Below are 72,089 nucleotides of genomic sequence, written 5' to 3' on the forward strand. Positions count from 1 at the left end.
GATGATCCTTACATTAGGGGTATCCTGGAAGGATCCTTAAAGCATCAATGATCCTTACTATGGTAACGTCCTAATCTTGAACTAGTTCATTTCCTTATTTTCTCATATAAGGATAAGGATCATGTGCCCTTCATCCTTATCTCACATGATTTTGAGTTTTGAAAGTTCAGGTATCCTTAGCAAAGCGTTTATTATCTACAGAAGCAATCCAGTTCCTTGGGTTTAACCCCAGTTATTTGGGCTTGACCCCAGTTCCGCCTGTAGCGCATGATGATCCTGGTATAGTTCAAGGCAGTGGGACCAGTACTCGCTTTAGGGGCTGATAATTCCATTGTACTGGCTATACCTAGGATCCTACGTATAATGGTAGACGTACCATACATCCGTTCCTAAGGTTTCTAACGTTTTCACGTTAGCTAAGGTTTTGGCATTGTCATGTCACTAAGTTTGGATAGTCGCCAGTTAGGGCCATACTCCAGTTTACATACGATCCTTGGGTTTGTCCCCAGTTATCCTTGGGCTTGTCCCCAGTTATCCTTGGGCTTGTCCCCAGTTGCTAACTCTTATCTTATATTGGCTTAGTCCCAAGTTATGCTCTATTTCAGGTCCTTGAAGTTAAGCAACTAGGGATCCTTGATTTACTTCTCCCTAAGGTTTATCTTATAGTTATCCTGATTATGGTTAGGATCCTAACTTGGATCCTCAGGTATGATCCTTAACTATTTCAATTCTATTCGTTGATTATTTGAATAACCCTTATACTTTGACAACTGAACTTATGATCCTTAAAACATATACTACTTTTTGGGATTTTTCAACTACAGGATATTTGATCATGGATCATATCCTAAATGTTTTCAATCTGACTTATTCAAAATTGCTTATTTAATAAGTGTACATCAAAACAATTGAGAATTAAAGGAACCAAAAGGATAATAACACAAGATAAGCGACAAAAGATTAAGATTTTATTTATTAACAAAAAGATTAACCCTTCAAAGGTTGTCAAAATTACCTACCCCAAGCATCTACCAGCAATACGTGGCCCGTCCGCTGGGGTAGGTAAAGGGTGTCCATGATAATAGGTTCAAAGTAGTGCAGGAATATAAAGGCGGCAGGATCCCCAATGGCTTCATCCCCCAAACAGAGGATCCCTCCACCATTTGCAATCCTACCTATTGTCTGAAGGATCCTAGATCCTTAATCCTAAAAACTATTGTTCAGTACAAACCATTAAATTGTTCAACAAACTACCATCAAACAAAAAAAAAATTGGGCTCCGGCTATGTCTAGAAGTTTCCATCATCGCCCAATCATGCAGCCTAGACCTTCGCTGCATCACCACCTCCGGCTCCACTTGCTTCACCACCTTCACCCTTGCCTCCAGCCTCAATGGTCAGGATCTCTTCAGCCTCTTCTTCATCCTCCAGTTCAGCCAGCCTTGCCTTCCAGCCCTCCACATCCCAGGTGCTCTTGTCAAAAGCAGGATCCTGAGCTTCCAGGGCCATTTGCAGCTTGGTTTTGTACATTGCTATGGCGGCGGAGACCTTGGCATCCTCGGTGATCTCATGCCTCTCGTAGTCAAAGTTGATCAACACCTTGGCCGTCTCGTTTCTGGCATTCTAGAGATCCTTCTGAAGATCAGCAATCTTGAGGTCCTTTAGCAGTGCAACCTGTTGAAGATCAGCAATCTTACTATCCTGATCCTCAACGTGGCCAACATAGTTCTCAATCTCAGCGAATTTCTGCAAAGAAGACAAAGGATAAGGTCAGAACCAAGTGATCCTCATATCAGCAGGATATATCAGCAGGATATAGGAGCAGGGACAGTGATCCTTACCTCACTGAAGTAGTCAAGGAATTGTTGGCGGATCAAGGGGAGACCTTGCAGATCCTCAGCTTCGGAGGCTTTTCTCTTCTTGCCTCCCTTTCCTTTGAGGGGTGCCTTGGGGACCGAAGCTGTCGGGATGGTAGGAGCTTTTCTGTTGGAGGATCTGATGGTGGTGAGATCGGTGACACTGAACTTTGAAGCAGACTTGGTGGATTTTCCAGCACCTACACAACCAAAACAAGATAAGTATCTTAATTTCACTTGTATTTCGTTATTTATTTGAATTTTTAAGCAAAGATACTTACTTGACATCGTGACAGAACCTGAGGATACTTCCTGAGAATCTTGGGTGGTTGTCTTGAAAGATCTTGTTTCAGGATCAAGCCTCTTGAACGCGGCGAGTCTCTCTTTAGCAGCAGGAGTCAGTCTAAGATGTGAAACGGAGATAGCTGCACAACAAGAAAGCAAAAGAATGTCAGTGATTCTTATATTAAAGAATAAGTTCTCTGGTGATCCTTCTCAGGATCCTCCATCCTACCATGGGTAGCCCACTTCTTGGGTAGATCCTTCCCATCAGGGATAGAATCTCTCTTGACAAAAAAGAAACGCCGCTTCCAGTTGGTATCATTTTTGGTAGCTTTGAAGATCGGGTGTTCCTCACCAGGTTTACGTTTGAACAGATAACGATGGGAACCAAAGGTACTGAGATCATACAATTCTCCCAGTTCTGCCATGCCTAAGTCTATCCCCTCCTGCTCGATGATCCTTTCAAGGGTATACAAAACTCTCCAGATCATCGGCATGGCTTGGATATAAGATATGCCGGTTAGGGAAAAGAAAGATTGGTGTCACACCCCGATTTCCACGTGTCTCACCGGTGGGCCCGGTGGGGGATTACCGTGACGATGTTGGCAACAATATAGTCAAACCACACAATTATATAATGCACAGCGGAAGCTTAAGATAAATATATAAACTTCAATCTCTGTTTGTAATATCAAATGTATTACAGAAGTTGAATATATCCACAGCGGATCAAAAAGTAATAAATATTGTTCATTCAGATGCAGCATCGAGTTTGCGAGACTATGTACGATGCTTAGGACGCCTATACCAGCCCATTTCGTATAGTACCTGCACTTAATCTTTTTGGGGAAAATACGTCAGTTTACACTGGTAAATACATTCAACTGACACATTTGAAAATGTTTATTAAAATTGATTTGAATGCACAAGGCACAAACTCTTTTATAACTTGGGAAAATTATTAAAATCTTGTGAACGTTTTACATGTTCTTTTATGCGTTCAGTAGCCCGGGTCGTGCCGGGTTAAAGATTTATAGACACACCACATTGCGTAAAACCGTAGTATAAAAACCAACGGCTACGTCTTTTAATTTAATGTCGACAATATATACCGGGTGTACGCCTACACCGGGATGTCGATGGTCGTGGCCATTTCGTAAAATGATGCCAAGGATATCCGGGACAACGGTCATTAAACCCCCCAAAGGCTTTTAAGAAACAAAACTGTTTAAATGAGCCGATCATATTATTTAATTAACCACCTAAGCGATGGAAGAATATAATGCTCAATTAAGCGGTATTAATATACCGTAACCCAAGCCCATATAGGGGAAATAAGTTAAAGTATTTACCTTTGCAAGTATATTTCCTTAATTTGGATTAAATCACCGATAGCTTTTACTGGGGCTCCTAATCTGGAACGAAGGTTTTAATTAACCTCTTAGAATCCTAACGAGTCGTTATAATGGCCGTAGCCTAGACCGGTTGGTTCCGATATATGAATATGGTTTAATCGCGCGAAAAGGCGAAAACCGAGAATGGAGTGTGATTCTGACCCAACAAGTTCAGAGACTTGTTTTATATGGGTTTATGGTTTACACTCTGGACTTTAGGGTTCAAATAATATTATTTGACCCGTATCGGCTAATTTATGAAAACTAGTTTCATAAGCCGAACCGTGCGCGCAATAGGCGAAACGATTAACCATGAGAGTCGTACGCTTATTTCCTAAGTCAATATGCCTTAAAGAGGTTGTGGTATCAGTAGGATACCTTCCGTGATGCCCGTAACGAGTTTAAGTTAATATTATGCCCCGTAGGGGTTTTCCGGTCATTTTAAAGACTTTTAAAGAGCTTTTCGAGTTCTACTGGAAATCTGAGTTTCCCGAACAGCTTATAAAGCTTAAAATACTTTATTTATTATTTAAAATCAGTAGCAACTGGAATCGGGTCAAAAGACCTTGTAGAACTCAAGTTTTGGCCGAAAAAGGCATATTCGGTATTTACCGAACCGTAGCCATAACCGTAGCCATAACCGCAGGTTATGAGCGAGGTAAAAATTATTAAAAATCTTTAAAATTCCTAAAATATTAATTTATAACAGTGGGTAAAAGTTTTGGTGACGAAATCTTGGTTTAGATAGGCGTTATGCTAATTGCGCCGTTTATTACAAAAGTTTACTTTAATTGCGCTATTTAGCATAACTCTCATTCTAGACCTCGGATTGACGTGAAACTTTAAGGACATGCTTATTATTTAATAAGCAAGGTTCTGGTCCGTTCACGTGTCCGAAATACTCGTTTTATTTTCAAAATGGCGTTACGGTCAACTTTTAGGCGATTAACGGAAATGCGTAAAAGACTCGGATAACTCATGAACCGATCACAGAGGTTTATACCATCATGTAACCTGGTCCTAAGAGAGTCCTAAGGTATGTCTATACCTCACTAAAACGGGTCAGAACTGAAGTCAATGCAAAAGTCAAACTTTTGCGACATTCGGCTCCGAACCGGTTCAATATAGCAAATGATCGATTCAAACGAGCGCAAACAAGTTTATATACTTAATATCATATTTTATGAGTGTCAAAACAGGTTTCTTAGTATGTACATTACAGATTATGCATAAATCGCTAAAATAGCTTTCTGTTGACTTTTTAAGTGCGCGTTTGACTCGATATTTGACATAGTTAGAGTGGTGATCAGGGGGAACCCTTTTAGAGGTTTATTACCCACATAATACCAACTCAAAACCACTTTTGATTCGTCATAAGACCGAACCATTTGCAAGTTATTGTAATGACAACCGTTAGTTACGACGGTTGTGTTTATAAGCTATAACTATGGAAATGTGAAACCACAAAGGGTTAGATCACTTACAGAAGCTTGAGGGAAGACTTAGAACCCAGAGGAATGTTTGAGAGCTCTTGGAAATGATCAGATGAGTGTGTTTTGTGTTGTGTGGATGTTATGAGTATAATGTGGCTATTTATAGTGAAATTTGGGCTCTAGGATCATTACAACACATGCTACACTGAGTATGGATGATGGGCAGGTGCCCCTAAGTGATATGGGTCGAGTAGGGGGCGCCCATGCCTCATTGATTGAGGTTTTGATCATTCACAAGCTCAAAAGGCAAGTAGTTACAAGCTTTCTGCATCTGGGCGTCCCACGCGGCCCGCATGGGAGTCCCATGTATGTTTAATGCGGGTCGCCTGATATTCAAATATCAGGCGCGTATATTAGGAGGCTCGCGGCCCGCCTCAACTTATCCCTAACCTTCACGCGGGTCGCGAGAGGTTGAAATTTCAGAAATCTTAAATCTTTTGAAATGATTACGAAATCCTGGTAATTAATAACGAAATCTTTCGTAATTATTAACCTGCCCTTTCGGGTTTGAAGGGGTAACTTTGCGGTTTGGCCCTCGGTTATTTACCGATAGGGGCCTCGTGTTATTTACCCGCGTTGTTAAGTCCCCGATTAGTTTATTAATTATTCAGAAAGCCTTAACTTTCATTATTTACGCTTTTAACCCTTCTCCTACGAATTCGATCGTAACTTTCTCGTTTCATAACGAAACTTCGCGAAATTTATATATTATATTTTGGTGAGTGTATAATACCGTTACAAAGCCTTGGGAACGTTAAAGGGTCACTCAGAGGTATAATTAAACATGTTGACACAGTTAACCCCTGTAGCTTGTAATCTCTCACTTTCTTTCGCGTTTCGCTTCCGTACGATCTATGATACATTCGTTTGAAGGTTCAAGCATTTATTTAGGGTTACTATTCAGTATATTTACCCTTGTTGACATTTATAACCCTCGAATTTATATACTTTCAAGGTTTGTCAAAATTAGTCCTTTATTTATTATAGATGCCACGTGTAATCAAATGACACGTGTTAACACATCATTGGACACAAAAATTCGAGGTGTTACAATTGGGTGAAAGCTGGAAAGGGATATGTGTAGCCTATGGTGAACGGGGTAACAGGAAACGCAACCCAGTTATCAGAAATATGATCACTGAGGGCGTTGGGATCAAACGATTTAAACACAGTGTTCGCCGGGAAGCAGTAGCGGATCCTATCAATTTGCGGATCGGAGAAGCAACATCGTTCTTTTATGGAATCTTCGATGATTCCCTGGCTCTTTAGCGGGCTATTCTTCATGTGATCCTTAGATGGGGAGTTCCGGAGCAACATTTTGACAAAATAATGAAAAGAGAAGGAAAACAGAGCAAAAGAAGGAAGAAGATGAATACTTGTTTATCTTCGAAATGCAGTTATAAAGGGAGTAACTCTGGAATTTAAATGCATACGATCCTATCTATATCTCCTATTTATAATCATGATTCTGCAGGGATGTCACTTCTGTGACGTCATAGTAGCAACGGATAGTTCTACATCAACGGCTATATATCCATTAGTTAGTTACGGATAAGATCAACAAAACATAACTCGTTCATTTTACATATTACTCCTTATATTTTGGGGGCAATTGTTAGGGGAGGATTTTCTAACAATTAGTGATCCTTACTTGTTATCCTAATAGTGATCCTTACTTCTGTGACAGATGGTGATCCTCAGAAGAGCTTCAGGATCAGGATCATGGATCACCCTAAGGATCCTCATACTAACGATTGGCTGTTTATGTTTCGTATTGTTTTGCAGGAATAATAGGCTTGACTTGGTCTTGGCAACGTTACTATGGAATATTCCACGGGTATTTCGCACACGTTTGAATGGAAATGGACGTTGTGGAGAACGTGGGAGCATGGCACAAAAGTCGGACAGTTTGTTAGTTTAGTTAGCTTTTATTTTTAAAGGGGTGACGAGCTATTTTTAGAACACTTAGCCATTTTCAGCTACATACACTCTCGTACAACTGCACTCTCGAAGCTTTCAGCAAATACTTAACAGTTTTCACACACTTTTACACAATTAACAATAGTGATCCTTGTACTTAGCTCGTCACTATCCGAAGTTGTAAACATTTATTGATTTATTTGAGCATGGTGATCGGTAGTTTCCATCACCCGAGGTTTTTTATGCCGGAGATCATTCATTGATCAAGGGCTTTTTCCTCGTATAAATCTTTGTGTTGTTTCTGCAATTTACACCGAAGTGATCCTTATTATTGTTCTTCATTTCAAGCATCAGTCCCCGTAACTAAGAGTTTGGTTGCATTATCCTCATTAGATTTTTGACCAAAACAATACCGTACCGTTACCGAACTGAGAAATTCGGTACGGTATTCAGTATCCACTTTTCCTCAATTTCGGTAATGGTATTTGCGGTATCGGTACCGGTACGGTACCGGTATGATACCGATCTCATCCCTAGTTTTGATGCAGTTTTTTTAGTTTCTTATGATCTATCTTCTATGTTTATATATGAACAAGTATTTAGGCGAATATAGGTTATTTATAGTACACATGGAGTAAACTCCATATGCAGCATATTTTATATCTATTCTTAGTGTAACGCCCTGCTTTTTCATACCTTCCATAATTAGAAAGCTCGCCTTGTAATGCTATTTTTGGAAATCTTGTATTATTGTAGTCTTCTTTTCGTTGTAAAATCCGAGACTTGGATCATAAATAAAATTCGTATTTCTTTAAATTCACCATCTACATATTCATACATGTTCATACGTTCGAATTCATTGTACATCGAATCCTTATTTGTAATTCATACTTATACGATACTTATTCACGATGCATGTCCATGCTCGTCCTTAAATTGTTGATACCTAAAAACCCCTAATAATATGCTTATTTATACAACGGTTAATCATCTAATATGTGACATATACTTGTCACTTACAAACATGTTACATACTTGTACATTACACTTTTTACCTAGTTAAATCATGTTTTATTTCATATTTCACCTTGTTACAAGTTAGGGGAAACATTGTTGCATATTATTACACAACTTAATTAACAAAATTACTCATTATAATGTTTTAAAAAAATAAAAAAATAAAGAAATATGACAGCCCCAATTCAGCAAAATTCTGCCCCCATATAGTTGGGTTTTGTGGGCTAGTTTCAAGGTGTAACCCATTCTAAACACTTACAAAGCCCAACCCATTGAAACCCTAATCCTTCCCCCTATAAATACCACTTATAACCAGCCTCCCTACCACTTTTGCAACACCAAAAACTCTCAAAACATCCTCCAAACCGTAGCTGAAAGCAAGGGTTCGAGCAGATTGACACCCCTTCACGAAAATTAGCATAACTCACTCATTTCTTAACGAAATCACTTGATTCTTTTTCCTACTTACTTGGATAATCATGGGGTTCGATTCCTAGACTTCTCCTTGGAGAAATCAGACCTGGAAATGCCCCGAAATCATCCATAAACTTTCTGTTTGTTTTTATGTTCATCAAAAACTTGTTTATACATATGTAACTTGTGTTCAACACATCTCATACCTATGTCCTAATGCTTACAACTTATCCCATGGTTGGTTAAGCTTAAAAACAAGGTTGAGACACTTAAAAATCAGAGGATTAAACCTCATAAACTTGGTGTTTTGTTTAGGTTTTTTAACCCACAAGTCATGTCAAACTTTGTCTTTGATACATGAGTGATTATGGAACAACTTGGGTTGTCCAAACATACAATCCTCACATGATTTGATGATTTCTCTTAGTTAGTGTGTATATTTCTTATTCTTTATTGTATGTTCATGACCCTCCTTGATTGTTTTTTTTACATCAAGTGTAGTGGTGAACCATAAGAGGTACCTAAATGGAAGCTTGTTCTTCCTACCTCCTACATGAATTCTATGACACAATAGAGGTAACTAAATGAAGATTTATCTTCTACCTCATGCTTGATTATTGGACTAAATAATACATATAATACTTATACATATGTTTACTATTCGAACCCTTGATGGTAGACTTGTGTTCATTCATCGAAATAGTAGAATACATCATCCAAGACATAAGACTTGTTACGATTCTAATGAGTATACTACTCATGAAAACATTAACCCTTGAGGTTTCATAGTGTCAAGAACAAGTAGTTGGTGTTAAAGGACGATTACTTTTGAATTCATATATTCTTGTGTTTTAACTTCCTAAATCCCTAAACGGACATATTCAACCTTCTAACCTCGTCAACTTCGTCACATTGGATAATCGGAAAGCTTATACAAATTTTGTGAGTATACTCGCAACCCCCTTTTTATGTTTACCACTTTTTGGGGTGTAACATGTTTTATTATTAAACTACACTTAAACTTATTCTTTATGCAATGCACAAAACAATCCTTATACATGAATACTATGTTATGATACTTGATGCTTACGTGGACCATACTTATGTGATATGTTTTAGTCATTAGCTCTCACGAGCCTCCCTTCGACATGTATAGCGCTATAGGAGTAACGCACCGCCCCCCTTAAACTTGGGTCACGTTGAATTAATTAAACTTTCTTGCGTAAACAGAGGTTGGCTAGAAATATTGCATGCCACGCTAGGTTGATCTCGTATAGACTAAGTTGCCATGTGGATTCGTTTTAAACTTTTATACTTATACTTATACTTATACTTATGCTTAAACTTGTATACTCGCCTTTGCTTTTGCATTGAACTTTATTTTAAACATGTTACAGGCTGAGGATGATGATGCTATGAAATGAAGTAGCGTTGATGCCTAGATACACATATAGACGTTTAGGTTTAATCGTTCTATCAATTTTGCTTATGTTGTTATATACTTCTTTGAACTTGTTGTATTTGAATTTTTTTTGTAATGTTGACAATCTACTTTATGAAATGAAATCGATTTATTAAATACTGTCACAAATAGCGTTATGTGTGATGAGCAATCTTTCTTCGTCTCACTCCGATGTTTCCGCCATCGGTTGGGGTGTGACAGATTGGTATCAGAGCCATAACTATAGGGAATTAGGAAAAGTAGGAATGCTTTAGCCTAGTCTATAGTTTTAGAGTCTTATTCTTATGTTTTACTTGAAACTACTTGCATGCTACCTTATATGCTCTTATTTATTCTCTTTTGATCTTTTAAGCATATATGTCGCTTATGTGTTAACACTTGACATGCTATACTTGCTTTATTATGTGCTAATACATGTTTTATTGTCCCACTCATTATGTGCTATTCTTAATATGCTTCATTGTGAGTTTATATTTGTTGTTTATTCCTTTAACATACTCTTTCCCTCATGCATTTTACTCGACTATTCTAAATCCGTAAACACTCGAGACGAATTCACCAAAATAGGCGTGAAACCCACAATTTGGTGAACGACTCTCAATCTACATATTCTTTTTTGCATGAGATATCGCCATTAAGCTAGGAGTGAAATCCACATCTTAATGGTAAAAATCAAATTTCAAATTCTAGTGGACCCTCGTCAACATGTCGAAATTAAATTTTGACCCGACGAGTACCAACCACACTTAGGATACGAAATCGTCAAGTTAGGGGTGAAACCCGCACCTTGTCGACTAGTTCCACTCCTTGGTATTTTTTTTATAAATCCCGCCAAGTCTCGAAATTTCGATTGATTTGTGACATGTAGTAACCGGAAGGGTAAATACCGTTAACCGACTTGTCGGCGAGAGTATTTTACCTATTAGGCCAAAGCATGCTCCTCAAATTCAAAAGACTTTTCGACCACTTTGGTTAGTCAAAGTTCCGTTTTGGAACCATCCAAATTTTGATCAACATGTGTTCCTAATATTTGTTTTATACGATGCAATCTTTCAAACTCGAGTATACTTTCGATATTCTCTTTTCATGCACACAACATATTGAACCTTTTCCATACATTTATATATATGCATGATTTCATATAATATAATTTCATATTCCTTGTAACGACGAGTGGAGACATATCATTAAGATTAGAGTGATTTCCTTACCTTGACGACTAACTCCACTCCCCTTTTTTCTTAAAAAAAAACGACATCACCAACGAGTTAGGGGTGATTCCCTTACCAAGGTGATCGTTACCAAAACGTCTCTTCAAAATATCTTATTATGCAAACTCGATCATATTTTATACCCAAATTGTTTATCATTATTCAAAATACCCACTCATACCGATTTCAAAATGCATTGTTTTATCAAACGTACTTCTTATTCTACAATTTATTTTCACTCAACTCATATACGCGAAATTCATAATCATGTCTTAAAACGTTTTATTGCTCGAACTTCAAAACCTTACGAAATGCTATCTATTAATTTAATCGGCTCAATGAAACTCTTGCCCATGAACTTCATATTCGACTTAATCACTAAAACATGCTCACCTTCTACTTTTAATCAAAATCCAACCAACCTTTCTCAAATACTTATAAGATCTTATAGAAGTTATATGATTGTTTTACTAAATACCCTTTTCAACATCAACAAATCATTTGTTAATTTTTTTAATCACTAAGTCCTTTTGCTAAATTTCTCTTCTAAGGATCCTAGTTTTCACAAGAACCTCCTAAATTCATAATTTCTTCTTTGATGAAACGAACTTACTTTTTAACGAAAACCCTTTTCCTACACCAATTTACAAAACACGTGGGCAAGAAGACTTCATAGGGACCGACCATTTTTCAGATTACGTAAACCCTTTTAAACAAAATTAGCATTTCTATTTGTTACAAAATACGTTATGCATAACCAACGAGTACTTTATGTTCCTTTACATATACAAACTATATTCTACCTTTCAAACCAGGCTCAATCTAATTTTGATTCGATAAACTCAACGTTTTGTTGGAACAACTATACATGCACATCGTCATACACGTTTTAGTCGATATCTCGAGATAACACCATTTATATCGTTCGTATCTACATACTTAGCCTTTCTAATCCGCGATGCCTCAACGTACACCATATACGCAATATTTATTTTTCATACCTACACCTATGTTCATACGTTTTATGCTTGTACTCATACACATACTACTTATACGTTTTACGCTTCTGCTTGTACACATACTACTTACACGTTTTATGTTTATGCTCATACATACATGCGTATTCATACTTAAACTTATGCTCATACTTTCATCCTTACTCATGATTCATACATTCGTACCTATACACGAGCGTAACCTGAGGGATTCGCTTGCGTGGGTCCCACACATACTTAAGCATGGACTTGCTTATATACCCCGATTCATAAACTTTTTATGTATACCCCGATTCATACACAACTAGTACAAGCTATGCGGATCATGCGACGATCAAAATAATCACGGGTGCACACGGGATTATAGTGATAGGCGTATGAGAACCATAGAGTGTGCTACTGCGTATGGTAATACACGGAACGTAACATGACACCGAAGACGAAACGGACGTAACATGGTCAAAACATGGTGGATACGCCGCTGGTACTTCCTATATATAAGTGTTTTCACCATGTTACCAAAATTTCGTAAAACGTGCCATGGGAAATTCAGTGTTTTACAGACCTCTTGGACCTAATACAAGCTTTAAGCAACTCACAAACACATTATGTCCGATTATCCATGACGAGACTTCATCCTTAACATGCTACTTTCATCTATCTAATGCCCATATCATTCGTATACTTGCGTTCATTTAGTGTCAATCGTTCGCCCCATGCTCCTATTTCCTTCCTTTCATACGAACCTCGTTCACAATCAAGCTCGTTTAAGCATTCAAATCCTAACTTATCTTATTACCCTTAGAACTTTCTAATTTTTAGCCATTTCAAATCGTTTTACCTATACCTGTTTACCCCTGCTTATGCCTCAAACCCATTTCGGCTCGACAAATCATTTTACAAACTTAATTTTATCTTCCCAAAATCTCGTACTTTTCAAAACGTTTCAAAATCTCGAGTCTCGAACTGTTACCAAAACTCTTTAAATCTACCTCTTAAATAAATTTCGGGACGAAATTTCCTAAAGGAGGGGAGACTGTAACGCCCTGCTTTTTCATACCTTCCATAATTAGAAAGCTCGCCTTGTAATGCTATTTTTGGAAATCTTGTATTATTGTAGTCTTCTTTTCATTGTAAAATCCGAGACTTGGATCATAAATAAAATTCGTATTTCTTTAAATTCACCATCTACATATTCATATATGTTCATACGTTCGAATTCATTGTACATCGAATCCTTATTTGTAATTCATACTTATACGATACTTATTCACGATGCATGTCCATGCTCGTCCTTAAATTGTTGATACCTAAAAACCCCTAATAATATGCTTATTTATACAACGGTTAATCATCTAATATGTGACATATACTTGTCACTTACAAACATGTTACATACTTGTATATTACACTTTTTACCTAGTTAAATCATGTTTTATTTCATATTTCACCTTGTTAGAAGTTAGGGGAAACATTGTTGCATATTATTACACAACTTAATTAACAAAATTACTCATTATAATGTTTTAAAAAAATAAAAAATAAAGAAATATGGCAGCCCCAATTCAGCAAAATTCAGCCCCCATATAGTTGGGTTTTGTGGGCTAGTTTCAAGGTGTAACCCCTTCTAAACACTTACAAAGCCCAACCCATTGAAACCCTAATCCTTCCCCCTATAAATACCACTTATAACCAGCCTCCCTACCACTTTTGCAACACCAAAAACTCTCAAAACATCCTCCAAACCGTAGCTGAAAGCAAGGGTTCGAGCAGATTGACACCCTTCACAAAAATGAGCATAACTCACTCATTTCTTAACGAAATCACTTGATTCTTTTTCCTACTTACTTGGATAATCATGGGGTTCGATTCCTAGACTTCTCCTTGGAGAAATCAGACCTGGAAATGCCCCGAAATCATCCATAAACTTTCTGTTTGTTTTTATGTTCATCAAAAACTTGTTTATACCTATGTAACTTGTGTTCAACACATCTCATACCTATGTCCTAATGCTTACAACTTATCCCATGGTTGGTTAAGCTTAAAAACAAGGTTGAGACACTTAAAAATCAGAGGATTGAACCTCATAAACTTGGTGTTTTGTTTAGGGTTTTTAACCCACAAGTCATGTCAAACTTTGTCTTTGATACATGAGTGATTATGGAACAACTTGGGTTGTCCAAACATACAATCCTCACATGATTTGATGATTTCTCTTAGTTAGTGTGTATATTTCTTATTCTTTATTGTATGTTCATGACCCTCCTTGATTGTTTTTTTTTTTTTACATCAAGTGTAGTGGTGAACCATAAGAGGTACCTAAATGGAAGCTTGTTCTTCCTACCTCCTACATGAATTCTATGACACAATAGAGGTACCTAAATGAAGATTTATCTTCTACCTCATGCTTGATTATTGGACTAAATAATACATATAATACTTATACATATGTTTACTATTCGAACCCTTGATGGTGGACTTGTGTTCATTCATCGAAATAGTAGAATACATCATCCAAGACATAAGACTTGTTACGATTCTAATGAGTATACTACTCATGAAAACATTAACCCTTGAGGTTTCATAGTGTCAAGAACAAGTACTTGGTGTTAAAGGACGATTACTTTTGAATACATATATTCTTGTGTTTTAACTTCCTAAATCCCTAAACGGACATATTCAACCTTCTAACCTCGTCAACTTCGTCACATTGGATAATCGGAAAGCTTATACAAATTTTGTGAGTATACTCGCAACCCCCTTTTTATGTTTACCACTTTTTGGGGTGTAACATGTTTTATTATTAAACTACACTTAAACTTATTCTTTATGCAATGCACAAAACAATCCTTATACATGAATACTATGTTATGATACTTGATGCTTACGTGGACCATACTTATGTGATATGTTTTAGTCATTAGCTCTCACGAGCCTCCCTTCGACATGTATAGCGCTATAGGAGTAACGCACCGCCCCCCTTAAACTTGGGTCACGTTGAATTAATTAAACTTTCTTGCGTAAACAGAGGTTGGCTAGAAATATTGCATGCCACGCTAGGTTGATCTCGTATAGACTAAGTTGCCATGTGGATTCGTTTTAAACTTTTATACTTATACTTATACTTATACTTATGCTTAAACTTGTATACTCGCCTTTGCTTTTGCATTGAACTTTATTTTAAACATGTTACAGGCTGAGGATGATGATGCTATGAAATGAAGTAGCTTTGATGCCTAGATACACATATAGACGTTTAGGTTTAATCGTTCTATCAATTTTGCTTATGTTGTTATATACTTCTTTGAACTTGTTGTATTTGAATTTTTTTTGTAATGTTGACAATCTACTTTATGAAATGAAATCGATTTATTAAATACTGTCACAAATAGCGTTATGTGTGATGAGCAATCGTTCTTCGTCTCACTCTGATGTTTCCGCCATCGGTTGGGGTGTGACACTTAGACTATCAAATATAAGCTAGATATTGCATTTTGTTATCAATTATTATGACGCTAGTTTAAAAAGAAACATACAAATATATTTTATTAAAAGTAATTAAAGTTCTAGGTTTATTAAAATTTAATGTAAAATTATAGGCTATAACTAAAACAATGTATTTAAAAGAGTAAATTACAAGTTTTGTCATTTATGTATGTACCAAATTGCATACGGTGTCCTTTAACTTCAAAATTGACTGGTTTTGTCCTTAACGTTTTAAAATCATGCACGTTATGTCCTTTAACTCAAACTCAGTCAGATTTTTGGGTTAAATATGGTCCTGTGCCTTGCATATGAGGGCATTCTTGTCATTTTATCTCTCCATGGACTATTGTGTAAAACAAATTATATTAAGTGGCTTATTGTGTCAAAAATAAAAAATGTATGAACAAATAAAAGAAATTCTACACTCTCTTTCTTTCCCTAAACTTCCCCCCTCTCTCTCTTCTCTCTCTCTTTAACCACATCTGTTGGCAGGTCCCTAATGTTAGCTGGTTTAGAATTACTTGCAGATAGTTAATTTCAAGCATTTCCAGGTTTCCTTTTCTTCTTTTATGCATAATACCGGAAGCTTCTGTTCAAGATGATAGTCCCTTTAATTACCTTATTTATTCAACTCTAATCTTGAACTTTAACCCTTTATATTATACTCATCATTACTTTTTTATCGAGTCCCTTCTCCATCTGCTTGCAGATGGGTGGTGCTGTGGTGGCCATAAGAAGGATGGTGGTGGTGGTGGTGAAAGGAGTGGAGATTTCCAGTTGGGTAGGCGGCGTCAAGCTTTTTCTGCTACTGGTAACCGGAGTTCATCTTTCCGGTGAAAGTTTTGATTGATGATAGAGGTTGTGTTGGTTGCAATCTGTTTAGGAATTGTTTAAGAACTTCTATTAAAAGATGCTTGATTGTTTGAAGAAAAACAAAACATATGATAAAAATCTTAACTTTTGCTTACCTTACACCAATTGAACTGTAGAAGGCATCAGGTCTAGAACCAAGCTTCATAACCTCATCACTGAGTTTTTATTGTTCTTGATTTCACTTTCTAAATTTTATGTGCAATTTTCACTCATAATTTGATTATTTTCATAACTGGACATCTGGACAGTAAAACAAAACACAATCAGCAAACAGAATGTAAAATCCCCAATTCCACAAGAAACATAATTTGTAGGTGTAAATTCTCCCGAAGATGGAGAGTATGTTGCGGCTCCGAACTTATCGAAATCGAAGTGGGCATTTGAAGACTCCCCAAGACTCGAATCTGATGTTACTTATTCAAGCCCGGAGAGTGGTGAATTCAAGCAAGATGAGGTGTCTTATTTGTCGACCGAAGATTCCGAGAATATTGATGATAAGGTGGCCACTGCTAACTCGGGTTACTTAAGCACCGAAAGTGATGATGAACATGAAACCTCTTTATGTACCGGGTTTGGTTCAGATGAAGGAGATGATGGTTCAGATGAGTATGAAGGTTGAAGATGAAGTAAATTAGGGTATTAAAAATATTTTTATTTAATTTTTTAAAACATTTTTGTTTAAAAAAATTTTAATTTTTTTATTAACGAAAAGTAGCGATTTTTATAAAAAAATATTAAAAAAATTGTGTGTTTTTTAGATTTTTTAAGGTATTTTTGCATGTGTTCACACTGGTTCTCGCGGTTCTCGCAATAAAGGGTGGTTCCTAACGGATATATATGTATACACACACATACATGGTATATAACTCCCTTTCTACTACACACTCAAGTTATATAACCCCCTTTTCCTACACGTTTCGCCACTTGTCACAAACCCCCTTATAAGGCCTTACCACTACACATGCTCTAAAGTGACAAGTGTTTAAAAAGGAATCAAGTGGGAAGGGTATCACAATGTATAGAAACCCAAATTTAGCACCATCTTCATTATGTCATTTATATGGCCGAATTACTCTTCTAGTTCATAGAATTACATATAAAATGACTGAATTGCCTTTCTCGTTAACGAAAAAAATGGACGAAATTAACCCAGTAGACTAAAATGGCAACGGTGAAACCATTTTGGACCCACAGACCAAAAATGAAACCTTTAGACTAAATTGGAAAAATGGTCCAAACCACATTATAACTTCACAACATCGAATATGTCTAATTGTTTGAGTAGTTTTACAAAGGTTCATTGTTGGAGGTTAAAGAAAGATCTCCATGGTATAAAATATGGCACCCATCCTAAAGTGATATAATATTTTTTTCCATAATTTATTCAAATTTCTTTTGGCAACTTTAAATAGAAAAAATAATGCATTTCTCGCAAGAAGATGATTAATTAAGCTATAAATTTAAAAGAATAGAATACTTCTTTTTATAACAAAATGCCATTTTAAACTTTTTTGCCAATCACATGAAAATTGAGAGTAAGCTTGATATTCTGTATACTATAATATAGTGGTACTTAAATATGTAACTTCAATTTCATGACATTTTGATGTATGAGAATATATGTAGGAAGATTTCTTCAAACTTGGTTTGGATCTTTCATGAAAATTCGTTATCAACATGAGCTGTGTTTATTCAACAAAATAACATATGCCTCATAAATATGAATCATTTTCTTTTTGTTATTCACTATATGAGGAGAGATATTTTGACAATATAAAATGCGAGTAAACAAAAAGAAAAGAGATGTAATAAAAAATAATATACTTTTTAGATAAATAACAAAGTATTGAAATTAGAATTACTTATATCGATAGAAATATAAATTACTTTAAACAATTATATATTCATGACTACTCTCTCAAAAGAGTAGCCAATTTAGTGTTGTTGATCATTTCCGGTAAATGTGAACCCCATAACCAATTTTTCATTAATTATTTCCTTCGGATAAAACTCAATTGTATCCTTAGATTTTAAGCCACAAGCTCTTACAACTTGACTGAACTGTTGAAGAACGTATCCGGTCCCGCGGATGAACTTAAGCGTTGATTTAAAAGCGCGTACATTTGTACTTGCATCGTTGACCAATTCAACTTCAATTCCATTAGAAACACTATTCTTCAAATCAGAAGTGATGCTTGGAATTACAGTTGGATTAAAACCCGGTATCTTATTGTTCTCGGATATTTACTTTACTTCGTAATATATGTGTATAGTGAGCGGATCATGAAAAGCTACTTATATGTGAGAAAACTAAAAAACTCACTCAAAACCACTAAAAAGGGGAGGAGGGGACTTTAATGAAGGAGTGGCAAAATTGGAAAAATTATATATAACTTTTCAAGCATTTCTATCTTGTTCATATGTTATTATTTTTTTTAAATTGCGTCATAAGATCAGAATTTTTTTATTCTTTCGTTCGAGTATATATTCGAGCATATTTTTGCGACATACAAAAAAGATTTAACGTGTCGTCTTTTTTCAGTACTACTATTATAATTAGGGGTGTGTAAAAACCGAATTAACCGAACCATAACCGAATTAACCGACAAAACCAAACCGAAAAACCGAACCAAATAAAAAACCGGTGGGTCGGTTAATGGTTTTTTTGAAGACTGAAAGTAGCGGGTCGATTATGGTTATCAATGTTTCCATAACCACCATAACTGAACCGAACCGACATTTAATAAATCTTTGTAGGATTTAAGACTTTTCACCATTTTTTTATTATTCAATGTTTTTGATTAAAAAAAAATCGTATTTATTGGTTATTTCATATCGTTTTACGGGTTTGGTTGAATGTTTATTTGAATTTATAGAATATATCAGATTACTTATTTGAATATTCGGTAATAATCGGTATTAATATTATAGATTATATGTATTTTTTAATACCATGTAATATACTAATATCTACAAATATGCATTAACAATATTGCATGTTAAAAAACATTAAGCTATTGTTAGCTAGGCTAAATACACGGTTAACCACCCACAACCGACCCGCTATAACCATCAAAACCAATTAACCATAACCGCCGTAACCGATCGGTTATGGTTATGATTATCCATTAACCGATATCGTGGTTATGGTTATGGTTTTAGGCTAAAATCGACCCAAACGACCCATGCGCACCCCTAATAACCATAACCGGGTTTGCCCATCCTTTAAACAAGTTCCAACTCCATTTCAAAGAAGAACCTTGTTTAAACAAGTTCTAACTCCATTTCAAAGAAGAACCTTGTAACGAGATTATATATTACGCTACGCTGATCAGGGGCGTAGGTTAGAAGGGGCTGGGGGCGCCCGACCCCTCGAACTTTTCTCTCAGTAGTGTATATGTAGCTTTCGTATAGAAATTTTTGGGTATATACGTTTTCGACCACCCGGTTCAATAGAAATTTTTGGGTATATACGTTTTCGATCCCCTGTCGGAAATCTCAAACTTCGCCACTGACGCTGATGATATTATTCAACTCAACTGTTTAGTTGAAAATGCAACGTTAACAGGTACAAATGCTAGCTACAGATTGTCGGATTTACATGCCGAAAAAGTGCCCATCTATGATGACTAAATATAATTCACAACCTACAAACGTGTCGCGTATATAGTCGATCTTTCAATACGCGATCTACTTACTCAACACTGATGAGTGATCACTAGCCGCGGTTATCAGGTTGAACAACTCGTGGTTCTTCTTAACTTATCTTTCATTTTTTGACCTTTTGGCACACTTTTCATCCTCATTTCTTCAAAAAACTGCACACAAGTTGTCATATAAAACAGGTTTCTTAATGAAAACAAATAAAAAAAAACAAGTTTCTTGATGAAACACAATTTTAATGATGTGGTGGAGACACCTGTTGTTTTCTTTTTCTCTCTATTTCTGCCTGTGCATCAAAAATAACAAATTTGAATATATTGACATATTTGACAACTACTTAAAACTCAAGGGGGTATTTTTAAACTATTTAGTTCTTACCAAAGTTTGTTTCAATTGAGCATTCTCCTCTTTCAACATGTTCAATTCTGCCTCCAATTCAACTGTGTAAGCCTGCATGGAACAAAATCGATAAGCTTATCGAAGTATAAGGGGTGAAAATGAAAATTAAAACGCGCGTACACACCTGTTTTCTAGCCCGGGACCTTGCCGCGGACTCGCGATTCTTTATCATCCTCCGCTGCCGCCTCTCCACCACCTTCTCCACCGAACCATCGATTATCCGACCCCTACCGTTCCTTATGGCACCCATATCCATCTCGTATTGATTCCCGCTTTCGAGCTGACTCGTAGCAATGCCATCTGAAGATACCGGGCTCGCTGGTGACCCGGTACCAAGCCCCTGCCCATAACCACCGCCTCCATTTCCCACCATGTTGGGATAATATGGAGGCGGTGGTTGCTGGCAGGGACCGGCTCGTTTTCCTGAAAAACGAGCCGGTGGGGCCATTACCGGCCTTACCATATGGGCCGGTCCATGTGGTGGCCCAACAACCCGATTGCTTCCGTTCGGATATAACCCGAACGGTGCAATGGCCACTGGTTGAACTTGAACCACATTTGGTTGATTTTGTTCCCTAACCACCCCGGCGTTCACTAAGAAATCCTCAAGTGTCATTTCTCCGTAAGTCGGTTGGCGTTGGGCCGAACCCGAACCCGAACCAGGAGCTTTTCGAATCTCCGACCAAACCTCATCGACCGTTTTCCGAGACAACGAGCCCGGAAGAGTCAACGATCCTTGTCTACTCAAGCTTTGTTGCCGAGCAATCATATTCGATTCGACCGAGTTCGTGTTGATCCCCATCATAAACTGTCCACCACCACCACCGTTACCGGCAGCAGAAGGGTGAAAATGGGCCTGGGCTTGGGCCTGGTTTTCTTCAGCGGTCCAAATGCTATTAAGAAACTCATCCATATTCATAGAACCAAAATTCTTTCCACTAGTGTGTTGAAATTCATCTAACGTAAGTGAATAGATTGAAGATTGTCGCCCAAGCTGGATATTATTCCTATCTTGATGTTGATCGGACTGGAGCGGCGACTCGACTTCCCCGGGCGACATGATCTCCGCGTCTGGAACCACCATTCTTTTGTTCACCCGCTACTCGACCAAAAATAGATATAACATAATCAAGATCTGTAAGAACACACAAAGAAGATTCATTAAAGAATCATCACTAGAGTTAACGCAAAATACATACAACATAATCAAGATCTGTAAGAGCACGCAAAGAAGATTCATTAAAGAATCATCACTAGAGTTAATGCAAATTAAATACAACATAAAGATCAGTGGCGGATCCAGCAACGTCTTTCAATGGATTCGTTTTGCTAGATTCTCGCTATTTTTTCCAAATCATACAAAGTTCTTACTAATTTTTTTCAAACCGAGTGGGTTGATGTAACAGGGCTGGATTGCCACTGATCAAGATCTGTAAGAGCACGCAAAGAAGATTCATTAAAGAATCATGATTAGAATTATAGTGCTGCATGTATGATACCTTCAATGGTGGCAATGGGTAGATGTAATATAGTAAATATACAATCTAACTTTTATATATAGCTAGTTGTTATAGAGAGAGAAAGTTAGTGAAGGGTGTGGGCCCTGAAAGATGGTGCCGCCAGCATGGTAAAAGGTGAGAGGAGGAGTATAAATTTGATGTAAGAAGGTGATAGGGTGAGGGGTGTTTTAGGAATTACGGAAATGTTTGAGACACGTACTGGACAGGTGGCTGTTTTGTAGCAGCCTCGTCTTCTGTTGCATGCTTTGTATGCTCCCACGTGTTGTTTGTGTGTCAGACGATGGCTTTTTTTAGATACGATATTTTGGTACACATTGTTTTTTCAATGTTTTCTTGGTAAGAGAAATTCGTTGAACATGAAGGAATGGTTCGTTCAAGTTATTGAATTGTAATTAACAATGGATCCTTATACAACAAGATGTCAAGATAAGACTTCGAAAATAAAATATTTTGAAAATTTTTGTTCAAACCGTTGATTTGATTCAACGGTTTAACAGATCGGCAACTAACCGGTCCATCAGAATTAAAACGGTTCAAAAATAGTAGATTATGAATGTAGACATTTTATGTTAGGACTAACCCGATGTTTATGGGTTTTAGGGTTTTATATGCATTATGTATATATGATGTATATGGGTTACATAAATACATAGCATCGGTTGAATATGAATGAAATAAGTTTCTCTTCTGTTTTCTCTAGGGATAAGCTCAGTACCGTTACCAAAAGTATCGGGATCAAAAATGTTCAATACAGTACAGTACTGACATTTGAAGGCAAAATTCAGTAAAATATCGGTACTAAAAACGCTAAAAAGCAGGTACCAATTCGATAACGAAAATAATTCGATACAGAAAATTTAATATCAATAACGGTACCAAATATTCATCCCTAGTTTTCTCTCATGTTGTTCTTTAACATCATACATTTTTAACGACCAACTTTACTTAATTCTTACTCACTTCTAACTATCGAAATTAATCAAAATCTACTATTTGCCTGATTAAACCCAAGAACTCTTTATTTAAGAGGCTTGCAGCTTTTTGTTAGGCTATACTGTTATCTAGTCTAGTTTCACTATGGCATACTTTTTGTTAGGTTATACTGTTTGTAAATCGTGATTTTACTATTATAGTTTATTTTAGAAAGTTAATGTGATTTCCAGAGTGAAACGAGAACTACCAAATAAATTAATCTATAATATAGGTTCTTGTATGTTGGATATTAATAAAAACAAAAAAAACTATTAATGTACTATAGATAGGTGTGTAAACAAGCCTAGAGGTTCGAGAGCTACTCGTTATCGGCTCGACTAAAAGCTCAAGTGAGCCGGGCCTTAACGAGTCCGAACTCGAGCTGTTGGATATATGTATGTCCGACCTTAATTAAAGTCAACGTAACTAACTTGGTACGATCCGAAGAGTTACACGTTGGTACACGAATCGTATATGTTCACGAGTAGGTAGATTATTATTTGTGAAATAATAATAGTGGAAACCCAAGAGACACCTTTTTCTAATAAAAAGATGTTTAATGTGGAAGAGACACCTTTTAGAATAAAAGGATGTTTAAGGTGGAAACCCAAAGAGACTTTTTGAATAACCACCTTCTTCTTGGCCGGTTCTACTAGAGGTATCTTGTGCTCGATTGTGAACTTCCTACTAGCGAAGATTCGTTGTAACCCGCGTGTTACAATTCCGGTGTAGTCGTCAAAGGTTGATTACTAAAACCCTCTAGGGTTGTTTATTCAGTTTATTTGTTTATACGCGTATAACCTTGATCCTGATTGGGAATATTTATTAATCGGATTAATAAATCAAATTTATATAATCGGCTTTTGGTAAATTATATAAACCGCTTCCGCTATTTTTCTGATACCATGATTCCCAACAGTGGTATCAGAGCCACGGTTACACGCGTATAGATGGTAAAGTTATAATTTTGATCTATGTTTTATTTGTCAAAAATTATTTGTTTTGACAAAAGATCAAAAGCTTTTGGTTGTCTATGGATTGTGATGTGAATCGAGCCCTAGGTTATGACCTTTCTCATGGTTGTATTGGTTATGGTTTTATTTTGATTTGTATTTTTTTTTCTTCGGATATTGGATCCGATGTAATAGATAGGATTAGAATAAATTTGGTTTATTGTATTTTAAATTTATTATTGTAATCCCTCAAGTACAAGATCAAGATAAATGGCGAACATGTACCACGAAGATAGAGATCGCGGGTCAAGTGGGAGTTTTCAAAAATTAACTTTTGAAACCCTTTTGACTAGTTCGTTTCGTTTCTGGCTAAAACGAAACGGCGAACCTATTAGTGGCTCGATTCGATTTTTATTATTGTGTTTTATGGTTGTGTTTTATTTATTGTAAATAATCTAGATAACTCAAAATAAATAAAATTTTCACAATCAAGACAACGGTTTTATTAAAACAAGTTTTATAAAACTAAAAAGTATACTTAATAAAAGGGTTTTATTAATATTTAAAACAAGATCATTCGCGATAAACCGACTGACATAGTTTAATAGGGTATTTAAAACTATATCGTGCGAGCGTGGAAAGGAGTTTCTATTATCACGAATTATATAAAATTGGATTTTATAAACTATTGTGTAACTCGCCTCATGCTACGAGTTATTCAAAATATTTTTTTTGGTAAATATTAAAATAAATCCCAAATTTTAAATTGATGTTTTATGCCACCCTTAACGAGTTAACACTTCATTCTAAATCGAACCCAAATGTTAGTGCTATACCCTGCATCTGGGCATCCATCATGAAAGAAGGTAATCATCGCGTTTCCTGTGTAACATAGGCCGGTGATACAGTTAATAGTAAAGGACAAAACATTGCTTGTTCATCAAGTGGGCATAGTTGGGGTTAAACATACATCGTTTTTAGCGATAACCCCAAATGGAGAGTTGTGTAGTGGACACAATTAACAATCGTTGTTTACCTACATAATCATACCAGTGGATAGTGCTTAAGCCAATTCACTGTCATATGATGAATCGGGATCTCATCTTAATTAAAAATTTTGTTTTTGGGTCATAAAATTAAATTAAGATATTTAAAACATAAAATACTAATTAATTAATTTTGAATTTTGTAGATGTCAACCGAAAACAATTCCTCCCAATTCTCTCTCAAGTCCATCTTAGAGAAGGACAAACTGAACCACTCCAACTTCATGGACTGGCACCGCAACTTGAAAATTGTTCTCAAGGCGGAGAGCAAACTGTATGTTCTTGAAACGCCAGTCCCTGATGAACCCATCAATCAGCAAACTGTTGCATATAGAAACTAGGCAAAGCACTTTGATGACTCTATGAAAGTCTCATGTTTAATGTTAGCATCCATGATTCCTGAACTTCAAAGGACCATGGATGACAAGATGGCATATGAGATGAATGAGCACCTGGTTGAAATGTTCCAACAGAAGGCTCGTCATGAGAGGTTTGATGTGATGAGATCACTCATAACCACTCGTATGCAAGAGGGTACATCAGTTAGCGCTCATGTGCTAAAAATGAAGGCATGTGTTGATCATTTGGCTCGTCTGGAATCCCCCTTGAGTGATGAGTTAGCTGGGGATATCATCCTCAACTCATTACCTAAGTCATATGATCAGTTCACTATGAACTACAATATGAATGGGATGGAGAAGACACTTGCAGAGCTGCATCAGATGCTCAAAACTGCTGAGGTGAATATACCCAGCAAGACTGCACCAGTGCTGATGATCAAGGAGGGTCATGTTAAGAAACCTAACACCAAGAAAAGGGGCAATCGGGGCAAAGGGAAGGGCAAATGCAAATTAGTTGCAAACAAGAAGCCTCAAAAGGATGCCAAGTGTTTTCATTGTAATGAAATTGGGCACTGGAGGAGGAACTGTGCTAAGTATTTAGCTGAACTGAAGCAAGCCAAGGCTTCAGGAGGAGAGTCCTCAGGTATATATGTTATTGAAATCTTTTCTTTTTCTGGCAAAACATGGGTGTTTGACACAGGATGTGGTTTTCACATTTGTAATGCTTTGCAGGGACTAAGAAAGATTAAGAAGCTGAAACAAGGCGACTTGGAGGTCCATGTTGGCAATGGACAAAGAGTTGCTGTGAAGGTGATTGGAGAATATGTTCTTTTACTTCCTTCTGGTTTAGAACTTGTTTTGAACAATGTTTATTTTATTCCTAGTGTTACTAGAAATATTGTTTCGGTTTCTGCTTTGCATGGACAAGGTTTCAATTATCATTTTAATGGTGAATTTATTTATGCTTATTTTAATGATGTATTTTACTTTGATGCAAAACCAAACAATGGAATCTATGAGATAGAAATCCAAAACAATAACATATTATGCAACATCTCCCATAAACGTAACAAGTTAGACTTTAACGATACGTATATGTGGCATTGTAGACTTGGTCACATAAGCGAGAATCGTGTTAAACAGCTTAAAACTGCAGGAATATTAGATTCTAAGGGTTCGGAAACGTTTGGCAAATGCGAATCATGCTTAAGTGGAAAGTTAACAAAAGCACCTTTTTCAAATGTTGGAGAAAGAGCTAATGATCTGTTGGGACTTGTACATACAGATGTATGTGGTCCATTCAGAACAATGTCAAGACATGGAGAAAGATACTTTGTTACATTTACTGATGATTTCAGTAGATATGGTTATGTTTATCTTATGAAGCATAAACATGAGACATTTGAAAAGTTCAAGGAGTACCAAAACGAAGTAGAGAATCAGCTAAATAGAACTATTAAGATGCTTCGATCAGATCGAGGCGGTGAATATCTTAGTCAGGAGTTTATCGACCATCTAAAGGATTGTGGAATAGTTTCACAGATCACTCCACCTGGAACACCACAACATAATGGTGTGTCTGAACGGAGAAATCGAACTCTATTAGATATGGTTCGATCAATGATGTGTCGAACAACCCTCCCACGCTCCTTTTGGAGTTATGCTCTAGAAACTGCCGCAAAACTTGTGAATATAGCTCCAACGAAAAAGGTTGACAAAACGCCTTATGAGATATGGCATGGAAAGAAACCAAAAGTATCCTATCTCAAGGTCTGGGGATGTAACGCTTATGTCACTCTAGAATCTTCGGATAAACTAGATCCCAGAGGCGAAAAAGTGGTTTTCGTAGGATACGCTAAAAGGATCGGTTACCTTTTCTACCACCCCACTGAAAATAAGATTTTCACTAAACGCAGAGGCACTTTCTTGGAGGAAGAGCTTCTGGCACGAGGGATTGGAGAAAACCATGTGGATCTTGAAGAAATTCGAGAATCACAAGTGACTGAACCAGTTGTTCAGACAGAACCAGAAGTAACTGATCTAGTTGTTGAAGTTGAGCCTGAGAGGACTCAAGAAACAACAGAAACACCAAGTGTTCGAAGAAGTATTAGGGATCGTCGTGCCCCTGAAAGGTATGACGATATCTTCATGATTGATGAAGTTGAACCTGCTACTTACAAAGCTGCAATGTTGGATTCAGAATCCAAGAAATGGCAAGAAGCCATGAATGCAGAGATGCAATCCATGTATGATAACCAAGTCTGGGATTTGGTTGATCTTCCTACCGAAGGTCGGACTGTACAAAACAAATGGATCTTCAAGAAGAAGACCGACATGGATGGAAAAGTGCAAACCTACAAAGCAAGGCTTGTAGCAAAAGGGTTCACCCAGACTCAAGGAATTGATTATGAGGAAACTTTTTCGCCAGTAGCCATGCTTAAGTCTATTAGAATTCTACTTGCCATTGCTGCATATTATGACTATGAGATATGGCAAATGGATGTCAAGACCACGTTCCTTAATGGACACTTACTTGAAGATGTCTATATGGTTCAACCTGAAGGTTTTGTCGATCCAAATAATCCTAATAAGGTGTGCAAGCTAAATAAATCCATCTATGGATTGAAGCAAGCATCTCGCAGCTGGAATCTTCGTTTTGATCAGAAAATTAAAGAGTTTGGCTTCACTAAAAACGAAGATGAACCGTGTGTTTACAAGAAATCTAGTGGGAGCTATATCACTTTTCTAATTCTGTATGTAGATGACATACTAATCATTGGAAACAATATCCCTATGCTAAAAGATGTTAAGGCTTGGTTGGGAAAATGTTTCGCAATGAAAGATCTTGGTGATGCCGCTTATATTCTAGGAATAAAGATTTATAGAGATAGGTCAAAGCGGTTATTAGGTTTAAGTCAAAGTACATATATTGATAAGGTCATACGACGCTTCTCAATGCAAGACTCAAAAAGGGGGCTCTTGCCCATGGCACATGGAACCATTCTTAATGGTGAGCAGTGTGCTAAGACCGAAGAGGAAAAGAAGAAAATGGAAAGAGTTCCATATGCTTCTGCTATCGGTTCCATCATGTACGCCATGTTCTGTACCAGACCTGATGTCTCGTATGCTCTTAGCATGACGAGTAGATATCAATAGAATCCAGGAGAGAGCCACTGGGCTGCAGTGAAGAACATTCTTAAGTACTTAAGAAGGACTAAGGACATGTTCTTAATATATGGAGGACTGGATGAGGAGCTATCAGTTAAGTGTTATACTGATGCAAGTTTCCAGACTGATCGTGACGATTTAAGATCACAGACTGGATATGTTTTCATTCTGAATGGTGGGGCTGTTACTTGGAAGAGCTCGAAGCAAAGTGTGGTTGCTCAATCCACCTGTGAATCAGAATACAATGCTGCATCGGATGCTGCTAAGGAGGCTGCCTGGATGAAGAAGTTCATTACTGATCTCGATGTTATGCCTAGCATAAAGAAACCAATCGAGATGCTGTGTGACAATACTGGTGCCATTGCTCTTGCAAAAGAACCAAGGTCGCATCAAACCACAAGGCATATACTCAGAAAATTCCACTATATTAGAGAGATAATAGAGCGTGGAGACATCGTAATAAGCAAAGTTCATACAGATCTAAATCTGGCTGACCCCTTTACTAAGCCTCTACCTCAAGCTAAACATGAGGAGCATGCTGGAAAAATAGGGCTTAGATTTGCTAGACAGTGGGCATGATCTGTAGTTAGTATTGGTGTTTTAATTTTGAACTACAACAGTTACATTGAAATAGTTATTTGATTTATTGGTTAAATGCAAGTTTAATTATTTTGTAACTGTGTTCATTATTTGTATGTTTATATCCTTGAATAAGCGTATTCTAAAATATCCGTAGTCGATCAAATTACATGGGAATGAATTTGAATGTAAGACTATTGTGAATTGAGATGATTGTATTCATGAGATGAATAACTCAAGAGTTTGAGAATCAAAATTCACAGATATCACTAGGGAATGATATTGGATGTGACTCGCTTCAAAACGATCTCCATGGATCTAAGTCATGAGATGTTTTGATATTGATATGTTCAATCTGTCCTTTTTCTTTAGGCACATATTAAACTACATTGATCAAGGATAATCTTTGATGTTATCTAACACTGTCCTGAAACATGGGTAGTAATCCGGGTAACGTTGGGAGGAATCCAAGGTTAAGTGGGAGTTGTATGGTGCTGATGGAATTCTGTACTTCTATGGGATTAGAAGTTTAGACATTCTGGCGCCCTCGTTAAACTCAAACTGGAATAAACGCGTGGCCACGCTCGGACTAAGAGTAGTTCGTTAGACCACTTTGAATTAAAGACGAGAATAGAGAATGGTTGATCACTATATAAGAATGAATGATCCATGTCTTATGATCAACGAATGTTCTATACAGAAGGGACTTATTGATAGAATTATCAGGGCTATAGTATTTGGTTAAGTAAAGTGTTACTTGAACGCAAAGAACTAGTTGACGACTGTAAAGTGTCATGCCGTGTTAAGAGCAGTGCGATGCAGCTAGGCGTCCAACTCTGCACACGTTGACTCATTTAATTAAAATCGTCCAAGTGGGAGATTGTTGGATATATGTATGTCCGACCTTAATTAAAGTCAACGTAACTAACTTGGTACGATCCGAAGAGTTACACGTTGGTACACGAATCGTATATGTTCACGAGTAGGTAGATTATTATTTGTGAAATAATAATAGTGGAAACCCAAGAGACACCTTTTTCTAATAAAAGGATGTTTAATGTGGAAACCCAAGAGACACCTTTTAGAATAAAAGGATGTTTAAGGTGGAAACCCAAAGAGACTTTTTGAATAACCACCTTCTTCTTGGCCGGTTCTACTAGAGGTATCTTGTGCTCGATTGTGAACTTCCTACTAGCGAGGATTCGTTGTAACCCGCGTGTTACAATTCCGGTGTAGTCGTCAAAGGTTGATTACTAAAACCCTCTATGGTTGTTTATTCAGTTTATTTGTTTATACGCGTATAACCTTGATCCTGATTGGGAATATTTATTAATCGGATTAATAAATCAAATTTATATAATCGGCTTTTGGTAAATTATATAAACCGCTTCCGCTATTTTTCTGATACCATGATTCCCAACACGAGCCTGAAATACAAAGCTCGTCTAGGTTCACGAGCCTAAGCTGTGCTTTGGCTCATTTAAACGATACTGAAGCGAGCTCGAGCTGAACTTTTATCTCGTTTGAGGTTGTTCTCAAAATAACTCGAGTCAAGTCGAGCTTCTTAACATCTTGACGAGTCGAGCTCACGCTCAGCCCGACTCATTTACACCCCCTAATCATAGACCATAACTTCTTTTTTCATATTTCTAGTAAAACTTTTTTATTCTTATTTACCTTAACATTCTAAATATTATTCCACTATAAATAATCAGTTACATTTTGCTTGGATAAATTGTAGCATATGTTTGGGAAGTGTTTCAAAAAAAAAACTTGATTTTTCACTTTTAATCCAGACATTTCATATTTTATATTTGGGTTATTAGATTTTATCACCCTCAACTATTGTCTATTGGCCCCTGTCACCCTCAACTATCACTTTGACGTCCGTCACCCCCAACTTAACACTTAGTGTGTTCTGTCACCACGACGTTAATTGATCACTAACTTTTGATCCTGTTACTACACCTTTTGGGGTGTCATAGGGAATCTTAGAAAGGTTTTAGGGATCTTAGTACACCCACAAAAGTATAATAAAAGGATCAAAAGTTAGTGATCTAGTGACAGAACACACTAAATGTTAAGTTGGGGGTGGCGAGAGTCAAAGTGATAGTTGAGGGTGGCAGCGGCCAATAGTTATGGGTGATAAAATCCAATAACCCTTTATATTTTGATCTCTTTTATTTTTACTTTTAACCCAAAGTTTTCCATTTTTTATAATTTAACACAACATTTTATTATTTATAACTTTGGTCACCCATACTTTTTATCTTTCGCAAGTTTTTCGTTTTACGTTTCGTTCTAAATTTTACGAGTTAACATGTCGTAGCGTGCATTTGAGGTTTAACGTTTTTTGCTCTATTTTTTCAAATTTGACACCCCCGTCGCAACGCGTCCATTTTTTCCCTTGTGAAAAGTTCGCCGCAACGGGCAAGTCCTAGATCGACTAAGTTATTGTTTTCTACGTTTTACGTTTCTGGTTAATTTCTTAGCTAACATGTCGTAGCGTGCATGTGAGGTTTAACGTTTTTTGCTCTATTTTTCATATTTGATAGACCCGTCGCAACGCGTCCATTTTTTCCCTTTTGAAAAGTTCGTCGCAACGGGCAAGTCCTAGATCGACTAAGTTATTATTTTCTACATTTTACGTTTCTGGTTAATTACTTCGCATTAACACACTGTAACGGGTGTACGTGGTTCAACGATTTTAGTCTGCTTTTCGTTCAGTGTAATTTTTACCATTTTATCTATTTTATTTTTACGATGTTGAGAGTCGATGTCGTTGTCGTTGTTGCATTGGTACTACTTGGCACGGTTTTACGAACGTTTCTAACCTATTAAATTATTTACTAATATTTTGTTTCGGTTTACTCCTATACTTCCTTTACTTAAAAACTATTTTTTACGTGCTATTTTATGTACGGGTATGTATAAATATGATTTGTTCTACATTACGATGTAAACTTTTTTTATAGACGAGTCAGGTCAAATATAATACGTTTTCATTTAAAGAAACCATTTTTACGTGCATATTTTTATGTACGTTTTGATGTAAATTCAAGTTGTTCTACGTTTCGATGTAAACTTTTTTGGGAAATGATTCAGGTCAAATATAATATGTTTTCGTGTTTATTTTATGTATGTTTCGTAAAGTTTGTTTCGAACCGAGTGGAGTCAAATTTTGGTTTCTTTTTCTCCCCTTTTTTCGAAAGCTCTAATTAATCCCTTTCGATTACATGTGCATATTTTCCTTCATACCTGTTACGTTTTTTATGTATGAGTTGGGTCACATATAATACGTTATGATTGTTCGATATGAATTTGATTTACTTTACTTTTGATCCAATCACAATGCTTATACAGGTTACATTGAGTTCAACTGGATACGTCGAAATGTGTGTTTTTATATGGTTAATGCATCATATAACGTCTGGGCTAATCCATTCAATGTTTACGATGTACCCGCACCGCAACGCGGACGGTTCTTAACCCTAGTTAAAATAATTTTGCTAAAAAATATACCAATCTATAAAACACTAAAAGTCCCAAAACTTATTTTAATATACACGTTACTAAGTTAGAAACGCGTATATCATACCGGTTGAAAAAAGAAAATATTAAAAAGTTGGTAATTAAAATTTTGGTATTATAAAACAATATTTTGATAATTAATTTTAGAATTTTTTTGTGCTGGATTTTTTTTACTAATTTTTTTGTGCTGAATTTTTGTGCTAGATTTTTTTTTGTGTTGGATTTTTTTGTGCTATATTTTTTGTACTACATTTTTTGTGCTATATTTTTTTGTACTAGATTTTTTATGCTAGATTTTTTTTTGTACTGGTTTTTTGAGAAAACAAAAATGATGCCACATGTCATCTTCACACTTCTACTTATAAGGACCAAAATGTTTTAGTATCAAAATACCCTTTGTTTCTACTATGTCACATGTTATCATCACAATCTTTCTTAGACTATTTAGACAAAACTCACTTTTCAGTAAATCCTTTCTCAATAGTATAGTGGGTGGATATAACATATTTTGACTTAAAGTATTTGATCATTTTTCAACTTAAATAAGTGTCAATTTAATATAACCAATTATCTAAATGGAATTGCAAAAACTTATGGTTTAACTATTCTCCAACTTAGCCGGGTCTTATTTTATGTTGGAAATGTTCGAGAGTTAGTTCTGAACAAATGTAATTTTGAAAGCAGATGTGTTGAAAGCTTCGAACTTGAAGGACTGAATGGAAGTTTGTTTGATAAGAGTTATCCGTAAAAGTTCGAGATTTTTTCTTTCTGACTTTAAACTCTAGAACCCTAGACGCTCTGCTGTTCATCTTTCTAAAAACGGTAAATTATGCCCATGACATTATAGCCTAGTGACATCTTAGAGGTGAGATAAGACCAGGGTTGTAGAAATCGCTAGTCGCTAGTCGACTGGTGGGGTGAAGACTAGCGATTAATCGGGATTAACCGAGGATTAATCGGATATAATCGCGATTAATTGTAATTGATGAAACAATGGTTAACCGGGCAGGATTAACACACTGGTCTCGTCAAGAAGGGTTAATCCCTTCCTCTCGAGGATCGCTGGCTGGATCACCGGTGGTTGATCTCCTGCACAAGGAAACAAGCCGTGACTCGTAACAAGGAGGATGGGGTGGGGGGTGCTCCTTGTTACCACTCTCCGGCGTGAGAATCAGTAGTTTGCTTGGGAAGCAAAGTAAGATAGTAGTAGTAGTGAGAGAGTTGTGAAGAGATACCTCAAACCTGGTTTGTGGTTGGTATTTATAGCCGAGGAGTGAAGGAGGATGATGATGGATGGACTGACGACGTGCTGCACCTTTGCAGGTGTGTCAGGCTTGTCGGTTATGGAGGTTACGCCACGTCAGTCCATTGCTTACGTAGCTCTGACAGGAAACTGCCATTGGTGCTACTTGCACTGTGGTGTCAGTCCCACTTGTTGAATGCATAGGATGCGGTGCAAGCCGCATCGCTACGTGCGGTAACATCTGAAGTTACCGCGTCTCCTACTTGTGATCAAGGAATACGCGAGATGCGGTGCTAGCCGCATCGTCGTCTTGCCTGCATCCCTTGTCGTGACGAAAACGCCCGTATGGTGCGGTGTCAGCCGCACCGTTACGTTCATCTTCTTCTGTGCCTAAGTTAAGGCTTTCTTGTATTGATAGAAGTGTTCACTGGATGCGGTGCGATGCCGCCTCGCTGTGAATACTTCCGTTTTCATACACCAGATGTGATGCTATGTCGCATCACTCTACCGTTCTCATGTTCCATGTAAGTCCTCCGTTACCAGATAGATTGGATTCAACCCTTGTGCTGACGCGTTCCCGCATGGGCACAAGTAGGTTATTAGCTAGTGGGGGTTTTGATAAGGGTAATGGTCACTCGCGGTCAATGCTGACGCGAGATCTGGGACCATACCCCTTCAAGTCCCCCCAGTCTAGTGTTGCTGCCACATACAAGTTGTATGTGGGAGAAGTACTGGACTATGGTGTTTGGAAGGTAGTTTGGAGTCTGGAGAAGATCCTAGACCATGTGTGGTCTTTTCTGGAGAAGATCCTAGACTATGGTGTTTGGAAGGTTTCATCATTGGCGCCCACCGCTACTCTTAGCATTTTCTAAACCATCCTTTTTCCTCTCTCACGATCATGACTGATCACCAAAACAACATTGCGGATAACCAAAATCCTCCAATCCCATCTCCGGTAGGGGTCAATGCCTCGACCTCCCAACCCGGACACATCGGCACGTCCACACAAAGGAGTCCCTCCTTTATGTTTGGACATGACTTATCACAGTTCCCATCTGTGATCCCACCAAGCATGACCGTTCATACCTGGTACGAGCAGCAGGCAGCCACGCTGACCGCAGCATACAACCGCGCTTGTACTGAAGCGAATATACGAGCTGGGCTTCCCCCAGCACCGCACACCCCTGTTGAGCGTATTTTACAATACGACGGCAGGATACATTCACCCCCGGCTTCAAGAAGCCAACGTGAAGAACGGGGATCGTCTTACTGTTCGGTCCACACCCTCAACGAGGACGATTCCTCATACGGGTCCCACACCAGAGGACCGGTACATACCCGCCTTGGTCCCCATGGCGAGGACAGGAGGCGATCAGCCTCCCGACGCGGCCCAGGCATTCAGAGCCGATTGGGCCCGCAACCATACACCGAAGGGTACGGTCATACCGACCCTGACGACCATAGCTACCGCGGTGATTCGCATGACACCAGCAGCAGACCGGGAGGACGCAACTATGTTCCTCCCAGTCATCCCCGCAACACGTACCTTAGGGCGGCAAAGCGCCCTGCGAACGAGCCATACAGGCCAAAGGCAGCGGCAGAAAATTCCAAGTTTGGCACGCGGATTGCCAACGCCCATGTCACCAAGACAAAGTTCCCATTCAACGTTGGGAAATACAGTGGTTCGACCGACCCGGACGACCACATGAACATCTTCATGGGCGCGGGTATCAACGGCCAGTGGGATGAACCCACTTGGTGTAATTTTTTCCCCCAGACCCTTACGGGCCTGGCCAGGGCATGGTTCGATTCTTTGCCAGTGGGATCACTGGATTCATTCGAGGACTTGCGTACCAAGTTCCTCGCCCATTTTAGCCAGCAGCGACGCCACGAACGTGATTCGTTGGACGTCATGAACATCTGGCGAAGGGACGACGAATCGCTCGAAGCATTCGTCGTCCGATATAATAAAGAGTGCCTGGAGATAGGTGACGTGGCAGACCAGATGGCACGAAACCACTTCATCCGGGCCGTCAAAGACAGAGAGATGATCATGACCATCTCTGGCAAAGAGGGCTTGCCCAAAAAATGGGAAAATGTCATGACCGCGGTCAAGACATACGCCCAGACACAGCGGTCACTTAAACCGCATGTGACGAAGGCAAAGCCCCAAGCCGAAACATCCCACCAAGGGTCCAAGCGTAACAATAAACGCAACCGGGACGTTGGAAATCGCGATATTTCCAAACCGTACTTCCCGCGAACCAACACGTTCGACCCAAATAACTACAACCCCGCCCGAGACAGTCGGGCGTCAAAAAAAGATTCTCGGGACCGCAATTGGACCGAGATCACCATGTCGCCAAGTGAGGTCCTCCTTGCGGACCCACAGTTCTTGCGACCGGCCCAACCAATGAAGTCCAAGAAAAATCAGGACCTCACACTCTACTGTGAGTACCACAAGGACTCGGGCCACACCACCAACAATTGCATCAGTCTCCGACTGGAGATTGAGCGCGCCTTAAAGGAGGGGAAACTGCAACACCTTTTGACAGGTGGACAAAAACCCACCAAGCGCATTACCCCTCATGGCGAAGGTACCTCCTCCGGGAAGAGAACCATGCACGTGGCTTCCACCCACATGATCCACGGAGGCAAGGGCAGGCCGCGCAAAGCGGCAAGAAGGCCGGAATGTGACTGGAAAGACGAGCAAGTCGTCTTTCCAAAAGTCCGAGGCGGACCGCGCGATAGGCGCGCCGTCGTCATTTCAGGCCAACTGGCACACTACTGCACCGAGCGTCTATTCATCGACCCGGGCAGTACATCTGATATAATCTACGAACAATGCTTCAACCAGTTCGACCAGGAGGACAAAGATCGGTTGCAAGCAGTAGATTACCCATTAACCGGGTTCGCAGGGGAAACTGTCTTTCCCCTAGGCCAGATTACTTTCCCTGTGCGTCTTTCCAGCGGAAACCGCACAAGGATAGAAGAGGTGAACTTCATGGTTTTACCTCACACCTCCAGATATGACGTACTCCGCGGGAGAGAATCCCAAGGAGATTTCAATATGATTACGTCCGTCCCCCACTCTGCGGTTGGTTTCCCAACCGAATCGGGGGTCGCGATAATCTATGCCCGCAGGGACGTCATGATATCGGATGAAGTACGTCCGACCAAGGTCGCAAGGCCCACTCCCAACGACCAACCAGAAAAGTGGGTTCTCAACGCGAGATACCCAGAACAAAAGGTCACATTGGGTCACGCCTTATCCCCAACCACAAAAGCGCAACTGAAGCAGCTTCTCTTCAGGAACCAGGACATATTCGCGTGGACACCCGCAGACATGACCGGGGTCCCACGTGATATTGCGCAACATCACTTGAATACCTCGCCAGGTATTAAGCCAGTGATCCAAGGCCAACGCCACCTTGGGTCAGCTAAAAATCAGGCGATGCAAGAGCAGATCGAAGAACTGCTCTCCGCAGGCATCCTGCGGGAAGTCAAATACCAGACGTGGTTATCCAACCCAGTCATGGTAGAAAAACCGTCCGGGGGCTGGCGCATGTGCGTCGATTACAAAGACCTTAACAAAGCCTGCCCCAAGGACTGTTACGCGCTTCCAGAAATCGACGAAAAAGTCGATAATCTCGCACCATTCAGGTGGAAGTGTTTCCTCGATTGCTACAAAGGGTACCATCAAGTACAAATGGCAATCGAGGATGAAGACAAAACGGCAATCCGGACTCCCACCGGAAATTACTGCTACACAAAAATGTCGTTTGGGTTGCGCAACGCGGGCTCAACCTACCAAAAGTTGATGAACGACACTTTCCACGGCCAAATAAGCAAAAGTGTCGAAATCTACATGGACGACCTGGTCGTCATGAGCATGGAAGAAGATACCATGCTCACAGATATTGAAAGAACATTCCAAACTCTGCGCAGCGTTAACATAAAGCTCAATCCAGGAAAATGCTCGTTTGGAATGGAAGAAGGCAAATTCCTTGGGTTCATCGTCACTAAAGATGGATTCAAGGTAAACCCGGAGAAAGTCCAGGCGATCGAGCGCATGCCATCGCCTTCATCCATGAAGGATATGCAAAGGCTAGCCGGCAGGCTAGCGGCACTTAACAGATTCTTAGCCAACCACGCAGCTAAGTCTTATCCGTTCATCAAGACCCTGCGGAGCTGTTCAAAGAAAGAACAATTCCAGTGGACCGCAGAGGCTGAACAGGCCTTCCGGGAAATGAAGGAGTGTTTGATACAACTCCCAACTCTAACCGCACCACGCAAGGATGAGCCACTCATCTTATACCTATCCGCCGCGGATAACGCGGTGGGTGCGGTATTAATAGTGGAGCGAGAGGGGGTTCAAACACCCATCTATTACATCAGCAAGATGCTCAACGACCCAGAGATGAGATACTCAATAATGGAGAAATTGGTGCTCGCATTAGTGCACGCTTCAAGACGGTTGCGACGCTACTTCGTAAACCACGTCATCACAGTGCTAACCAATTACAGGATCGGCCCGATCCTCTCCAAACCCGACATCTCTGGGAGATTAGCAAAATGGGCAATCGAGCTGGGCGCGCACACGATACACTATAAACCGCGCCCCGCGATTAAAGGCCAGATCTTAGCTGATTTCGCCGCCGAAGTACCGGTGAATCGCATCCAAGAATGCGAAGAAGCACAAACTCCTGCACCAACGCCATCCTCCTCCGAGACATGGGCACTATTCACAGATGGTGCCTCCAACGACGAAGGTGCGGGTGCAGGTCTGCGACTCGTCAGTCCTGACGGCCAAGAGCTTACATATGCAATCCGCCTCGAATTCAAAAGCACAAACAACGAGGCAGAATATGAGGCCCTGTTAGCGGGGCTACGTTTAGCAGTTAAAATCGGCGTGCAACATCTGGAAGCACACGTCGACTCTTTGTTAGTTGCAGGCCAAGTACGCGGCGACTATGCCGCAAAAGGAGATATCATGATCCTCTACCTCGAACAAGCCTTGCAACTAAAATCCAAATTCGCTTCGTTTAATATTCGCCATATTAATCGAAGCGAAAACAAGTCCGCAGATGCACTATCGAAACTTGCATCTACCAGCTTCCAACACTTGGCAAAGGAGATACGCATCGAAATCCTGCAAAATCCTTCGGTACCCCTGCGCCAAGTCAACGTCATTCAATACGGTTTAACATCATGGATGACACCTATTATCGCATATCTACAGTCAGGTGTGACTTCCGAAAGCAAATCAGAAGCACGCAAACTACAATACAAAGCGTGCCATTATCAAATGGGAGACGGTATCTTATACCGCAAATCATACCTCGGGCCACTACTACGATGCGTCAACCCCCAGGATGCCACATACCTCATTCGAGAGATACACGAGGGCATATGTGGCATACATGCTGGACCACGCATGGTAGTGGCCAAAATCATGAATGCCGGGTATTACTGGCCCGGCATGCACCTGGACGCCGTCAAAGAGTTGCGCAAGTGCATCGACTGTCAACGTCATGCTCCAAAAACCTTGCGGCCAAAAAACAACTTAGTCCCCGTCACAACCGCATGGCCCTTTCAGAAATGGGCAATTGACGTTGTGAGACCTTTCCCTGACGCTCCAGGTGCGGTTAAATTTATCATAGTAGCGGTTGATTACTTCACAAAATGGGTGTAAGCAAAACCGCTCGCCTCAACCACTGCTATGATAACAAGGAAGTTCATTTGGGAACACATCATCTGCCGTTTCGGTTTACCAATGTGCATTGTCACCGATAACGGCACCAACTTCGCCGCCGACGAATTCCAAAAATGGCTAAAAGAACTACATATTGCGCACATATTCTCATCAGTCGCACACTCGCAAGGGAACGGCCAAGTCGAGAGTATCAATAAAAGCCTAGTCGAAGGGATCAAGGCACGGTTGGGAACGGCCAGGCGTGGCTAGGTCGATGAACTCCCAAGTATCTTATGAGCTCACCGTACAAGCCCAAAAACAAGCAATGGGGAAACACCCTTCAGCCTAGTCTACGGTTCAGAAGCGGTGATCCCCGCAGAAGTAGGTCTCCCCTCTCCTAGAATGTTGGCTATTGAAAAACTAGACAACAACATGGAACGCAGGATCGATTTGGACCTCTTGGAAGAAAGGCGCGAAAACGCTGCCATCAACGAGGCCAAATATAAATCCAAACTTGAAAAGTACTACAACGCGCGCGTCCGCGTTTGTACTTTCAACCCAGGAGACTACGTCCTACGCGACAATGAGGCATCTAATGCCGAGCACCCAGGCAAACTCGCCCCCAAGTGGGAAGGACCCTACCTTATCAAAGAGGTCTTAGGGAAAGGCGCGTACAAATTGCAAACACTAGAAGGCGAACCTATCGCACGCACATGGAATGCACAACAGCTTCGACGCTGTTATATGTAAGCCATGTTCTTACATTTCTCTATGTAACCTATCGGGCCGCAGGCCATTTGCAAATAAATAAATAAGCAATTTTATACATTATTGTTTGTTATTACTGTTACAAATGCGTGTTCCACTTTGCGGTATCCCAAAAACAGATTGGCAAAATCTTCATTCGCGATACCCATACAAAGTGGTAACCACACACAAATATTGTAATAGGCCAGCAAAAGGCAAAAAGACTTGCATATTTATCCGGCCGGATAAACAAGTTTTTGTTAGACAACACAATTCCTGAGCCCAAAAAGGCAAACAATAGAATTGACGCGGACTCATACGACAAAGGTATGGAGTACACTCGACCCCATTCACAAATGGGTAGAGTTCCGGACATATACGCTGTTACAAAGCTTACACAATTCCTGAGCCCAAAAAGGCAAACAATGGAATTGACGCGGACTCATACGAGAAAGGTATGGAGTACACTTGACCCCATTCACAAATGGGTAGAGTTCCGGACATATAAGCTTTTACAAAGCTTACACAATTCTAAAACCCTAACGCGGTAAATAACAGAATTGACGCGTCCTCATACGACAAAAAGTATGGAGTCTACTTGACCCCATTCACAAATGGGTTTCCGCATACATACGTTCAAACATGCAAGAATTAAAAACACTTGTACACATTGAACAAAAAACTTTATATTCAAAAAATTCAAACACCCACACGGTGCTTAATGGATTTACATAAAGTTCCTAATATATACAAGAGGAAAACAAAAAGGGGGCACACTTGCCAACCTAAACCCTATTTCGTACCGCTGGTACCAGCGTCGTCTCCAGCACCACCAGCGGGATCCTCCTCTTCCGCATCGGCATATAGCATCCGCAGCCGATCTACATAATCCGCAGCCTCTAAACAGTCGTCCAACTTCTCCACACAGGAGAGAGGCGTATCATAAAAGGAGGCTACGGCCGCGTTCAGGCGACCTTCGGTATCCACATCACGGAACCCGGATTGCTTATCAGTATAACCGCCTGCGGATAATACATTGATATGCCCAATGCAGCGGTTATAACCAGCTTTAAAGCCAGCATCGCGCGCACGTTCCTTAACCAGGTCCAAACCAGATGCGGTCTCAGGGGCATTCATGATAGCCTCAACAATCTGCAATAAAAGGATCATAAGTCTCGGAGACTAGTCCAAGCAAATCTAAAGAAAAGGGATACTTACACGCGCGATACCGTGAGCCCGCAACCACTCACGGTCAGCCTCCAGCTGGTTAAAAGAGGACACCAAGGCATCCTTGGCCTCAGCAGCGGCGTCAGCCCGTTTCTCCGCGACAGACACGCGGGCAGTAAGGTCTGTAACCGCGACCTCCCGAGCCTGAACCTCAGCCTGTCAAAAAGTAGTAAACAGTTTACACGATAAACATTTACGAAACAAGGAAGAAAGTAACACAGTTAAAGAAACATACCTGCAGGCTGGCAACAACTTTGTCCAAACGAATGCGCTCCGCATTCGCCTCTTCAAGAGCCTTAGAAGCACGGCTCTCCCTCCCTTCAGCCTCCTCAAGGGCTTTCGCGGCACGAGCCCCGGCTTCTTTGGCTTCTTCAAGCGCTTTCAGGGCGTCGGCCTTCGCCTGCAGCGCTTTAACAGAAATGGCCTCAGCCGCAGCTTTCTCCTGGCTCAAGGTAGCGTTCGCTGCCTTGGCATTTGTCAACTCCTGCCGAGCATGAAACAGAATGTCATTCTGCTTAGCCCAAGATGCATTCCACTTCTTGCGCTCATTGGACATTTTTTCATTCCAACTCTTGCGCTCATCAGCAAGAAGTTTAGCAAGGGTACGCACCTGTTTCAGCTGGGCAGTGGCAGCCCATTCAGAAGTCTGCTTCTGCTTCTCAAAAGCAGCCTTGTCCTTCTCGAGCTGCTCCGCACCCGCGCGCGCAGCCCGGACCAACTTTTCCGCTTCCGCCCGCATACGAGCAGCCTCCTCCTCGCGGCGACCCAGCACTTTATAATCTTCCAAAATGGCATTTGCCACAATGGAAGTCCCTACCAGCATTGTTGAGAGCTGGTTTATACGCAGCTCTCGAGGTGCGGCACGGGCACGCTCGACTTCAAAAGGGGTGCCCAGACCACCCAGAATCTCCTTGCATGCCGCAGGGTGATTAGAAATATCGTCCCCCTGCATAACAGTCCAGGGGGGTCGGTGATACATCATACTGCGACCCTGTGAGTATGTGCGGTAATAATACTCCAACTCAGTCTCCCCAGGCTGAATTGGAGGCCCATCATAACCCGTACCACCGGCATCAGCACCGGTAACCTTCACACCAGCAAAAGAGCTCTGCGGCTCATTAGCAGTCTTATGCGCCTCCGCATCAGACTTCTGCTTACCAGTATCTGAAAACCTCAAGTCCAATCCATCACCCTCATTAGGAGAGATCAGATTGTCCGAGGAATCCACGGTGTCGAATATCCGGTCAGCAGTCGTTTCCACCGTTTTCTCCAAGTGGGGATCGCGAACCGGCCCAACAAAAGGGGCCGTAGGCTCCTTGGGCACGACAGTCTCCTTCGATACCCCCGCACCCGCAGCAGCGGTAGGCAGAGGAGACGAAGGGAAGTCAAAAAAGGAATACCCTGCATCTCGGGATTCTGCAACACAAAGAGCATCAATGATTATTCCCACCTATTGTACATACAAAACAAAGAAAAGGGATATACTTACCAGCAGCAACTGCAGGTTTCTTTTGCGCCGGAGCAACTCTCTTGGTCTGCAGTCTCCGACGTTTCGGTTCACCACCACCAGCAGCTTTCTGCTCTGGTCCTCTTTTCTCACCAACAACGGGGGGAACCACAGCAGTTCCACCCGCAGCCGCACCACTACCTATAACACCCAAACCCTCAAGGGTGTCAGATACTACCACGTAATCGGTATATCCCCGATAACAAGATCGATAGGTACCTGCGGCTTCAGAAACGGAAGAAGGGGCAACTGAGCCTTCAGCACTCCCCTTGCCACGACCCCGCACGGTTTTCTTCACCATTTTCTTCTCCACAGTCTTTTTTGGGACGCGTTTCTCAAACTTCCCCAAATCCGCAAGGATACCTGGATTGACACAATCAACAAAACCAGTCAAAACGATAAACTGCACAAACTAATGCCACGTACGACATACCTCTTGCGTCTCCCGGAACCGGAGCATCCAGCACCGCACGCGACGGTACGCGGAAGTTGCTAAGAATTTCAAGGTTGAAGCCTTTCTTCAGCTCAACCGCAATCAGTTCAACCTGGCCCTCGAAATCGGGCTCAAACATTCTCCACAAGCCAACCGCATTCGCTGATACATGCATGCAGGTTACTACAAGGCTTAGGAAGTAAGGAAAATAACAAAGTGTAAAGAGCTTACCACCACCCTTTTCCCGCAAAACGGGCCTTTCCTTCCTATCTGGTCTCGAGAGCATCATCCGCAATATCCACAGTTGATCGTTATCCAACTTCTTGAGTTCAATAGGCCGCAGCCTAGAGAACCAGTCCACGGTCTTTGCGGTAGCAACAGGAATATCTTCATCAGAAACTCCAACGTTGACATTCCTGAAGGACATGGTAGCATAGACCGCACAGGCTTTCACATAGAAGAATCTCTTCTTCCAGCCTGTCACACCCTTAGGGGGCGTCATCAACTTCAAGCTCCCATGCCGTTGAGTAAACGAGAAAAAACCGGTGTTCACCGTCAACTGGTAGAACCGCCGGAAATTTTCCACTGTAATGGGCAAGCCATGGGCACGGAATGTGTATTCAAAGTTCCTAATTCGGAACATTCCGAAAGGACTAAGTTGGGAGATATGGAGATGATAATACTCCAACACCTCCGCAACAAACACCGTCACCGGCAACCTAAGGTTGCCGTCGGTGAAAAAATCAGCCCACAAGGTTATATAACCGGCCGGAGCATCGGCACCGGTGTCCCCCACTTGTGGGTAGGTAGCATCCCAATCTTTGGCCATCTGCACAGTGGCCATCAGGAGTTTAAAACCACCCTTTGACCACTTCAACACCGGTAACCCACCACCGGAAACGTCAACATCATCATCTTCGTCTTCATCAGCCGATACTACCGGCTGTTCAGGGTTTTCACCCCCCACATTGTGTGGATTTGATGGTTCAGCCATCAGAAAATATCAAAGAAACAGAAGATGGTGAACAGAAAAACTAGAAACGCTCACTGGAACTTCAAGAAATTTCGTCGGAGAAGACAAAGAACAAGGTTTCTCTCACCGGCAAATTTTTGAAATTTCAAACAAGTGAGGGGAAACCACGAACGGTTTCCCCTTATATACCCATCGCAATTAATGCGGAGGGAGAAAACAAATCATCACGTTCAAAAAGAGCGAATCGTATGACACCACGTGTCGAGCGCCGTTTCCGCTGACAGTTATCACGCGCGCGTGGCCGCCCACGCGCCTGACAAAAGGGACGTTTACACTCTTCGCTACAGTGCATTTAATGCCTCGGGCAGTGTAAACGTCCTTTCATTTCAGCACATGCCAGGAAGATCTCACCAACTTCCACCAACTCACACGTGAGATCAGCCACGTATGCAACAAAAAGCGACTACATTATCCAATTATAAGCGGCATGCGGTTTCTCTGGTATACTGCACCATAACCCATACCGCATGTCGTTTTTTAACATACCCCTAAAAATAGGTAAAAATATATATCTCTACACTATAAGGGGGTATAATACCTATCCGCACTACCCACGAGCACACGTGGAATATGCGGACATGACACACACGAGCCCGTTCAGGTGTGTCAGCTGCTCAGAACCAGCGTTGTCCGTTGGACTGAACCGCATCTCAGACACAGGGGAACCGCATTGCCTTCATTCTCTTCAAGCTTCAAATCCCTCATGTCCGGTTCACAACCGCAGAGGGTACATGAACACCTTCTTTAACAAAAGGAAGGAAGGGAATGCACGCGAACGCACATCAGCAACCCTGTCTCCTGAACCTTCAAGAGCTACATCCAAGCCACACCCGCTTCGAGCAAATATGGTAATGCAAAACCACAGACACTCACGAGGAGCTACGGACATAACCATAGCTTCCGCAGAGTGGTTGCTACGGAAGAGCCAAGCTCACTCCACATCACCGAGCAATGCTACTGCAGGAGATCAACCACCGGTGATCCAGCCAGCGATCCTCGAGAGGAAGGGATTAACCCTTCTTGACGAGACCAGTGTGTTATCCCTGCCCGGTTAACCATTGTTTCATCAGTAATCAATCGAGATTAGTCGGCGCCTAGTCGGGATTGTATAAAATGCATAAAATGACACTTTCAAGTTTCAAGTGGGGAGGCTACGACTGGCCCATAGAAGTAAAGATAACATCATAAAAAGCCCAATGTTAACATATTTAAAAAAAAGCCTGGTTCTTAATATATTAAAGTTGGGCCTCATAAGGCACTAGGGGTGAGCAAAAGGAAAAACCCGACCCGACCCGAGAACCGATTAAACATAAAATACAGAACCGATTCACTACCCTAAATATAGGGTCGGTTCCAATCCATAGGTCCAAGTCGGGTTTCACCATGAAAAGAACTGAGAACCGACCCTATTTTATATGAAAAATTGGAACCGATCTAAATACCTGTGTACTTGGGTTCGGGTCGGGTTGGGTATATTTTCGGTTCGGCTCTCAGTTATTTTCGGTCCGGACCTAAACTTGCTCACCCCTAATCCACCCTGTTCAGACTTTTCAAATGTTTATAATTTTATATTATTAGAAATAGAAATTAGATTTAGACAGTTTGTTTAACATTAAAATGTAAATAACTTAAAACTCCCATTAATATATAAAGAATAAAAATATACACATCAAAAGTTTTATAGCATAAAAATATGCAAATTCACATTCACTTACAGAAAAAAAAAAAAATAGAAGTAACATAATTGTTCACAACTGATACAATTTTGTATACATCATTACATTGCTTTGATCAAGACTTCCACTATAACATCCTATACTTTAGTTTACAAACTCATTACTTGTTACCACAACACACACGCCATCGAAGAAGCCTGTCTTCTTCGATGAACCAAAAAAAATTCAAAAGAAAAAAAAAACAACAATGATTAGTTATACAACATAATTGCAACTCAGTTGCATATTTCTCATGAGTATGGAAAAATTTAGTATATTTTATTTGGTACAAGTTAAGATTTATGGTTGTTTTTTTTTAAGCATACTCTGGATTGTGTGCTAATGCCTCCTGGTAGATCAAGTCTTTGATCTGTTCTTCTCCTAAAACTTGTTGCTCAAAATCAAATGAAAACGGGTTTGGACATATTGGTTCATCTTCAACGTCGTGCAATCGTTCAAGATAAGGGTGCGCCAACGCCTCTTCGACTGCAGTTAAGATCAATGTTTTAGTTCCATTTTGTGTGGTTTAGATTTTAAAATAAATGGAAATAATTAAGCTAGCATTTAGTTTAAGAGGTTAACGGGTCAAACGGGTTAGCAAAAAGGAAACGGTTTGAACCTCTCTAAACAATTTTGATGCATAAAACCTCCTAAATTTGAAATAATATAACTTTTATAATCATATTTAACACGCGAACAATTTGTGAAAAAAGAAAGAGTAAATTGTCAAAATCGTCCCTGAGGTTTGGGCATGTTTGACATTTTCATCCAAAACAACTTTTTTGTACAATATAGTCCTTCATTTTTGGGATTTTTTTGCCATTTTCATCCAAACGTCTGACTTTTTTTTTTTTTGCCAAAATCGTCCCTGAGATTTGAGATTTTTTGTCATTTTCATCCAAATGTTTGATAGAAAAAATAAAGCAAATTAGATGTTTGGATGAAAATGGCAAAAAATCCCAAAAGTGGACTATATTGTACAAAAAAGTTGTTTTTGATGAAAATGACAAACATGCACAAACCTCAGGGACGATTTTGGCAATTATGGGTTTGGGTACGAGGTGTATTTTGTCAACCCGAACTATATAAAATCACACATTTGGACCCATAGTTTGGTTTTCCACTCTAGAAAGTGTCAAAAGGGCAATAAAAATGTTTCGTGTCAATCCAACCCATAAAGAATGACCCGTGACCTTTTTTTTTTCCACTCTAGGAATTTACCTGTGATACGTTTGGCTGGATCGAATGTTAACATTTTCTCAACTAGATCAATCGCTAACGGATGAACATGTGGAAACGTATCTTGTAATGATTTCCTAGGATGTCGGGGAAGCTGACCGATAAATCTTATCGCATCCTCGTTCTTGATAAACCCAAGATCAGATTCAGAAGGAGTACCTAAAAGCTGAAATATATATAAAAAAATGTGTTAAAATATGGTTAAATAAAAAAATAAAAAAATGTTAAAAGCAATTTAAATAATGTACCTCAGTTAATAGTCTCATTTGATGCACATGATCTTTACCAGGAAACAAAGGCTTTCTGTTCATAAGTTCCATATAAATGCAGCCAACGGACCAGACATCAATAGCAGCCGAATAGTCCGAAGAGTTAAGCAACAGTTCGGGTGCCCTATACCATCTTGTGACAACATATTCAGTCATAAAGTCGTTATCTGCATTTGGTCGCGCAAGTCCAAAATCGCAAATCTTCAAGTCACAATTTGCATTTAGCAACAAGTTACTAGGCTTAAGGTCTCTATGAATGACTTTAGCTGAGTGAATGTATTTCAAGCCTCTTAAAAGTTGATATAAGAAGTACTGCAAGCATTGTGAAAATAATAAGGTTGTTAGAACGTCGGTTTTGTTACGTTATAGCTAGTTTATTTGTTGATTAAAAGTAGGAATACCTGACAATGTTCTTCTGATAAGTTTTGGTTTGATCTGATGATTTGGTGAAGATCAGTGTCCATTAGCTCGGTTGCTATGTAAACGTCCGAGAATTCTCTACGTGCAGGCGGAGGGACTACATCTCTTATAGCTATTACCTGAGTTACATTCACGTTTTGATCATTAATGGTCATACTATAATCCAGTTTATCTATAAGATTGTTCATAGATATCAGCTAATATAAACAAAATTCTTAACTTTAAGGTCTAAGTTCTAAACAAAATCAACTGAAAAGGATGTTTTCAGAAGAATTTTACAGGTTAGAAATTTCCGGAACCAATCCACTCGTGAGCTACTGGAAATCAGCTCGTTTAAAACTCAAATCAAGTCTAGCTTAAAAGAGCTCGGGCCCGAGTTCGTTTTTTTTTAATTGAGGCTCGTTTATTGAACGAGCCCGAGCCTCACATATCGAGCTCGAGCTGGCTTGCGAGCCTAAAATAATAATAATAATAATAATAATAATAATAATAATAATAAAATTTGGATAAAATAATTAGATAACACATATATTATCCTTAAAATTCAAAATATATATAGGTAAATAATGATAAATATAATTAATATATAATTAATAAGTCGAGCTAAATCGTCAGAAATGAACTCTGACGACCCAAGCTCGAGCTTAAGACTTTAAGTTAAAACGAGCCGAGCTCTAGCCTGTCATGATGTTTTGTTAGCTAGACAATGAAATCAGGAAACATAACTAGAATCCATGCATCAACAAACAACTCACATTCTCATGATCCAAATGTCGCATAAGCTTAATCTCACGAAGCGTTCGCTTAGCATCCATGTAATTATCAAAAGCATTCATGATCTTCTTCATGGCAACCATCTCATTCGTCTCCGAATTCAGCATCGAGCTGATCATAACCAAAACCAAACCTCAACTTATTATTATTATTATTATTATTATTATTATTATTATTATTATTATTATTATTATTATTATTATTATTAATCCTAACAAAACAATACAAAACAGAACAAAACCGCCTAACGGCCACAAAGAGTAATCAGAAATAACATACCAAACAATCCCATAAGCACCACGACCAACAGGCATGATAGGAGGATGATATTTTGATGTGATCTCAAACTCGTTACCGAATATGTTGTACCGAACGAACTGGCCTCCGTGTGTCGGTACAGCTGGGAAGTCGGTGTACTGGCCTCCTGATCCGTTTAACTCAGCCATTAGTCAACAGTTTCCGGTATATGAGAGATGATGGGTGTGAGTTGGTAGAAGAAAGTAAGTGAATTGAGGGGTTATATATATAGAGAAGAAAGTTGAGGGTGTAGAATGATAAATGTAGAAGAACCACCAAAACGCGTTTGGACCTTGGAATTTATTTCTCGTGGTGGAATTTGACCATTTGTATGTGGAATATAATATATAATATTATACAATTTCAACACGTAAATTCCATTATTTCGTCCTTATACACCTTTAAATATACACACACACACACATTGAGACCAAACCCATTGCAAGACATTTGTGTATTAAAAAGGAAGGATATAATAAAAAGTAGATTTTCTCTAAATCGTCTAAAAATGATTGTGATTATGACATGTGGTACTCGTTATAAGTAGGAAGGGCAGATATTTTGATACTAAAACATTTTGTTACTTATAAGTAGAAGTGTGAAAATAACATGGTGCACCCTTTTTGTTTTCAAAAAAATACGAGAAAAAAAATCAAGTACAAAAAATCCAGTACAAAAAAAAAATAGCACAAAAAAAAAACAGCACAAAAAAAAATCTAGTACATAAAATACAGCAAAAAAAAATTAAGACAACAAAATTCAGCACAAAAATTTTAACATAAAAATGTAGTACAAAAAATCCAACACAAAAAATGCTATACAACATAGAAATACAACACATTTTATGGGTTTTTAGTTGTCATATTTTATATAGCAATATGGTTTTTCGGTTTTTAATTGAACTGTTCTTTTTTGGGACAAAAGAACCGGTTTTTCGGATTTTAATCGTTTTTATACGATGGAAACACGAACTGGTACTAACCGGTTTGGGACAAAAACAAACTGGCTTAAACCGGTTTTGGTTTTTAAACCGGTTTCAAACATCAAGAACACTAACCAGTCTACAAACCATCAGTTCGGTTCGGGTTAAAACCAGTTTCGTTTTTTTCTGGTTTCGATTCTAAAACCGGTTTTTTACACCTCTAGTGCTGTCTTTGTATCATTACAAGTTATAATTATATATATCATATGTATATAAATATGCATCATTGCACATAATTACATAAAACATTGAAGCCGTCATGTCAATCATTTATAAATTTTATTATTTTACGATTTGCTATCATCTCAATCTTAACGAATTAAATAGTGAGATTCCCAAAGGGACAATGCTCTAGTGATACCCGGTAACTTTTTCTACGAGTCCGTCGATTGGAGTCTCTTTCGTAACAAAATATTATGCGCGAGCTAAAGATTTTACTACAGTGGACCTTCGAGGGGTAAGTTTCCTCTGAAATTAATGACAAGCCGAATCACTAGTATTGTCTGTGAATGCCAACGTGACTGACCATTTGCCTATGGATATATATGTGGCTATAGTTTAAATGAGTTTAAATAATTAGTTTCTTTTAGTCAAACAAGTATGTTTCCGAAATTCCTACAATTTTCTGAAGGTACGTACGACTCTAATAGTGGTGAATGTGAATTCAGTGAATTAGTCCTAAAGAGGGTTTACTTGGTATATACATTAGAATAGAATAGAATATTGTTGAATATAAAATGAAAAAAAGTAACAGCTGTTTTTTTTCTAAACAATTTAGAAACAAAAACATATTATAAGGGTGTTTGAAATTTGGATGTAACAATAATATACATATTTTTAATTGTTGATTCGTTGCATAACGACTAAAATGACCAATTTTATGAATTAGTGTATTTATTATAGAAGTAACTAGAAAAATGAAATTTTGTGTCCTTAACCATACACATTTGTTGTTCTCATGGAGCTTTTAGCATGTTTAAAACCTGTTATAGATGGTCTAATTATAAAAAAAAAATAAGAAAATTATAGAAACATTTTTTTTCTTTTTCACAAAAGTAATTGACTAATCGTATTTGTGTCAATGACCTTGGATGACAATTTTTTGTTTAGAGTTAACTTCTATTTTGCTCTCTATGATTTGATCATATTAACGGTTTTGTCCCAATAGTTTAAAAATAGTCATTTTTCTTCCTGATTTTTCTAACTTATCGTCATTTTGCTCCCCGCCTCTAACTCCATCCAAAAAACCTATCAACTAGAAGGGTATTTTGGTAATTTTATAAATAAAAGCAAGGACATGTAAGTCTTTTCACCTAAATAAACCTATAACTTATTTATTTACATGTATATAAGTAATCTTTTCTGATCCCCATATTTCCAACCACTCTTTCTACCGGCCACCAGCATCCACAACCATCCACCACCACCTGCAACTACCACCTGACGACCACGACTACCGCGACTTTTAACTAAATGTTTTAATTGAATTATAGCCAGGAGTAAACTACCAAAATACCCCTACTTTTAATTGAACGTTTTAACTTAGTTAGAGCCAGTGAGCAAACTGGCGACAAACTCGAAAGATCAGGGAGATAAATGGCTATTTTTAAACTATTGGAGTAAAACCGTTAAAATGACCAAACTACTGGGAGTAAAACGAAAGTTAACTCTTTTGTTTATATGTAGTTATTTAATGTAAAAAAATTAGTTTTTATAAATTATGAACTGACCCATATTTTTGTTATGGTCATACTTGGAATTAAAACAGATCCAAGAAAAAAATAAAATTGACTTTTTTTAAAAGGCATAGTAAACAAATTGTTCAAGTAATATAATTGACGAAAAAAAGCCGCCTATATTAACGGGATGACATCGAATTGATTGTCATTTTCATGTGCTTTCTCTTTGCAATGTATTTTCCTCCTTAATTGCATTCGTCTCTTGAAAAGTCACGTGTTAAATGAGTAGACAATGTCAATAATACGGAATATTAAGCGTGTTAATAGTATCAGGTTAACGGTTTGAAATGTTTAAATTAACCAGACCTGTATTTTAATTTGTGTTAAAAACACCAAGCCTAACCTAAACACCTTTAAAATTGTGTAATGCGAACATGGCACACTTAACTTTTATATCTAGACATGTTGGAGCTAATATCTAAAATTGAAAGAACGTGTTTGGTTGGACAATAAAGACACAGAGTTAATTACACAGATGGACCATGTGGTTTATAGTTGGTTTCACATTTGGGTACTAACTTTTTTTAACATATTTAGGTTTTATGGTTTCAATTTTGTAACACCTTTGGATACTAACACCAAAATTAGTTAATTTTATCAATATAATGACTAACATACCCTTCCATTTTTTTTTAATTTTATTAATGTAACACTTTTGAGTAATAACACCTAATTTTATGTAAGTTTAAATCAATTTTACAAAGAATTTTGAATTAAAATTATTTTTGTATATAACAATTTTAAAATGTTTTGTCTATTATGCGAGGGAACTCTCTAGCACGGACACAGTTAAAATAACGTATGCTCGACCTCACAACATTCGCGAATAATTCACACCTTAGAAAACATCGGTCACTCAGCTCACAATCTAATTATTTATTGTGCGGTACATTGGATGGTTAAAAATATATTCGCACCTTAAAAATGCTCTTTTGGGTTTTGTTTGACCAAATTCCAGCATATGTATTTTGACCGAGTTAATCTTGACTTTATTAAATGCATTTGTGGTCAACGATTTACGACTTATGAGTTATGGTTACGTTTGGACATGATTATTACATCTTTTTTAATTTACTTAATATATTAGTGTTTTCAAAACCGAATAAGACTGCAGAGTCCTACACTCCTACCGATTAAACAATAAACCATATAATGTGAAATGTCAGTGTGTCATTTGGTTACTGAAGCACGGACTCAGTAGGGCTGCAAACGAATCAGACGAACAAGAACAAGACCTTATTTGTGTTCGTTTGTTAAGAAATATACATGTGTTTGCAAACTGTACATGAACACTTACTGAACGAGATTTATGTCCGTGTTCGTTTGTTAAGGAAATTAATTTGTTCGTGTTTGCTTGTTAATTTTAGGCAATGAACGAAAACAAACGTTGATGAACATAAATAAGCACAGACTAATGTTCATGGATACAAATGGAAATAAACGAACACAAACAAACACTCATGAACATACTATGTAATACACGGACACTTATTAAATATTTTATTTGTCAGAATTTTGAAGTATTTAAATAAAACAGAAAACCTAAAAACACTAATGAACAATCGAATGTAAGATTAAATATATTTATTTTATATTTAATCTAGTAGCCATTATAATCATTTACATTATATGGATCAAAATATATAACAATCCTATTAAATAATTAGTTGGTAATTGTTGATGGGCCTAATTACCCTTATTAACTAATTAGGGTTTCCTCCTGGGTGCATATACAAGGAGAATAATGTGGAGGTTAAAGGGTTACACAATTACACAAACCCTAATAACACATAACATCACAATCGACCTCCTCTCCATAACTGATTCCCTTGTCGGTTTCTCATCATCACCATCATTAGATTGCACCCTAAGGAGGAACCAGACCAAGATGACAATCATGTCAAACCTTATTGTTGCGTCTCCATCTGGATTCTCTGCTGGCCTGTACTGCTGCAATCAGGTATGTTTTCATGTTTTCCATTATGCCTAAAACAGAACTGACCAACATGTGGTATCAGAGCATATGTTGATTAATCAGTTCTGTTTTCATATCCGTTATTCTGGGATTTAAATATGGAAAACAGAAGTTTTGAAAACTCAATAAAACTCACAACTGTTTTCGGGTCATATGTGCTGAAATCAATGTTTTTCGGGAAAATAATGTTTTTAAATGACTCGGAATCATAATGGTAAATCTTAATTGTATCGAAATCTGTTTAAAGCCTTAAAATTCAGGTTTCGGATTCCAGAATTATGTTTTATTTTTTTAGGGTTCATCATGTGTTCTTAGGAAAATTCGAAATTCCTTTATGTTTTGGAATGTAGTTAGGATTATTGAGTGTTTTTCCTGTTTGATCCAATTTTATCTTTTAAGTTTATTCGAAAACTGTTAATTGATAATCAGATAAAATTTTCGAAATATTTTGACAAAATTAGATCATCATTAAAACAGGAAACCATATCTCAAAATCCCTTAGAATTCGAATTTTCAGTTATTATCACAATAAACGGCTATTAACAGTGGGCTCGAGACCATCAGATTACGACTCGAGACCATAAGATTACGACTCGAGACCATCAGTCTCGACTCGAGACCATAAGGTCATAACTAGAGACCATAAGGTTGCGACTCGAGACCATAAGGCTGAAACTCGAGACCGTGGCTGCGACTCGAGACCTCATTATGAGTCGAGATCTCATAAAATAAAGTAGTCGAGACCATGGTTCCGACTCGAGACAAAGGTTGCGACTCGAAACCTCATAACTGACTCGAGATCTCAAAACTCAGTCGAGACCTAACTCGAGACCTCACTCGAGACCTCATTATTTTTAGGCAGTTTAATGTGCACCCCCAGCGAACTCACCGCGGAGTTCGATCCGCGCTAACAGGTGGTTTGCTACTAAATAATTGGTTTTTGTAATTACTTACTTAATTAATAAGGATCAAATAATGTTTTACAAAACCAAAATGGCTTTACTTGAATGAGCTTCTGATGTATCATTTCTGGCCAAAGCTGATTTGATACATCTACTTATCGTTCAAGTATTATGAAAGCTATGTTAAGTGTGCATCATAAACATGAATGTCTTAATATCGGGCCAAAGCTGATTTAATTCCTTCATAGATGGCATACTTAACAAGTGCATAACTAAAGTGATTGTCTCAATTTCTGGCCAAAGCTGATTTGTTACAACCACTTTGCACACATGCTTAAATGATTACACTTCTGGCCAAAGCTGATTTGTCTTCGTTTAAGTAGAACTTTAAATAGTCTATTATTTTGATGTTAGTAATAGACATATCACAACCTCTTCACATAATGATCCTTATATTAATGATCCTTAATTAATTTTTATGATCATTTCGTCTGCCTTATTCTTAGCACCCCTAATTTTACTCACTATAATTTTCTTCTATAAATCTATATCCCATCCACTCTAATTCCTAAATCTAATATGCTTTTGCTTAAAGTTTCTATAAGAATTAGCTCTTAAATTAAATCCTTGATTATCTCTTAAGACACGATAATCCTATTGCTCTCTTCTAATAAAGCACTACAGAAGAAAAGTAGAGCATGATGATTAGGATAAATTGAACATGATGTCTCTTATGATAATTAAGAATAAGTGCTGTCACTAAAAGGTTATTCCAGATTAAGTCTTTCCTAAGACTAATCTATAATTGTGGAATAATCTCTAGAACTCCTAAGATGCATGCCTTCATTTAAATTTCTAAACTATAAAGTCAAGTGGTGTATGTGAATATATTATAATGTACAATACCATGACCCATAAAATTAAGGGCTTACACATGGAAATAAGTACATTTTTCCAGTACATTACATACTAAGATTTTCACTTGTACAATTTGATGCATTATAAATCAACTATAACACTCAAAAGTACCAAAGTATAATGAGTGTGTTGATAAGCAACACATGTACATAGAAATAAATGTTTGAAGCTGGAACATAAGTTGTTACTCACCTTAGAACCACTTAAACTTTAAAAGAGGATTGTTCTAAAGTCCATAGACAAAATGCAAGTACAAAATCCCAACTCTAAGGTTCTTCAAGTGAAAATCTCACTGCATAATTATGCCATTAGACTAGGCATAAGCAACGAGACTATCCATTATTCGAAAGAACAGTTGGATAAATTAATTAGATAGTCACTTACTAATGATATTTAAGTCTGATAATTCTTTAATATTCCTATTAACACATGATTAGTTGACGCTAGTTTTAAATGTTTCTTCACCAGAAGTCAACAAATAACTAACATGAGAGTTAGTGACAAAATTAAATGTTAAGACTATAAGAACCATAATAAGCAGTCTTCTAACAACGCTTTTCGATACCTTATATATATTCTGAAGATTAATCAGAATATAGTATCATAATTAAGCAATGTTATGAAGGTTGTGAGGTTTGCATAGTCGACATAAAGTCACACTTATCTTAAACTCTCATTTTATTTGTTCTAAATATCTGGATAGAAACATTACTAAGATGAAACTAGATGATACCTTACTTTTTCACAGCTTTTGTCATCATGCAAATGAGAATTTGACAAAAGGAAAATGAGACTTATAAATTTCATCCATTATAACCAAAATTCATGAGAAATCATGACATGGTTAATGAGGATGATTTTTTCATCTAATCTCATTCGAAGTGATTTTAAATCATGACGTTAAAGCCCTAAAATATGACTTGGCTTAAGGAATAAGCATGGGTCCATCATAAGTCATTCATTGACATTCGTGGAACTTATTCCAAACGAAATATTCAGACATAATTCATTTATCATTTAAAAGACTATCAACTTGTATCTAAATTTTGTCGCATATGGCCCACTGTTTTAGAAGAAATCTATTCATATATGTACTTAATAAGATTTCTATTAGATATGTCCCTAAAGTTTCTTATGATATCTGGACATTAAAGAAATCAAATAAAGTCTAACATATATATGATAGGTTCCCACGTCACGTACCTCATTGAAACTTCTCTTGTAGCATTTTAGAGATATCACAGATTAGTGGGAGCATTAAGTGTCTTAATAATAACTTGCAATAGTTGCAAGAGGTGGGGGAGTGGAAATTTTACATTACCTAACTTCACACCTCTTGTACAAGACACTGCTCCATCTTGACACTGTTCTATCATAACTTGTCTCCTTAAAATCTAATGCTACTCTTACAAAAGTTTCATAGTTGCTTAATTGTGGGCACACTTAGATTTCTTACCTAAACTAACATAATCCTCAACAAGAGAAACTATAACGACTAACGTCATTAATTTGTGTTTCTCTATTAGAATTTGTTGGTCGTTACATATTGACACTAAGCATGCTGAGTTCCCAAATATTGCTAAGGTTAGTGGGAGCAATCAAAGTCCTTATCATGACTTGTAAGGAATACAAGAGGCGGGGGGAAGAGTGTCATTAAATTTCACTCCGAATTTAACTCCAATTACACCTCTTGTACACCATACTGCACCAAGTCTTACAAACTTAGAATCCTGAAAATGATAGCAACCTAACCAAGAGCTAATCCATAAAGCTGAAACTTTTAAAACCCACTAATCAACTCAGGAGGTCATCTAGGTTTAAAAGCCTACTAACTTTGATGATTACATAACCTCCCTAATGAAGTTGAAATGGATTTTGGAAAAGTTTACTGATCCAATCTCTTCTAATTAAGCCATTAGTGTCAATCAATCTTCTAAATGGAATAAAACAGTTTTCTAGTAAAACTAATTTTATGTGTTCGTATGGGATTTGATTGAATTACCTAAGAGTGTTCATAACTAAACCAAATCCTGAAATAAGAGTTAAGACACGAAGAGGCATGATTGATTGTCAAAGGTTATACTTAGGAAGAGACAAATCATCAATGATTTCTTTGAGGATCATCACTGTTCTAGTAGCTTATAATAGTTTAAAGCTACATTAGATGAACATTAAAAGAATTTTCCCTAACAAATTGGATGACACATTTACATGTTCATAAAACAACCTGAAAGTTCCAAACTGAAGGTTAAAGAACAGTTTGTCTATAAGCCAATAAAATCCATGTATGGGTTAATGCAAACATCATCATGTGATGAAATCTTAACGTAATTATTTTCATCAACAACCAAGTGGATTAATGTACCTACCTCAAAATGAGTGGGAGCAACTAAGATAAACTTGTCTATATAGATGATATTCTTTTGACAAGTATATGTTGCATAAATCAAAGCATTGTTAACACAAACTTTGATATAATAGATCTCAGAGATATCTCTTATGTGATTGATATCATAACAAGCCGAGATAGACCCAATGGGACATTAGTTCCGTTCCATAAGTTTAACATTTAATGGGTCCTTACATATGTAACAAACAATATTGCTTTTCCTTTAGAGGATAATAGGATAAATAAGATTATTTATTTACGCTTCATTAATTGGAAGCCTTATGTAAGTTTAAGTCTATACTCGTTTAGATATTACTCACATTGCAACACATTAGATATGTCTAGATTAATGTGAAGCATCTAATGGAGTATTACAATATCTTTAAAAGAAACGGAGACTACAATTTAAAGAAGAAGTGAGAATTAAAATCGGTTTATTACTCTAACTTTGAAATATTCAAAGATGATAAAAATGTAATTCCGGTATATCTTTATGTCAGCAGACAAAACCTATCTCATGGAGGAGTCATAATGCACTGATATCAACAACCTATGTTATATCGACATAATATAGTCAGTAAATGTTGTTGGAAATTTATCAGTGGACTCATAAGTTTATTAACTCCATATAATTAATGTTTTGAAGACTTAGTGTGATAAAGTCAGCTACCATGACTCCTTGAACAGTAACAGTTCAAGAGGTGCTGCATTAAATTTCGATACGCAATTAATTATTCGTTTATGAACGAATTGAGGAAACTAAGTTTTGTATCGAATACATTCATGATGTGCTTAAGGATCCTATAACTAAAGGGCTATTACCCATAAGTCTTATTAAGAGAGCTCATAGACGGGTATTAATTGATGGTTGTGCGCAATTGCATATCGTACTATGAATGACTAAGTATTAGTTAATTTTCCTCATCAGTTTGATTTTCTATGTCTCTAAGAATATGTCAAGTCGACATAATGGCATATAGACAAATAAAGTTACAAATCAAACAAAGGGCTTATGCGTATTTTGATCATAACGATTAGGTTTTAAATTAAGGCTATAGTATGACTAATGGGGGTCCTGAGTCCCATAATGATTCAATGGCTGTATTTCTCTGCTATAGTACTTGTTTAAGGCTAAAATGAGTGTTAACTCCTGATCAGGCTTATCTAACACTCATAGTAAATGATTACTCGGCTAAGTGGGAGAATGTAAGATTAAATATATTTATTTTATATTTAATCTAGTAGCCATTATAATCATTTACATTATATGGATCAAAATATATAACAATCCTATTAAATAATTAGTTGGTAATTGTTGATGGGCCTAATTACCCTTATTAACTAATTAGGGTTTCCTCCTGGGTGCATATATAAGGAGAATAATGTGGAGGTTAAAGGGTTACACAATTACACAAACCCTAATAACACATAACATCACAATCGACCTCCTCTCCATAACCGATTCCCTTGTCGGTTTCTCATCATCACCATCATTAGATTGCACCCTAAGGAGGAACCAGACCAAGATGACAATCATGTCAAACCTTATTGCTGCGTCTCCATCTGGATTCTCTGCTGGCCTGTACTGCTGCAATCAGGTATGTTTTCATGTTTTCCATTATGCCTAAAACAGAACTGACCAACATCGAACACGTTCACGAACATAAATGAACGAGCGCCGCCTCTATTCATGTTCATTCATTTAACTAAACGAACGAAATTTCTTATTTGTGTCCGTTTGTTTAATAAACGAACGAACGAACACAAACGAACTTCTCGCCGAACGTTTGGCTCGTTTGCAGCCCTAATGGACCGCACAAATGAAAACGTCGGTTTTTTTGTGAAACTGATAAAACCGACGAAACCATCGTGTGGGAAACCATAGATTTGTGTTTATTTGGAAAAGTTGTGTAGGTGTTTAAAGGAAACAACAAAGAATTAGGCAAATTCGGACAAAATCTAAAGGTTCAATGAACTTTCTCAATATCGCTTTATGAGATTCCCACATGTCTTTAACTATCCAGTATCCACTCAACTTTCCTACATAAAACCATTATTCTTTCCATCTCAATCCCATGTTTTATCTCCAACTTATCTTGGTTCATATTTACTTTTAGATTGCTACCAAAATCCACACTATGGCGTGTTAGGATGAACCTTCGTTAAGTTGTTACAATTATTATGATTTTCTACAAAAAAAAAAAAAAATGATTTATTCATTAGTATGTTCCCTTTAAGTATTTGTAGAAACATTGTATGTTGGAAAAGTATTCATAAACTACCCTTTTTAACCGCAAATTACTAAAGACCTTAATTTCATCTTTATCTTGCATTAAAGATTTGAACCCACAATCTCATATTTGTAAGGAGAGACACAATTCATAATCATAAACTACCTACAAACGGGCGGACAAAAGTCTAAAAAAACATAGGTCAAACACATACTATACATTGGTCATGTTGAATTATATTACTATTACTATTCTAGAAAATATATTTTGGTCACAATATAAATTTCAACCTGATTTTACCGGCATAGTTGTCCAAAGCCGGTGATGGTCAAGTGAATCCTTTTACAAGAGACGACAATCATGACACATCATACATATGCATGTGTAATTTGACCATTATATTTTCATGTAAGCATGGAATAGTTGCAAAGTGGGTCTTAAAGAGATATTAGAGTGCCTCCAACGTGAATAGTTTAGACCTAAATCTTATATGTGACGTTAATTCAGATCTCAATCCTAAAAAATACGTTTTTACTACAATGTCAAACCAATTCAGACCTTTAAATCAGCATCCACCTCGTCACCTACTTTTTGATAATCTATATCTAATTTATTTCTATTATAATGAATTATTTTATGCTTCGTTTCTAATAAATTATATTAAATAAATTAAATTAAAAATTGGATAATAAACAAAACAGAAAAATATTCTAAATAATATAAATTAAAATTGAATATTAAAAAAACACAAAATTAAAAGAGAAAACACACATTAAAAAAAAACTTGCAACATTTTATAAAAATACAGGCATTAAAATTAAATAAAAAACACAGTTAAAATGAAAATTTTACTCCTCCTCCATACGTGACCAAATGTGCTCAAACAAATTTTCAACTTATTTCCACCTTAACGACTTGTTATGACATAATGTAACTAGGTGTAACCTAAAACGATCATGAACACATGACGCGCCTCATTAGTGGACTTATCATTATACACAGATCATAACACCTAAAGGGATTTGTTATAACCGAATGCGAGTATGTGTTACATGAAATCTATACTATATTATAATGCACGAGGGAGAGGTATTTTAAGATACCAAAAAAATAAGAACTTTTTCCCTCTTAATTTATAAATACACCCCTAAAATGAGGGTGAATTGGTCTTTTAAACAATAATTATATTTTAGTCCCTCATCTTAATACACTTAAATCCATTAGTTTTAACATAATTATGAGTAATTAGTTACATTTTTCCCCCTCCACAACAAACTTATAATTTTTAACGTATTATTGTCGTATCTTATAAACTATAATGTTTAAAAAAAAGTATCGTGACGACCTATTCATTTTTGTCGACATTTCGACAGCTGTCTTAGTCAGTATTGACGTGTGGATTAAAAGGTACAAGTAGATGATACTTTATTATACAATTAATTAAAGCTCAACGTACTTAGTCGTTATTTCAGAATGTTTAATAGCTACAAAATGTCAAGTGATTAAATATCGTCAATTTAATCCTCTCATCTAGTTTACACTTTAATCCCTCATCTTTAACAAAATCAAAGATAATTAGTTAATAGTCACACTTTATCCCCTTATAAAAAACTACCCCTACACGATTTTTAAACGGCCATAACTTTGTGATACGCTAATATATTTTTTTAATTACACCATATAAACGTGTAAGTTAATCTCCTTATTTGAATATAATATTACTATAGTTTTTTTAATTAAAAAGATTGATATATTACGTAATTAGCAGTGTCTAAGGGTGAGTAATAACTGAATTATTAACCGAAACCGAAATCAACCAAAACTGAATTAACTGAAAACTGGTTAACTGAAACCCGAATTAACCAAAAACGGTTATCGATTTTTTTATACATTTATTTAACCAAAATTAACTTAAACGAACCGTTCATATTTTCATATATTTATAGCTTTTATAACTTAAGTTCATGTATTTCATATTTATACCTCCATTCCAAGCGCCTATACATCCATTTCATGTATTTCTAATCAAAAGTTTTAGCCCCAAGTTTGGTTTTGGCTACTAACCAAAATTAAATGAATCAAACCAAAAACCGTTCTAACTGAATAAACCAAACCGATTAATTGAAAACAGATTGGTTAATAAAATAGACAAATCAATGACCTCAATTTCGGTTGAGGATAATAATCTAACCAACCGAACAATGCACATCGTGGCAATGTCTGTGTTTCCCGCAGCATCGCGCGCGCACCTACCGGTTATTAACCAAAACCTGGTTATTGGTGAGCAATAACTGAATCATTAACCTAAACCAAACCGAAAACAGACGAAACCGAAGAAAAATCAACCAAAAACTGAATTACCTGAAAACTGAATTAAGTAAAAACCGGTTATCAATTTTCTTGTACTCTCATTTAACCAAAATAGCTTAACCAAATCATTCATATTTTCATATATTTATAGCTTTTATACACCCGGTTCATATATTTCATATTTTATATCTCAATTTCATATATTTATACTTTCATTTCATGTGTTTATATTTCAATTTCATATATTTCTAAGCAAAAGTTTTAGCTCATGTTTGGTTTTTGCTATTAGCTGAAATTAAATGAACCAAACCAAAAACCATCCATCTAACCTAATAAACCGAAGTGATTAACCGAAACCAATTGGTTAAAAAAATAGACTAACCGATGACTTTGATTTCGGCTTCGGTTGAGAATAATAATCGAACCGACCGAACCATCCACATCACAATGAAATGGATTACCCGATTACTTCGGTTTTGATGTATATCTATCACAATAATTCTACAATAAATATATTATATGAATAAGAACACTACCAAAAACGGGTATCGCAATGCAATGCAATGTGTTGTGTGTCGTGTCTCTCCCGTCGCATCGCGCGAGCAACCTGCTAGTAACTCATTAGTTGACTAATCATCTAAGATAGGTCGTGTTAACTTTTGGAGGGGGGGGGGGGGGTAAGGTTTTGAGTATATTGTGTAGCTGCATTCGTGCGATGGAGTTCAGTCGGTTTATATGTTTCCGAGTTTGGGTTCTTAGTATGTAGTAGATTCATGAAACTATGCATTAAAACCTCATTTTTTAACTAATAAACAATGAAACATGTGTTTGTAACAAAAGAAGATATTTCAAAATGAGTATAATGTAGCGATGCATTACCACCCTTTTCATATTCCTATTAGATGTAGAATTAGATCATTTCTTATAAACGGACAAATTAATAAACAAATAAAAAATGCTCAAACAATTTCTTGATACCTAACAAAGAGGATTCCAAAATATATAATCTGTATAATTAAAATTGCATGTTTTCATTAGGAAATTAGAATTATAAAAGTAGCAATCATTGTATGGTCAATTGGTTCAATGGAAACCGATGACTTGTAATTGATCCATGGGTTTCCATTTCTGGATTATGGTCCTATAGGCCCAACGGGCCTCTAAGGACTTTTTTATATACATAGGCTAGATCTAATAAGTGCGGGACTTTCCCGTCTCAGTAGCCGGTAGATCCTCTCATGTGTGTGGTTGTCAAGATGGTGTTGATTGACGATAATGGCGATTTTTAGTAGGAGGAAGGGTGGAAGGTGACGGAAGCTAGTGTTATGACTTGTGAGATAAAGATTCAGATAAAGATTAGACAACATTTTTTTAACTTCATCAAAGATCACACAATATGAGGTGGTTAATTGGTTATTAACTTGAAAGAGCCAACCGAATCCGCTCTAGGTGTGAATAAACAAAACCTTTTTTTTAATGGCAAATTTCTTTTTAATTCATGTCGTTTGTAGGACTTAAGACATCCCCCTCTCAAAGTGTTTAAAGACTGACTCATGAGTCGTAGCTGTTAATACTATATTATTGTGTGACAAATAGTTATAACTTTAAGGTAGTTAATGCATATAAAATAAGACTATTAAAAATAAGGAGCTTCGACTAGACCAACACTAATATATAATCATACAAAAATTTATTTGTACCATAAAACTTCAAATTGTTTCAATAACACCATACTTACTCTATAAAATTCAGTTTTATTCCATAATAAGATAACCAAAAGATTTCATCATACTTTGTGTCACACAAAGGGAAGTGACCATTATTTATAACTACCCCAAACCAAGTTGTACTTCAACATTATTGTTTACTCAGCAAAAACAGTAAAAAAAAAAAAAAAAAGAGAACACAGACGCGATGACGAACATGATCACTGAAACGCACACGGGATGTAGCATATCCTGGATCCCCTTAATTACCAGAATCAGCAAATCTGGAAAATAACAAGTCAAAACAGTTAGAAAATTTGATTTTTAATTACTTAGATTGTAATAAACTAATAATATAGTGTATATTTTTTTTATAGTTTACCCCAACTCGCTAAGCTTCAAGTAGGACTCAGCAAAGGCTTGAAAGAAAGCATTTTGATCCTGTTATTGTAAATAAAACAAAGCCCATTATTGTTAGCACTTATGGTTATGGTATTAAAATTATAAAAGTGACATTATTACATTGCAATAAACAAGAAAATGTACTTACTGCAGCGAATTTCTCGACAAGAGGTCGAAAAGCGGGGTCTTCAACTAGTGCTTTATCGGAAGTTAACTGAATCAGCCCGGCCTTCTCACCAGCTAAGAGTTCTCTGTTGCGGGTTCAACAAAATGATACTTAATGATAATGAAGAATGTAAAGTTTTAAAAAAGGGACCAAAAATTTGTAACAAAGCTTACTTGAAGTAACTATTGTCAAATACCATCGGGTTGGATGTCCATGATCCATCTTGTCCGGATCGTTCCTTGTGGGTAGATCCCTAGAACAAGTAAACATGTTACAACAAGCAGGTTGGGTAACAGATCAAAATATGTAACCTTTGTGCTCATTGGTTTGACCCGAAATATTTTTTTATCTAGGATTTTATTCTTTTAAATAATATATATTATATAATGACATGTGGTATAAGTGTATGAAAACAAACCAATGTATGTGCACCAGAGAGAGCAACAATATCTTGGTCAGTGAGACCCATGGTGTTCACAAACACATTCCTCAACTGGTCAGGACCTGACATATATTTTATATAAATATAAAGTATTAATGATGCCACTTTAAAAGAATTCAACATAATTAATTTCCATAAATTGTCAATTTTCTTCACCAACCTTGATTAGGAAGAGGAAGACGACCTTCTGGAGGGGGAGCATCCAGGTCCTTGAAGAATGAAAAATCAATTATAATTTACAATAAAATATATTATATAATGGCAAATAAAACATTTAAATATATTATATAGAAATTAAGAGCATTGATAATATTATGTAAACCAAACCGATCATTGTACCAACTGAACCAGACATATAACCAACCATAATACTGGTTCACTGGTTGAAACAGTTAAACCAGACCCAAAACATAATGATGTCATAACTAATTTAAAAAAAACTATATATTACATTAATTTGAATACTATATTGTTACGTTGGTTATATTTAAATGAATAAAAAATATGTTTTTTAGAGTGAAAAAAGTATAGAATAATAAGAGAATTTTCAAATGAAAGTATCTAATTTTGTTACTTATATATACAACAATATTTTTTTAGATTGTTTCAAATAGTAATATTTATGCATGACAAAAAGTATTGTAAAAAAAATCTAATCAACACAAGTCCAACTAGTGAGAGGGGTCATTGAATATTGATTCAACCACTAAACCAGGTCAGTCAATACAACCATACCGGTTCAACCAGTCTTCTGGTTTAACCGACATTGAAAAGCACATACCGTCCTCCCGGGGTTGAAAGTAATTTGTGGTCCTCCGGTACTTTCAACCGCGACAATACCAGCCATCTATATATCAAGATAAATGTAGATTAATATTGATCCACAACATAACTTAAAAAAAAATTTATATAATTATATTGTATCATGATCATAGTTACCATATAAAAGTCACCATAGGAAACAAGTGGGAACTTCTGTTTAATAGGCTCTAACAATTCAACAGCAGTGTCAAGCCCAACATTAGGACCATGGTTTTGCTCCGATTTAAGCTTCATGGTACCGAACGGACCTCCGGTCTTCGTATTCACATCGAAAGTCCCAGCCGAGTGAAATCTGGAGAGCAATAACAACATTAAAACACGAATAAAAAATTACCAAAAAAGGAGAATTCAATTCGTCTTACGCAAGTCGAAGCACTAGAGGAGCGCATTGCTTCTCGGTGATGAAGGCTCGAAGCTCACCCTTGGCTTGATCGACAGCCGACTTGTGCTCCTCACTTAAGCTCGGGTAGATCTTCCCCATCGTCTCGATCTAAACTTACCATAAAATCAAACAACAATGTGAAAACTGAAATTAAGTGCAATATTGAAATATATAGTGTGAGGAAATCATGATTAATCATAGCAGAACCAGAGGGGTCAAGTGAGTCCGCTGACTGCCCTAGAATTTCACATTTTAACTTTAAAACTTAATTTGTTAACATAAACATTAGTTTGACCCCTCAATTATAACCAGTATTAAACAGAACCGTCTACTAACAAGTTCTGGTTTTGTCACCTGTATTCATGAATCAACCAAAGCTAACATAACATTTTATACGCAATTTGTTGCGCGTTAAACAATCGATTAGAGAAAGATTGACGTACTAGTTAATTGAATATGAATGTAGAAGTTAGAAGTGAAGGAGTGAGATGAAAATGGTCACAAGCTACCATTTTATAGTCATGGGAGTTTTAGTTGGGGGTTTCAACTTGATTATGTGAGCCGTTGGATTAATAAATTGTATGACTTGGACTTATTTGACGGACCAGATTAACTTGAGCCACTAGGTTGACAGTTTGAATGTATAAATAATAAATAAATGAATTAAAATGGTACGTTTTGACATATTTATTAAGGTTGTGGGTATTAATGTATAAATAATAATAAATGAATTAAAATGGGACGTTTTGACATATTTATTAAGGTTGTGGGTATTATTCAATTGTAAGTTTGTAAGTTTTAAGTTTTTTGAGGTTTTTTTTTTTTTTTTTTGGTTTTTATTAGTGTCCAATTAAATTTATTTTAGCAATCAAGGCCCTATTTTAACTTCATTTAAGATGGTTAATTTGGTTTTTTAACGGGAAATTACAAAAACGATGAGAAATAGGTTGGTGATTATGACTTTAAACTTAAGCTTACAACATTTTTGCCGAAATTATCATTTATTTCGTGTGGTAAAAAGTTGTTTCTAGAATTTAAATATATGTTCATTAAATAAAAAGTTTACTTTCAGTATGTTATATAAATAAAAGCATATTTACAAGAATATATGAACACATACACACAAACAAACACGAACACATGCGCACATGTAGTTATTTGTTAAAATGAGCAATACAACATCCGTTTCACTATAGCCTAGATTACAAGTCGTTGCGTGATCGTGTTATTGAAGCGAAGATCATTTCACGAAGTAACATTGGAAGTAGAACTTTTATTTCAAAAATCAGTTTTTCACTATCTAATAAACGAATACCTTTCAAGCTACAAAGAAGATAGTCTCCGCTTTATGTTCGTTTCGCAATAACAATAAACAAAAGACAGGGTCAATCGTTATTAAAGGCTGGTTGGTTTGTTTCTAAGGCAGCCTGTTTTCACTCACGGTCAACTCTACGTGGCATCTCAAGAGTTAAAAGCATGACGGCTTAAAATTTTTAATCTTATACAGTGATGGAAAAATCACAAACAAAACAACCAATGTTGTTTACAAAGAGATATTCTTAAATTTATAGTTTTATATTGGATAAAATTTATTATAAACAAATTCGACGTTTTCATCATAAACGTATAATGATATTTGTAATACCTTAAAAACATATTGTTTAGTCTGTCCTGTGAAGTTCACGGGAATTAGCACTAGTTTTAATTATATAAACCATAGTTATCAAATGCATTAGACGCACTCTAGGTGCAAAGGGCTTGCTTCTCGCCTAGGCGAGAAGCGCAAAAAAAGCGATGGCCTGAGAAAAAAAAAAGCGCAATCAAATAAAAACATTAAAAAAACAAAGTTATGAACCGAAAAAACCCAAATCCTTAAAATTCCAAAATCGTTCAAATATAATAAAGCTTAAAATAAAACCAACATTATTATGAATGACCAAAATATCCCAAAACCAAAACGGTTAAGACTTGAAAACAATAAAGTTCAGACTTCCAAAACTAAATAAAACTCAAAACCAGTTGTTCTTCAACTTTAAAGATCATCGTAGTCGGAATCGTCATCCACAGCAATTGCCTTGCCTTTTCCAGCAGCAGCATTCACTTGTTCTTCCTCTTGTTCTTCTTCGGAATCTTCATCAACCAATCTTCTTGAACTAGAAGGCCTTGAAGTTGAACGCCTTGAAGCAGACTGCCTTGAAACAGATGCCCTCGAAGCTGACGGCTGTGAAGCAGCCGGCTGTGAAGATCTTGTATTGTGTATACGCTCCCCTGCTCCACTCGCCTCTCCTACAACATCCCAAACCAAATCTCCATCATCAGTAAAAACCCTGTCTTCACCCATCTTTCCTACTAACCATTCATTGCTATCATCAATATCAGTCAATGAAAAGGGATCATATGCCGCATCCACATCGAGTCTATTCTTTAGCATGTTATTGTATTTAACATAGACGAGATCATGTAGTTTTTTATGCTCTAGACGATTCCTCTTCTTCGAGTGGATCTATTTAAGATTTGTATAAATATTAGATACAAGAAACCCTCAATCGTAATTCATAATTAAATTTTAGATTGGAATACTTACATGCTCAAATGTGCTCCAGTTTCGTTCACACCAGGATGAACTGCACGTTAAACTTAGCACTCTAATAGCTAGTTGTTGCAAATTTGGAGTGCCTTTCCCATACAACTTCCACCATTCAGCTGTTACATACACTCAAATTTGACACATTATACATATAAAAATAAAGTCTATAATCTAGGTAAAAAGTATGTTAACAATTAACTTACCAGGTGCTATTTTACCATGTTGTCGCTTTGCTGTTTCTAGACTAAAAAATCCAGACTGGTCCACCCAATGAATCAACTCAACGTTAATCTTATCTTGTGTGTCCTTGTTTGTCTCAAGCTTGTCAATACATTCATGTAGTCCAAGGGACACTTCTTTGTCGCTTTCAATGTCCACATTGTAGCAATAAAACTCTGGGTTAAGATAGTAACCCGCTGCGTGCAAGGGATGGTGAAGTTGGCAGTTCCATTTCTTGTCAATAATTCCCGACACAACAATGTAATCTTCATTATCTTCTCATCCTAAAGCTGCTGCAATTGCAGTTTTTGCTCGTTCCATACCTTCGTACACGTAACCAATCGCGGGTTTTTTCTCATTGTCGACAATTCTAAGCACTCGAACAAGAGGACCCATGATTTTCAGAGTGAACAGAACATTGTTCCAGAAAGTTGGGGTAAAAACAATGTCATTCGCTCTTGCACCCTTACGTTCTTCAGCCCGTTTACTTGTCATCCACTGTTCGCTAGCAAACATATTTCGAAGTGCATTTTTGTTTTTGCAAGCTTTGTAATGTAAGAAACGTGGTTGCAAACCTTGTTACTCCACTCCTTGTTAGCTCGTTGTTTTTAGTGAACTCCCTCATTAAGTTCAAGACAAAACTATGGTTATAAATATAACCAACAACGAAGATAGCTTGTTCAATATTTTTTTTCACATCCGGAATCTTACCGATATCTTTTAGCATTAGATCCAAGCAGTGCGCTGCACATGGTGTCCAAAATAGATTTTCCGCTTTTCCATTCATTTTACCTACAAAAGAATGTAAAATAATTTGTTATAAACAGGTTGGTGCAATTTGATAAGTAATCATAAACGAAAAACATCAAAAAATAAATTAACCTGCTAGCTTAAAGTTGGCCCCATTGTCGGTAATAATCTGAACAACATTTTGTTCCCCAATCCTTTCCACAAACCCATCTAGGAGCTCAAAAACCTTTTCACCAGTCTTCATATACGACGATGCATCAAAAGACTCCATAAACACCGTTCCTTTAGAACCGTTGACAAGAAAGTTAATCAACGTTCTTTGCTTCCTATCTGTCCATCCATCCGACATTACCGAACAACCGTACTTAATCCACTCAGTTCTATGAGTTTCGACCCACTCCTCCACATGTTGTACTTCATTTTTTAGTAACGGAACGCGAAGCTCATGGAATGATGGAGGCTTTAAATGCGGCCCATAGTTCCCAACAGCCGCAAGCATCTCTTTAAAGCAGTCCATATTAGCCACATTAAATGCAACCCCAGCCTGGTAGAAAAACGCTGCAATGGACTGTATTGTTTGGGCTCGGAGCTCTTTATTACAAGCATCCTTCATGCTTGTTTGAACTTATTTTCCTTTACCTGTTTTTAAAAACATTACAGAGTCTGTTACAGCCATAAAAACACTACTGATTTGATTAACTCACACAGAATTTAAAAACATTAATCAACTAAGACAGCCTTAAAAACACTACTGAATTGATTAACTAACACAGAATTTATAAACATTAATCAACTAAGACAGCCATAAAAACACTACTGAATTGATTAACTAAGACATAATTTATAAACATTAATCAACTGAGACACACATTAACAGGCCACTGATGTGATTAACTGAAAATAAAAAAGAATTTATCATACCTTTTGAAAACATCACATCTAATGGCCCCTTCACATTAGTCGTCTTCTGCCTCTTGTTTTGATGAGCAGGTATCTCTATAACTTCATCATCCTCCTGTTCATCAGCCAAATCAGCCAACCCATCATTTGTTTTCTTGGCCTTTTGGCTCGCAACATACGCCTTCAACTCGTCTTTAACCTCCTGTGGACACCTTGTACATGACTTGACGTTTCTGTTTCCTCCAATTTGGTGTAGTTTAGCACGAAAAATTCCACCTTTTGTGATCTTCTTGCAAAAGTTGCATGAAACGGCATTTTTATCATTAGGATTCCTCAGATGATTGTACTTCCATCCAGGGTCCGTTTTCCTGCTCTCGGATGGTCCATCATCTTGAGAAGCCATAGCCTGTAGCATAGTTCCGATGGATTAACATGTACATGAATGATAAAAGAATAAATAACTAACTGACAGAAACACATACCTGTGGTTTTTTTGCCGGCAGAAACTAACAGAACTGTGAAGGTGAATGCTGTGGCTGTTGCTGCGTATAGTCTGTTATATACAGACTTAATATTGTATAAAAAATAATATATCTCTTAAGTATTTGAAATTCAAAATATCTTTTAATAATATATAAAGATTTTCTGAGATATGATTCCTAAATAATTAAACTTAGCTGTAAATAAAATCTGGTTTGTTATTAGAGATAAGGTTTTTTTAAAAAAAAATCGTTGCTTTTTTCATCTAGGACACAAAAGCGGCCAACCCTCGCCTTGCTCGCCTAGGTCGCCCAGGCGACCAAAGCGATCGCTTTTAATAACACTGATATAAACTATGAATATAGATGAAATCTAACCGATTTTCATAATTTTCACTGTTTTTAAGCCCTGATTTTTAAAATTAAATGAACAATATAATTTACATATTATAATTTAGCAACAAGTTATAGCATAGTAGTGTTTTACCTCATGCTTTGGGGGCTTCTCAAAAAAATTAGCATTACACTTTTAACCCATAACTCTTTGATTTTTTACTTTCAACCAAAGTTTTCATCTTTTTTCAATTTAACCTCACAACTTTGTTACTTTTAACT

At 37.5% G+C, this 72,089-nt stretch overlaps 5 protein-coding genes and 1 long non-coding RNA gene across 7 annotated transcripts; 1 reads left to right on the plus strand and 5 right to left on the minus strand.

Moving 5' to 3' along the window:
* Positions 1–19,906: 19,906 nt before the first annotated feature.
* Positions 19,907–22,093, minus strand: LOC110873324 (protein ABSCISIC ACID-INSENSITIVE 5). Of its 2 annotated transcripts, XM_022122254.2 has the most exons (6): positions 21,964–22,092; positions 21,836–21,894; positions 20,589–21,599; positions 20,444–20,515; positions 20,322–20,351; positions 19,907–20,220 (listed from the first exon to the last, which is right to left on the minus strand). In XM_022122254.2, exons 3-6 carry the CDS (start codon positions 21,546–21,548, stop codon positions 20,134–20,136), a joined length of 1,149 nt encoding a protein of 382 aa, XP_021977946.1. In that variant the 5' UTR covers positions 21,549–21,599; positions 21,836–21,894; positions 21,964–22,092; the 3' UTR covers positions 19,907–20,133. The 2 variants fall into 2 exon arrangements, with proteins under 2 accessions (XP_021977946.1, XP_021977945.1); XM_022122253.2 differs by lacking the exon at positions 21,836–21,894 and having other exon boundaries at positions 21,964–22,093.
* Positions 22,094–25,874: 3,781 nt separating this feature from the next.
* Positions 25,875–26,250, plus strand: LOC110871292. Its single transcript, XR_002553625.1, has 2 exons — positions 25,875–25,939; positions 26,029–26,250. It is a non-coding gene; the product is annotated as an uncharacterized LOC110871292 (long non-coding RNA).
* Positions 26,251–46,170: 19,920 nt separating this feature from the next.
* Positions 46,171–49,367, minus strand: LOC110873325 (mitogen-activated protein kinase 3). Its single transcript, XM_022122255.2, has 6 exons — positions 49,156–49,367; positions 48,858–48,987; positions 48,084–48,221; positions 47,662–47,994; positions 47,396–47,579; positions 46,171–46,660 (listed from the first exon to the last, which is right to left on the minus strand). Exons 1-6 carry the CDS (start codon positions 49,320–49,322, stop codon positions 46,491–46,493), a joined length of 1,122 nt encoding a protein of 373 aa, XP_021977947.1. The 5' UTR covers positions 49,323–49,367; the 3' UTR covers positions 46,171–46,490.
* A 15,076-nt stretch (positions 49,368–64,443) lies between these two features.
* On the minus strand, positions 64,444–67,024 carry LOC110871293 (L-ascorbate peroxidase, cytosolic). Its single transcript, XM_022120130.2, has 10 exons — positions 66,983–67,024; positions 66,520–66,647; positions 66,275–66,449; positions 66,117–66,182; positions 65,496–65,544; positions 65,312–65,397; positions 65,067–65,146; positions 64,876–64,978; positions 64,708–64,766; positions 64,444–64,609 (listed from the first exon to the last, which is right to left on the minus strand). Exons 2-10 carry the CDS (start codon positions 66,636–66,638, stop codon positions 64,588–64,590), a joined length of 759 nt encoding a protein of 252 aa, XP_021975822.1. The 5' UTR covers positions 66,639–66,647; positions 66,983–67,024; the 3' UTR covers positions 64,444–64,587.
* A 2,826-nt stretch (positions 67,025–69,850) lies between these two features.
* On the minus strand, positions 69,851–70,708 carry LOC110870298. Its single transcript, XM_022119485.2, has 2 exons — positions 70,228–70,708; positions 69,851–70,137 (listed from the first exon to the last, which is right to left on the minus strand). Exons 1-2 carry the CDS (start codon positions 70,706–70,708, stop codon positions 69,851–69,853), a joined length of 768 nt encoding a protein of 255 aa, XP_021975177.2.
* Positions 70,709–70,713: 5 nt separating this feature from the next.
* Positions 70,714–71,486, minus strand: LOC110870299. Its single transcript, XM_035976715.1, has 3 exons — positions 71,478–71,486; positions 71,017–71,401; positions 70,714–70,734 (listed from the first exon to the last, which is right to left on the minus strand). Exons 2-3 carry the CDS (start codon positions 71,396–71,398, stop codon positions 70,721–70,723), a joined length of 396 nt encoding a protein of 131 aa, XP_035832608.1. The 5' UTR covers positions 71,399–71,401; positions 71,478–71,486; the 3' UTR covers positions 70,714–70,720.
* Between the last annotated feature and the right edge of the window lie 603 nt (positions 71,487–72,089).

The sequence above is a fragment of the Helianthus annuus genome, chromosome 8 (assembly GCF_002127325.2).
Source record: "Helianthus annuus cultivar XRQ/B chromosome 8, HanXRQr2.0-SUNRISE, whole genome shotgun sequence".
Classification (NCBI taxonomy): Eukaryota; Viridiplantae; Streptophyta; class Magnoliopsida; order Asterales; family Asteraceae; genus Helianthus; species Helianthus annuus.

Bases quoted from the DNA above. Each gene is read 5' to 3' on its own strand.
- LOC110873324 (XM_022122253.2), bottom strand. From the start codon at position 21,548: ATGGTGGTTCCAGACGCGGAGATCATGTCGCCCGGGGAAGTCGAGTCG. The intron at 20,516-20,588 runs GTGTGTACGCGC...TGTTCCATGCAG, and splicing joins GGTCCCGGGCTAGAAAACAG to GCTTACACAGTTGAATTGGA. The intron at 20,352-20,443 runs GTAAGAACTAAA...TTTGATGCACAG, and splicing joins CTCAATTGAAACAAACTTTG to GCAGAAATAGAGAGAAAAAG.
- LOC110873325 (XM_022122255.2), bottom strand. From the start codon at position 49,322: ATGGCTGAGTTAAACGGATCAGGAGGCCAGTACACCGACTTCCCAGCT. The intron at 47,580-47,661 runs GTACATTATTTA...TATATATTTCAG, and splicing joins AAATGAGACTATTAACTGAG to CTTTTAGGTACTCCTTCTGA. The intron at 46,661-47,395 runs GTAAATTCCTAG...TCTTAACTGCAG, and splicing joins TCCAGCCAAACGTATCACAG to TCGAAGAGGCGTTGGCGCAC.
- LOC110871293 (XM_022120130.2), bottom strand. From the start codon at position 66,638: ATGGGGAAGATCTACCCGAGCTTAAGTGAGGAGCACAAGTCGGCTGTC. The intron at 66,450-66,519 runs GTAAGACGAATT...ATTGCTCTCCAG, and splicing joins CCTCTAGTGCTTCGACTTGC to ATTTCACTCGGCTGGGACTT. The intron at 64,979-65,066 runs GTAAGCTTTGTT...AACCCGCAACAG, and splicing joins TTTGACAATAGTTACTTCAA to AGAACTCTTAGCTGGTGAGA.
- LOC110870298 (XM_022119485.2), bottom strand. From the start codon at position 70,708: ATGAAGGATGCTTGTAATAAAGAGCTCCGAGCCCAAACAATACAGTCC. The intron at 70,138-70,227 runs GTTAATTTATTT...ATTCTTTTGTAG, and splicing joins GGCCAACTTTAAGCTAGCAG to GTAAAATGAATGGAAAAGCG.
- LOC110870299 (XM_035976715.1), bottom strand. From the start codon at position 71,398: ATGGCTTCTCAAGATGATGGACCATCCGAGAGCAGGAAAACGGACCCT.